Here is a 60,948-nt window from a genome sequence, read left to right as displayed (position 1 = left end):
AAAAACTGAAGACCTTTTTGGCCAACCCAATTACAGGGTGCTTTCTGGAACGAGCTCGGGATGGGGAGTCAGGACCTGGCTGCTTCTGATCCCAGCCTTCCTGTGTCCTTGCCAGGAAGCCCTGTAACTATCTGAGGCTTGTCAACTCCAGTTCAGTCCAAACAGGACTGTCCACGAAGGCCCTTCTGTGGAGGCCCCAGGCCAGCTGGAAAGCCCCCTCTGGGAACGGCTTCAGGGCCTCGCTCCCCTCCCCGGCTCCTCCTCTCAGACCCAAGCCTCAGGCCTGCTCAGTAAAGCGTGAAGGAGCCCCCCAGGGAAGCCTGAGGAGCAGGGGCCTTTAAATTATGGAGTAGCTTTCTTAGCCCCTCTCAGAAAGGCCCAAGCACCCAACTAAATAATTCATCACCTCAGGAAGACCCAGTGGTTCCTGACACAGCTAAAGTAGGTCAGTTACCGCCCTGGCCCCGGGTGGGGGTGTGGGGCTCAGAACAGCTTCCCCACCAGCACCAGGGGGGATGCAGGCTGGCCAGGCCTGGCTTGCTTGGCAAGTGCCCAGCCGACCCAGATACGGCATTGAGGTGGGGAGTACAAGACATGAAAGCACCACACCACCCCCTCCTCCACTTGCTGGCATGAACACAGCCAGCACGTCCCCTCCTCCCAGAGCCTCCCTCAAGTGTCCAGATAACCCACCACTCGAAACCCATTTACGCACAGGGCCAGAGCCCTTGGAGCACCTGGGGGTGCTGTGTCCTCTCTTCACATGCAGGTACCCGCTGGGGCAGCAAATGTCGCCCTAGGCCTTGGACAGCTGACAGTCACCAGCAGAACACCATAGACCCATGTCACTCGGTGCAGGCCTGGGGTTCCGGAGAAGGGGTGAGGCAGGGAGTGGAGAGGGACACAGAAATCACACAAGAGTGTAGGTGAGGCGGTGACCAGGGCCAGCCCCAGTGGCAGGGCAGCTCTGGGGCCTCTGCCGCCCTCCCTGGCTAGGCACACCTTCTGCGTCAAGCAGTGAAAACATGGGGGAGGGGGACGGGACAGAAAAGAGAACAGCAGAGTCATCAGGTCAACCTTCCGACCCTCCAGGAGCTGGAAAGGATTGCAGACCATATCACTGAGGCGGAAACTGAGGCCCCGAATCACCAAGGGGAAGAAGCAGGACCAGCAGCAGGTGTTCCGAGGGGGTCCAGGGCGGCCCGGGGTCTTGGCACCACCCTATTCCCCTGACCTCCATGCCATGCCCGTGTGCTCTGGTCCCAGCAAAACCTCCTCTAAGGACTCAGAGCTGCAGCTGGGGGCTCAAAAGGGCCGATGAGCTTAACTGTCTCTGTGCAGGACTGCTGGGTCCTCTCGCCTCTATCACAGCCCCACAAGACACACACCAAAGAGCACCGCACAGAGGAACCCCACCTCCCAGACCACAGCCCTCCCCTACGAGGGGTCCTCAGAACTACACAGGCCACGCAGGGTCAGGCCAGCAGAAGATGGCGCCTGGAGCGAATGAAGGCTCGCTCTGCGGGCTCCCTGTGGGTGCGCAGAACCTCTGGCTCCATCCTTGGGGCTCGGAAAATGAGGTGAATGACTCAGACACAGGGTGGGCTGACATATCCCTGCCCCATCCCGACGACTTACAGCCCTTGGCAGATCGCTTCCCCTTCAAATTTCCTGACACAAAAGAGGGGAGGAGGGAGAGGCTACAAGAGCGCTCAGGCCCTGAGCCACCTCACTTCCTCCCCCGCTGAACTCTCAACATCTGTCCTCGAGTCATGGCCTCCCAACAGCCGTCTGCATCCCGTGGAAGCAAAGGTCAGAGAGCAGTTACTTTGGATGATTTTTTTTTATTTTGCATTTCATCTATCATCCAGTTTCACATTCTCACAGGATCAGCAATTACAACAGCCACCTCGTCTCCCAAGTCTGAAAATGGCAAGACAGCCACAGCTGCGGCCAAAGGCAAAGCACCGACGTGCTCACGAAACAAAAAAATTGCACAATTTTCCCTTCATTTTTCTTAAACTAACGCCTGACACAAAGGCTCATAGCTGGAGAATGGAAATCGTTTTCTTCTTCATGCCTCAAACTAAACATTAAACTTATCTGACAGGGCGAACAAGGTCTCTTCAATAATTAATTGCACACACACATGAAAAATCCTTTATGATGCATAAATATTTTGTTACACAGGGTACAAAAATACTTTCACTTTTTGGTTGGTTTCGAAGTTTGGAAAGAATGAGGAGCAATGGCAGGGTGGGTGCGCTGTGGAAAGGCAAGCAAAATGGGCAGAGACGGGATGTTCTGAACAGCTGCTGGCCCATCTGAGGAGGAAGCGGAGGACCCTGGTCTGAAAGGAAAACACTCCATCTTGGTTGGGTGGTCATTGCTGTTCAGCCTGGAAGCGTGTGGGGTGGCGGGAAGTGCCGGGTGGAACTGGCCGCAGGGCTTGGGCCTCACTGAGGCGGGGTGGGTGCAGGGGAGGGGCGTGGAGAGAGGGACCAGGAACGATGAACCATTAAAGGCCAGGACCTGTTGCTATGGTGACAATGTGAGAACAAACTGTACACTCACATATACACAAGTCTAAGTGTCTTAATTCATGCCAGAAAACATGCAAAATCAAATGCCTCATTTCTCTGAGGTGAAGCTACAGAAGCAAGTCTGGAGCAGAGGTTGGGCCTTGCTCGGTCCCCGTGAGGCCCCCGAGCCGGGTCTGGGTGTCCCAGGGAGGAGGCCCCTGAATCCTCCCGTGAGGCCTTGGAGAAGGGCTCTGGGGCAGGGCAGGGCTGAGGAAGAGGAGAGAAAGGAAACAGGAAGCAGTCCACTGAGTCAGGCTTAAAATTCACAGTCTTTGGAGGGAAGCAGCAGCTCTCCCCAGGCCGCCTGGGGGCAGTGGAAGCTCAGGGCAGCTTCCTCCCCAGCGGGGTGGGGGCTTCAAGCTGTGGTAACTAGACCTGCGGGAGGGGAGAGAGGTGGCCGTGAGCAGAGGTGTGGGACTGGAGCTGAGCCCCGGCCTTCCCTTGGTGAGCAGCCCGATGGCAGGGGGTGGATGAAGGGGGGGAGGAGAAGGCGGTGACGCCGGCCGGAGTGCCCAGTGCACAACCTCAGGGAGCCGCGCATCGGCTGGCTCTCAGACTCAGTGCGGGGGAACCAGGGCCCTGCAGCAGGCCTGGGTCTAGGACGCTTGTCCTGGGCCAACACTTACTGAAGAACTAACAGAACTGACGATATTTCCATCCTTGCTGGGTGGTATCAGAGGAAGGGTACCAGCGCACCTGCAAGAGAAGCCAACGTCAGGAGCTACCTGTGTAGTCTTCCCTCGATAGGGGAGCCCTGTACACATGGCCTTCTGTGTCCCCTTGGAGTCCTGCTTCTGTCCCTGATGGGCCGATGTTGGACCAGTCACTCACCTCCAGGCATCAGTTTCTTCATCCTGAAAATGGGAGAGGGCCACCTGACTGGCCTCCTCCGCAGGGTGAAGGTTCAAATGAGAGCATGGAGACAGTGTTTTGCCCTCCACTAAACCCGAATGGAATGTGCCAGGTTGGACCCGGTGCCTTGGCAGCCAGGGGCACTTGGTGCCACAATCTGCCCTTCACTATTTCCTTTATGGGGAGAGTGCAGAGTCCCCAACAGTAGGAGAAGGAACCCAATATCCTGCTCAACTTCTTTGAGTCTCGAAGTCCTCATCCAGCTACAGGCTAGAGATGATTACGTCACGGGCAGGCACAAGGATCAGCATGACAGAATGCAAAAACACGTTATAAAGCAAACTCAGTGTGGTCTCCAAAGGGCCGGACTCCAGACGTGGGTCCTGTCCTTGTACAAGTCTGTAAATAGGCCAAAGACGAGACCCTGATGCTGTGTCTTCCCAGTTTCCACTCCGCTATCCCTATTTTCCCTCCATTTTAACCTTCCGAAGTCTAGAGATTTATAAGCTACCAGCTGAGCCCTCGAGTAGGGGGTCTGTCGGCTACAGAATACCAGCTCTTTCCAGAAGGTCCCACAGAACAGGAGCCCCAAAGCAGGATTCCCAGAAACTGGTCCGGAAACGACAAGCACCCACTTACACATGGACCAGCCTTCTGGGAGTTAAGCTGTGCTGGGGGCCAAGCCAAGACTGCAAGGAAGGCCACCTGTCCTGGCTACAGGCAGCACATCTGCCGCAGACCGACCCACAGCTGCCTGGGTGGGGGCGGGGCAGAGCATCACGGGACCCTGGGTGAGGGGAAGGTCGCCCAGAGACGGGAGCCGAGGGACCTTAGGAAAGGAAGGGACGGCACACGAGAGCCAATGCAGAAACAAGTAGCAGCGGGGCACACAGACAAGTCCCTTGAAGGGGACGCCGTCAGACCCCGTTACCCACTTGGCCACCTCAGATCCCTGCCTTCTGGGGAAGCAGAAGTGATTATTGAGTAATGACGCCACTTGGGGGCTGAAGGAAGCTTCCTGAGAACTTGCTCCTGTGCCCCCTCCAAATGCTAGCTGCTGTTTTTGCACAGCGCAGAACTCTGTCCACCACACGCTCAGCGGAAGTCAGGGGATGTTCACCTTAAGAAGCCAGGACACTTAGAATCTAACATACCAGAGCAAAGTCTCAGGTCACCTGACCAATGCCAGGGTCTTCTCTGGGCTCCAAGCACATGGCACTGCTGCCACCAAGATACAGTTGGCCCCTGGCTGCTAGAACTATCTTGATTAAGCCCCACACCACACAGAAAGGGTCAAGAGCCTCTTTTAGCCTTTAAGCTGATCTTCTTTCCTGCCTCCTAAACATCTGGAGGGGGTTCCCATCCTTCCTAGCTGACAGCTGGGTGGGAAGAGGCCTCCCCTCCCCTTTGCTGGGCCATTGGTGCCCTCTTAGCTGGAAGCTCAGCTGGATGCTAGAAGCTGAAGGACAAGGAAACCAGCACCACTGCTACAGATAAGCCTGAGGTCCAGCTCCGGGAATGCCCTGGCGGCGGGGGGGGCGCGGTTCAACCACCGCACTCCACCCAGCCTCCGGCTGGAGTGGCCCCTAGCAAGAAATGCCTGCCGAGCTGGGTGCCCTGCAGGGCTACAGGAGGAGGAGACCACGAGGCTGGATGAGAGTGGGAAGGACAATGGAGGCCTCCCACTCGCTTTCTTCCCCGCTGGGGAAGCCAAGGCCTCCAGCAGCTGCTGAAGGGGTCCCTCAGAGAGCCGCACCCTTTCCACAAGCACTGGACTCCTGCCCCCTAAGCAGCAGCTTCCCCACAGCCTGAGATGAATCGGCTGCCTTCTCGGGGAGGAAGCAGAGGAAAGATCCCATTTCTGAGCTCAAAGCAGCCGCTGCCCTGCATTGGGGCTGCATTTCTGCTTCCCTCAGACACTTAGTTTAGGCCGGTGGTCCGGGTCCTCTCAGAGGTCCATTCCTGTCCAAGCTCAGAATGACAGACCTTCCAGGCCTGCTGGTTATCCACACAAGGCATTTGGGGTTCTGAGAGGTCCTCCCTCAGGGATGAGCCCCAGGGTAACTAGAATGAACCAGGCTCCGAGAGGACCATCATCTAAACAGAAGTGGGCACGACCTCAGTCCTTGCTCACCTCTTGGGACTGAGAAGATATGCCAGGAAGTCAAGTGGGCAAAGGAATGAATTCACATGAGAAGAAATATAAACAGCCTATAAACGCAGGAAACTCGCTCATCAGAAAGTCCATTAAAGTAATACCCATTCTTACTTAACCCAGTAACCAAGTCTGCACTTTGACCTTATGAACAGTTCTAGGAATCCACGATAAGGAAAACAAGCGGGTCAGGTGCCCAGAGAGGTGTGAGCAAGGGCGTCCGCTGCTGTACGGTCCGTCAGTGGCGAAAAATGGTGTAAACAACCTACTTACCCTCTACAGGCAACTGGACACACACAGTGGTGGGCTGGCCAGGCATCTAAAGCGTACATCTACATTTACTGGTGTGGAATAGTGTCCTGACATTTAAGTTTTAAAATGATTAAGTGTGTATTCCTATATATAGATTTTGTAAATTCCTATATATAGATTTATTTACACACCTGTATCAAGTACCTACCAAGTCTAAGGACTACAAGTAGCAACTTTCTGGGGAGCAGCATGATAAACCAAAGGGTAAAAAGAAAAAACACCAACAACCCTGCCTATTCTTTTTTCCCCATAAATGCAGACCTCTGATAGCTAATGCTTATGAAATACTTAACATATACCAAGTGCTATTTTAAGTAGTTTTCATGTATTAAGTTCCTTTAATCCTTATAAACCCCTATGAAGTCGATGCTATTACCATTCCATTATACAGATAAGAAAGCAGAGGTGAGGGAGCTCATGGAACTTTAAGGTCATCAGTAAGTGGCTGAGCCAGTTCAAGGATGGAGGTGCGGCGGGAACAGGGAGCCACAGTGAGAGACCTCAGATGAAATGGAAGACAAAGTCCAGTCTGGGAGGACCCTGGAACACACGGGGGCATGGAGAACCCCTGCTTTTAAGCTACTATCTATATGTGTCAGATGCCAGTGTGCCTCTGCCATCCAGACCTCTTGCATGTCTCACCCTCTTAAAGGAGAAGATTCTATCAAGAGGACCAGAAGGTTGTGCAAGATGGCCTTGTGCCAAGACAGAGTGGGATGAACCATCTCCCCGGCCCTTCCTGCAGGTCCGGGCCCTTGTGGTTCAGGCTGAGCTACTGGCAAAGGGCATGCAGGCAGGGGAAGCCCATGTGGCTAGGGAAAGGAAGGACTGCTTTTCATTCCCTCTTGTCTCTTAGCTGTCTCCTTGTCCCCAGGCACAGAAAAACTCAGTTTTGTTGCTCCTCCAGGTTCAGAACAATCCCCTTAGGACGAACACTGCCCAATTCCTTTATTTAAGGATTTTCAGCCCCTACTTCTGGGGAAGCACTATGAAAGAGGCAGGAAGGGGCTCTCAAAAGGAAAAGAAAAAATGCTACTACTCGGAAAATGCTTTTATGCCTATTACTGCATTCAGTCCTAACAGCATGTTTTACTGTTAAGGACATGGCTTTCCAGACAGCAAGGAGCAAGGACAGAATTAATTACTACCTGGACCGATGTCTTGTCACAAGTCTCCCTCTCCAAAAATGCCACTACCCTTTGAGGTGGCCTCCATCCCCTTCTCTGGGAGACCAGAAGACAGGAATTCAGGCACGATGAGGCCTCCAGCCTCAGAGGGGTCCACGGGAGGACACTAGACAATGAGATTAAGTAATAGCCATGCTATTCCCTCTGAAAAAGCCTGTAAGGTAGGTTTAACTATCACCATTCCACAAGGAAATTGGACACAGGGAGGTTAAGTAACTTGCCCAAGGTCACACGGCTGTTGAAAGAGAGCCAGGATTTGGACTGAGGCCGCTGGGCTTGACTTGGCCAATCGCAAGGTGAGGGGAGCGTGAGAGAAGGCTGGAACGGAAGACAGCAGGAGGGCACGGAGCCCTCAGGGGCAGGCAGCAGCCCCCCACTCCCAACCAGCCAGGGGGCCACCCTGAGAGGGGCAGAGGTGCCTCTCCTTATTAATTTGACACACGAACTGTCTGGCTCCCAACCTCTGCCGCGTCAGTATCACAGTCTAGCATCCCAGAGCAGATGAGGCAGAACCTTTCACCTGATCTGGTCTAACCCTCTCATTTTACAGAGGAGGACACAGAGGCCCAGAGGTGAAGCCACTTACCAAAGATCAGGTAGCTAACTGGTGGCAAAGCTGGGATGAGAGGCGAGGACCCCAGCAGTTAAACTCCCCGCGTGGCTGGGAGCCGTCAGAGATGACAGGGACAGCGCTCCCGGTTACCTGCTCTATGCCCACCACAGAACCCGGTTTGTGGTAAATACCAAACATTTCCCTCTAGGGGAACATCTTTACCACTTTCCTACCTTGATCAGTTTCCCAGCTGTCTGTGCTGTGCAGCTGGGAAACAGAGCCCAGTTTAACATCTTTTGCCCTTGGCTCAATCTAAAGTGGCCATGGCCGGAGGAACTGCCCTGCCAGGGGAAATGGTGTACTAGGAGAGCAGCCCCGAATCCCAACCTTCCACCCTGGAACTGGGCAACCCAGCCGTCACTAAGGCCTCCAGAGGATGGAGATAGAGAGGAACTTAGCCCTTGGCCAGAGCAGCTGACTCCTCCCACCGCAGCTTCCAGTCCTGTGATCTCTTCCTTCCTGGCTTCTCATTTCCTTTTCCTCTTCATCCCCTTCGACTACCCTGGCCGAGCCCAAGCAGCCTCTGTGTTCTCCCGACCCCCCTGCCCCCAGCACCGGACGCCCTGGCCAGGTCACTCCTGCCCACCGATCAGAGGCCGAGGTGGGCTCACCACTGCCCCTCTGCTCCCTATGCTACCTGGCAGTGCCCTGGCCATACAGCTGGCATTCCTGTCCGTGCCTCGCTGGAACGGGCCGGTATCCGCCCACCTGCTTGTCTGCCTCGCCAGCACCTGGCACGGCACCCAATGAGCAGAGAGCCCCCCTGGCCCAGCTCCCCATCCCTGACTCTCCCCTGGAAGTACGTGCACCCTCCTTCTGGCCCGTGCACAGGCAAGAGCGTCCAGGCTCCATGAGAACAGGAACACTCACTGAGCACCCAGGATGCTTGTCCCAAGTACAACAGTCCCAGCACCTCTCACGTATTAGCATTTAAATCTCACAACCCTGAGGCAGATGTTATTATTCTCTTTTCCCACGTGACTAAAAAAAATCAAGGCGCTGAAATCTTTAAGAGTTTCCTCAAGTTCACAAAGACAGAAGGAGGCAGAAATAGGCCACCGGGCTCTGGAAACCACACTCAGCTTGGGAGGTGAGTCGTGGTTCTGTCGCCACAAGGCAGCACACAGCACGGTGCCGCGGGCGTTCAGGGGGTGGTGGAACCACGGCTGGGTCTCTCTCAGGACCTGACTTGAATCCTCGCTGCGGCCTCACGGCTTATACCCTCCTTCCTCTCTGTCAGAGCCCAAGTCCTCAAGGCACTGGCACGGAAGGCAGCAGTTCTGCTGCAGCTCTGGAGGCATGTGCGGTCTTGAGGCCGGGGGGGTACAAAGTCTGGGCCACTTAGAGCCTTCATCCTCCCCCTTCCTGCTTTTCCCCAAGAGGGAAGCTTACCTGAGCATGCAGGGCGGCGGCGGCGGCGGCAGTGGCAGCTGGGTAGGTGAATGCAGCATGTGAGATGGCTGGGGTCAGCTCTGTGGTGTACAGAGGGTAGGGGGCCCAGGCCTCTGGGGACGTGGGGATCAGAGCAGTCCCCATCAGGTCATCTACAAAGGGAGACAACAGTCCCCATGGTCAGAACACTGGTCTTCCCTCCTGCCACTCCACTGCAAACAGAGAAGGGGACCCAGGACTATGGTCGAGGCATAAGGTCCCCACTCAGGCCAGACTCTCCCTGAGACCAGAGAAAGAAGCTGTGTTAGCTTGGCCTGGCATGGTGAGCATCCTGTCTGCTTTGGGAAGCTCAGCTGGGCTGCTGTCCATCTTAACCAAGAGAAATCAGAGAAGGCTTCAGGGAAGTTGGGCAAGGCTGATGGCTCAGGGGCTCAGTCTGTCTTGAGGTCCAGCAAAGGCTGCAGGGCAGGACGAAGTGTGGGACCCATAGAGACAGGTGGCTGTAGATGCAAAGAGCCTCCTCACAAGGCGGGTGTGCATGCAGACTGATTCCCTCAATTGAGAATCTCCATGTCTGCCCCCTGTATTAAACACCACTGGGGCCCCCAGCTCAGGCCTAGTGCAAGGGCAGCAGACTGCGGCTCTCTGAGTGCCACTCACAGGGGTCCCGGGCGATGAAGTGTGCTCCTAGGGCAGGGTGAGCGCTGGTGGGGTTTGGTGTAGCCATTAGCTTGTTCTTGGCCATCTTGGTGTTGGCTTTGGCAAACTCTAGCCTCAGGGTCTGTGGGTTCTCTGGATCAAAGCGAATACCCTATATCAGAAGGAAAAAAGGGGAAAGACTTTACTTTCTAGAACTCAGACCGTCCACCGCAGTGGGCACAGGAGGACCCCAGAAATGAGCTTGCCTGCAAGACTTGTCCACATGGGGCCAAGACAGCACAGTCAAGGACCCTGCCCCAAGGCAGCTGGGAAATAAGGTACATCTCTCAGGCCTCTCCTTGGGTATGGAGTGGGGGAGGGTTTGCAGGAGACAGAACAAGGACACCTGTTGCCTGGGGACGGGATCTATGGGTCAGACGAAGACCTGTTCTTCATCTACTCACATTCAATGCATTCTTGGCTGCTTCTGCTCCTGCCCGGCTGTCAAAGATCACAAAACCGACAGGCTAGAAGGAAAAAGAGAACATCCTTGCATCTCTCCCAATGTTCCATCTTCCCCTCCAAAAACAAACAAAAAACCCCCAAAATAACACAAAGCCACTCTTGCCCATTTCCTTCCTATGCTCGGCCGGATGGAAGATTCCCGGGCACCAGCAGTCTCCCTCCAGGTACCATGCTGCGGGAAATTACGCCAGTGGGGCTTCACCCACTGTGCTGAGCAATGCCCTCTCAGTAAAAGACTTTTTTCTTTTTAATGCATGCAGGTAATTAAGAGTAAGTTCCATGTTTTCTCCAGGAAGTAAGGGGGCTCCAATATATCGAGTGCATGGGGAGGTTCCAGATTCAATTAAGGGCGAACAGGTTGACATTTCTCCAACTTCGTTTTGTCACAGTTCGGTCCAGACCCCAAATGGCCCCCAGTCACCCCTTCTGTGGTCCTCAGTCTTGGAGCCAGGCTGTGGCTTCTCAAGAGTCAAGAGAGGGAGGACCAGGAGCCAACTGGTAAGAAGGAACCTGGGCCACTTTCATCAGCGCAGGACAGAAAAAGAACACAGGGAGCAGGTCTGAGCTGCCAAAAATGCCTCAAGACTGAAGAAAAGGCAACAGACTTAGTTCCAAGCTTGGCAGTTGGGCTGGACTAAGAAGAAGAAAAACCTTGTAGAGAAATTACCTGTCGCGATGTGAGCTTGATCAGGGACCCTTCGTACCCCTGCAGAGAGAGGTAGGCGTTAACCAGGAAGGTTATGCTGTGCTGTCCCAGCCACCCCTGACATCACCCCATCTTTCTTTCCTACTCACATTCTTCTCCCCCCAAAGTCGACCCACTCTGCCCTCCACGCTGCATCCTGAATCACATGGAGTAGCGCATGGCGGGCATTATGCCACAGCAGCCATCATTTCATGTGTAAATTCCTCTTTGCTCCACTAACTTGCAATCCAGACACACAGAGTTTACCTTTTTATATTTTCTCATCTGCAAATTGAAAAGGCTACACCGAATCTCAAAGATTACTTATACAGCAAAATCCACGGAGATTCTCCATGTCTCCACTTTATAGATACGGAAACAGAGGCTGGGAGGAGGTAAGCAATCAACAGAAAGTAACGTACGAATTAACAGCACCAGGACAGAGTCAGTCTGTGATCCCAGTTTTTGATACACTGCCCTACGTCTTCCAGCTGCCCAATCCAGGTCAGAGATTCATTCCTGATGCTTCACCTCCATCCTAGGCTCTGCCTGTGGGTGGCTGGGCCCGGACTCACCTTGAACGGCCTGAAAAGCAGGTAGAGTTCTCTGGGTTTAATGTCCACAGGGAGGCCACTGACGAACAGTGTCCGGACCTGGGGACAGAGACCACAGTGGTCAGGGCCAGACTGACAGAAGGACAGGGATGACAGCCCTCCCGCCAGGAAGAAACTGGATCCTTCCAGAGTTAAGGGAGGAATTCGCTATTTCCTGGGCCTCCTTGAGAGGCTGAGACAAATGAACACTCAGTTTTTTAGCATTTAACTTTTCAAAGTCCTTTCCGTGTGCCTTCCTTCCTCTTGGCTCATCATGCAGGTATCGCTGAGCAAGCACCTGCTCAGCACCACTGCCATTGCCCTGGCTGGTGTGGCTCAGTGGATTGAGTGCCGGCCTGAGAACTGAAAGGTCACTGGTTCGATTCCTCATCAGGGCACATACCTGCGTTGCGGCCAGGTCCCTAGTTGGGGGTGTACGAGAGACAACCGATTGATATATCTCCCATACATTGATATTTCTCTCCCTTCCCCTCTCTAAAAACAAATGAATAAAAAAATAAAATCTTTCAAAAGAAAAAGAAAGACTGTCCACTGTTGAACAGAGCACGCGCGTGCGAGAGAGAGACCTATTTAATAAGTGCACAGGTCAGGGACCCCTCTGATACCCAAGGCAAACTATGGTGTCTTACCACCCTCCCTCCATGAAATGCACAAGGTAAAATGTATATATTTTTCAGCAGATACCCATGGACCCCAGGTTGAGCGGCTCTGTCTGGTCCAAGGAAGAGGCAAAGACATAAGTGGAACACAGATCCTACACCACTCCCTGGAGCGATTCAACAAAGGGCCCACCACCTTCACACCACTGCCTGCTGCTTCTGATTTAAGCTCTTCAATGGCAGGGAATGTGTTCTATTCTTGCCTCCATGCCCAGCTCCTAGTATGGTGCTGGTACTAAGTGTTCCAGAATAAGAGACCTGGCTAAGGAGTCAGAGGTGGAACAATTATGCTGGGTTTTGAAGAATGAGTAGGATCTTGCCAGCTTCAAGTGAGGCAGATGATGCCGTAAGCCATGAGCCTTGCCCTCAACATGGTCACAAGTTGGCGGTGAAGCCAGGTCTAGACACCAGATGTCCATCCTGTGACTCCAGCCAAACCTGACTTCCTGAACTGCACAACAGCCTGTGGGACCCAGACAACAGCCTTTTTTAGAGACAATGGCTTGAATCAGGAACCTGGGGCAGCCAGGCAAAGTTACACCCAAGAAGCACACATACACATGCATCTCGACATCAGAGCCAGGAATGGCTAAGGAAACCAGCCGCTGGTAACCAGTGTCACGGCCCCCACCCCAACAAGAATGACTGCCAGCCTTTGCCTGATAAAAAAATTAAAAAAGGGTAAGAACAAGCTTCTTTACTCACATGCAGTTTTGCCAGGAAGCATACCCTTGCCATTTAGGGCACATCATTCCCCTTTAATCATGCCTTTCCCTTACCAGCCATGTCTCAGCTCCCAGGCCCTGGTGATGGTCCTGTGCACTTCACAGCCCTGCTCCCAGAAGCACCTGGGAGAAACTGGACAGCCAAGGCTCCAGGGTGGGCTCAGTCGGGCCCCTGGACTCCAGAGGGCAACCACCCCCGACACCCTCTGCCGTTTGATGGAAGGTCCTTTAATTTCCATGTGATTCCCTACATGGACGTGGCTTGCTTGGGTCACATAGCTTTTCTTTAAAGGCAGCAGACCTGGCACTCATCTGGACTGGCAGAAACGATACTTGCTTCTGGGTGCCAGGACTCAGGCACCCAGCCCACCCTCAGAGGATGGGCTGAAAGGGTGCAAGCCGGCCAGGGCCGCACTGGGTGGACCTGGACCACTACCCCTCCCTCCTCCCTGCGATGGTGGCACGTGGTAGATGCAGAGCCAGAGCTGCCCCATAGAAGCTTCTGCCCCCAGTTCTTCCCAGGGGCCACCCTTTCACCCTGGCTAATTTTAAACCCTTCCTCAAATGGCTCCCTTTCTAGCCAGACCTCCCTAGAGGCCCCCTTAAATAGCCAGTTCTCAGCACAAAGTTTCCTGTTTGGGTGGGGGAGGGGGGAGTATAGGGGATCTTTCCCTCACTCCCAGCTCAGATCCTTGTTTCCAGCCTTCCCTCTGGACCAGATGTTCCTAGCCTCTTCTTCTGGTTTCTATCTTTCAAGTTCTGAAGTGCTCAAAAGGCTACAACATCGTTCCCGTCCTGTCCCTGTCCACCTCTCAGGAAACAAACTGAGGCCAAAGCAGTTATGGATTAGGTGGTGGTTCCCTGTCCACCAGGTCACAGACCCTTTGCTGGGATCAAAGTCTGGGAGATTAAGTCACAGGAAACTTGGCCTGACTATTCTCTCTGGTTCTTACTTGAACCTAGCAACCCTGGCAGATGACAACCGAGCCTCTGTGCAGGCAGGGAAACTGAGGCCCAAAAAGGGCTCATGCAGCTTAGTTCACCAAGGAGCAGGGCTGGGTAGGACCCAGGCACCCTGACTCAGTCACATGCTCCACCAGCAATCCACCCAGCTGTGGACACAGACTGAATGGCACTTGGGTGGCCTTGTTAGCCTCGTGTGTGGGTAAAGTGCTGCCACCAGCCATTCAGCAGCCAGTCCCTTCCTTAGGCACTTGTTTAGGATGACAGCAAAGCTGGAGGGATGGGGGCAGAACAAGAAGAAACCATCAAACCAGGGTAGAGGGAAGCAGGAGCGCAGCAGGCTGCTCAGCTACACGCTGAAAGGACAGGAGGTTCTAGAGCCTACCCACCTACCTTTGTGCTTCCAGCTCCCTTTGGTCCCATGTGGCCCTGTCTCCTCTGGGTCCCCAAGAAGCTCCAGAGGCACCAAACGCAGCTGAAGTCCTACAGGGCTCTTTGGATCCCTCACATCGTTTCTACCCATCTGAGCTTATCCCTCACCTAAACTCTATAAAATCCCAAGAGAAGGGAGCTGAGTATCAAAAACTTTCATAATCCCTAGAGCAGCTAGCACCAGGCTTCAGCATTTGGACATCCAATGTCTCTGTGCACCTTAGTCCTCCCAAAGAAACTCCCAGCCCAAGGCAGACATGGCTCAGCGCGGCAGACAGTAATGCCATAAATGGGAAAGACAACCGGCTTTAGTTAGGCCACAGTGTGCACCCCAGCTTTAGGCGTGGCATGGTGGAAGATGCCTCATGTCTTGGAATCTGTTTTTATCTGCACAACATGGATACCACCTACCTCCAGGATGGCCCCTTACTCCATCCATACCTGGCACATAGGAGGTTCAACAAAATGTGCATACACTTAGGGCTCCTATAATCACAGCAGTTACCTGCATGAAAACCTCACCTATCAGGTACCATGAGCCATTCACTATACATGCCTAGCGAGGCCAGGCCGGTTCTGGGTCAGTCTGGGGCTGGTAATTTGGGTGAGATGATCTTAGCTGGTCATTGGATTCTTTTTTCCTCTCCCAGGGAAGTAATATCTGAGGGAAAGGCACCTCATTTTACAGATGAGAAAACTGAGGCTCAGAACAGGAAGGTGACAAAGCAAACTGATAGCACAGTTAGGACCTCTGCAGGGACAGGGACATGCAGTTACTCCTCCAAGGCCTGGCCAGCTAGTTCTGTGTCTCAGGCCAGCATTGGAGACCACCTCCTCATGCCACTTGCTGGTGCCAGTCTCCTGGCAATAGGGCCCAACGCTCATTAAAGAGGTGGGTGCAGACTCCGACAGCTGGTTGACGCCAAGATGGAAATATCGACCAAAGAACCCACGTCCTGCCTATTCCACAAATTTATTCTAAGAACTCACCACAAAAATGTTTTCAGTATCTGAAGGGAGCACAAGGGGTAGTTAGTTCCCACAATCCCAGGCTGCTAGCAGTCACCAAGCTCGTTTACCTGGCCTTTCTCCTTCCATACACTCATCCTTTCTCCAGAAGTAGCCACACAACCCAAGGGATTATTTTCTTTCCCGTCCTGAAACGTGGAAAACCACAAGGACCACCTTCAACAGCAAGTATGAGCAGATGGTGCTAGACCACAGCCATGCCCTTTGTACAATTGGAAGATAGTCTGGAATGGGGTGGAGTGGATATTGGGGGAGAAATGGAGAGTGGATGGAGGGAGAATTCAGAGAAGTCAACAGAAGAAACATGGTGAGAAATAGCTCTTTCTGATGGAATCTACTGGAGCACCAAATTCAGTACAACAAAGAACTTGGCCCAGAGAGGTGCCCCACCACACAAGACATCACAGTCGTGGCTGTGTGGCCTTCATGGCGCGAGAACAGACTCAGCCCTGCCTGCGGGAACCAGCTGGCCTTTTGGCACAACTGAGTCCCCCGAACATCAAGGCTCTGGGGGCTCCTGAGGCAGCTCTTTCCTTAGGCGCGAGTCCTGCTGCCAGTCTTCCTCTGGGAGCAAGGGGGTGGCAGGAGGCCCGGCCCCTTCTGCAAAGCCCACAGGCCGTCACTGGCTGGCAGACTTCCTGGGGTTCTCTAGGTCTTTGCTGCGTGCTCCCGGGCTCCTTCCCTTGCAGCCAGTGCTGGACCTAAAGTGCCTAAGCGTTCCCAGCCACCTCTTGGCCACTTCTCACCTCGTCCACTGGGGCCCCTGAATCTCACTCCCAGGGCTCCAGGGGAGGGGCCAAGAAGGGCAGTACCTGAAAGGCACAGGAAGGGGCAGTCCGCACCCTCCTCCCGTAAGAAAGGTTTAAGAGGAGCCTCTCAACCATACTTTCTAATCCCAACGAGAGAAAAGGAAAAGACGAGAGGACGCCGGCTCCCGAGGCTGTCCAGTCCTTTCCTTTGTGATAGCAAGGGGAGCTGCAGGCCATCGTGCGGGTCTTCCTCTCCTCTCTGCAGCCCTCCCGGCCCAGAGGTAAGAGCTCACCTTTTACAGGGTAAAGGGAAGTAGGAAGAAGGGGCTCTGGCAAGCTTACTCATCTCTCTGTTCGTGATGTTCTACCAGACAAACTGCAATCTGTGTAAAGACCTTCAGAAAAAAACAAACTCAAACAAAAGTCTTCAGGAACAAGGTGACAGGGACACCCAAGGCACCATCAGCCTCATTGCATAAATTCAGGCTTCTGTGGAAAAAGCTTTCACATAGGACATTGATCGATTTCTACCGGTCAGTCCAGGGCGCATCTCTCTTAGCTCTGGACACCCCAACAGGCAGAGCTGTCATTCAGGGGTCCCTAAGCCAGGCCAGCTTCCTCAATAGTGGCTGTTCAGGTCTCCCTCCTCCCCAGGGCATACACAGGCCCAGCTCACAGGGGGCCATGCAGGAATTGAGGGGAGGGGAGTGTTCTACACAGAGGTAAGCACCCAAGCAAAGCCCCTGGGTGGGGTTGGTGGGGGCCACAGAGCCCCCTCCTTCCCCAGTGAAGGGGACCCCACACTCAGTCGGAGGCCAGGCTGGGATCTGGCCACTCTGCTCCCACCAGGTGTGTGCCCCCCTCTACAAGAGGAGGGACGGGCCAGATGCTGAGGGCTCTGTGCTCTAACATGTCCCAACCTCTCGCCACAAAAGACCTCCTTCATACTGGGCATTAAACACTCGCTGTCTCGGTTAAGGGCAAAAGCAGGGGCCCAGAGAACAGGCTTCGTAAGAACTAGCTTTTATTAGGGAGAGAAAGCGTAAACACAGCTTTCAAAAGCAGTGGTATGCCTGTGAATATTAGACCCTCTTATCCTTTGACTCTGAAGGACAACCACAGCCTTCTCCCTACCCCCGCCTGGTAATCTCCAAGACAGCAGCCTGGACTTCAGGGTCCACCTGCTCCGAGGATGAACCTTCTCTACAACTTGCTGAGGCAGGAAAACGTCCGGGCCACTCCCCGCTCTTCCCCCACCCCACTCCCAAATAAATCCCACAAGCCCACCAAGAACACTCTGCCCCAGACGTCAGAGTCTTTTGCCTTCAAAATCCCTGCCTTACGAGGCGGAGATTCCAGGAAAGACACACTCGGGAAACGTGACTCAGGGCAACAGAAACATTTTACCAAAGAGGTAAAGATGGTATTTGAAAACTGATTCTTTACAGCAATCCTTGAGCATCTTGAAAGTTAGAATTCAGCCTGGAAAGGAAAAACTCTTTCAACTGTCCACTCCATCAAAATGTTCAAGTAATGCGCTTGCTTCGAATCCCGCCTACTGGCTGGTTAGCGTGAGCTCTCCCGGTGTCATCTGGATGGAAAACACCACTTAGGAAGGGGGGTGGAATCCAAAAAGGGAAAAACAAGCCTCTCATAAGCCCCTCCCACATCCTTCCCCAGCTCCCAGCCCTCAGCAGCAACTGAAATGCAGAATATTTGAGCTGGAAGAAACCTTATTTTTAGATGAGGAAACCAAGGCCCCCGGGGTCCAGCAAGTTGCTTGTGGTCACCGAGCACGTCAGAAGCAGACCCAGTGTCCCCAGGTGCTCACAAGTCAAAGCTCTTTTGCAGACCATGATCTTACAGCACCAACCCACTCAGACTCCAGTGGGGTCAGCCTTGGGCACCCAGGAATAGGTAGGTGGCCTTCAACTCCTGAGCTAGGAGGGCAGAAACCGCCCCTCACACAGGGCTGACTGGGGGTCCCGCGGGATGACTCCACAGTTAATCCCAAACAGAGTTATAAGGAGGTATAGGCAACTGGGTGTAGCCTTGTGCCCCGCGGGCTAGGGGAGGTGGGAGGCTCAAGCAGGGACCCTTGCACACCTTGGGCAGGACAGCTGAGCACACGCAGCCCAAGGAAGCCTAAGCCCAGGCCACCCTGCCCCCCGCCCAGCCATTCCACAGAGGTTCATGAGCTGCAGCTTGTATTACATATAGCTTATGGCTTTCCTGATAGAGAGGTACTGAAGACTCTTTTTAAACCTGTACCAGCCATCATCACACCTAGCTCTGATCTGGTTTCTCCAAGGGAAAGATACCCCATTGAGAACCAAGACAGGGGACTCGGGTTCAGCCTCCTGCTCAGCAAACAACTGCTGACCAGATATGGACACAAAAGAAAAAGAGCCTCAAACCAACTGTCGGGGAGCTTGGGTTGAAGTCCCAGGCTAGCCAGGCAGGTAGCTTCATGGCCGCCCCCCGCACTGCCTCAGTGATAAACAGAGGGTGGACTAGTCTTAGGGTCCTTCGCACCCCACCTTCTAAGATGCCAAGGAAGCAGGAGAAGGTGGCCTCTATCTGCTCTGAGTTAACACTTTCCTCCTGCCCACAAGAAGACAAAGGAAGTGGTGAAGAAGGGGCTAGAGAACAATAGGGCTGGACAGCAGAAGTCAGACGCCAGGCCCTGGGCCAAGCTGGGCCTGGGGGTTTGAGAGGGTCTTTGCTGGGGCCACGCTGGGGCCGCCTGACAGAACGCTCAGAGCGGGCCTGCCCGCCCCATGCAGAGGTCTCAGCAGCCAGCGCTTTTCTTCTGTGTGTGTATGTAGCGGGTGGGGTGGGGGCTGGATTCTGCTTGGGTCCCATGCTTAGGCTTGGCACCAGCAGGTCGCTCTTACCCCTCCCAGGGGGAAAGAAGTCCCTCTGAGTGAGGCCACTTGACGAGAGGTGGATGGAATGTGGCGACATGGCCTGCAGACCCAGGACTTATAAGGGCTGAACAAGGACATAGGAATAAAGAGCAAGCAGACACAGCCAGGCAGTGGATGGGAACGGAGACGCACATCCTCCCAGAACCCCAGCACTTCCCTTGCTTCCTTCGAGGCGCTCTGGGCTGCTCAGCTCCCAGGCCAGGATGCCAGCAGTGCCATGCTAGTCTAATCCAGTGTGAAGTCCCAGGCTTAGGGTCTGCTCCAGGGCTCTGCTTGCCCCCGCTATAATTCCTGCCCCAAATCACACTCATCATCAGGGCATGACTCTCAGGACCCTGCTGGGCTCCACTTCGTGGTTTCTAGTTTCTTCATTCTTATCATTGGCACGTGAGCCCGGCAGTCCTCTGAGGTGGCAGGCAAGAGGGGTACTGGCCCATTTCACAGACGGGGAGCGAGCTCAGGAATGAGGTGCCTGGCCAGCCAGTGGCAGAGCGAGGAATCAAGTCCAAGTTGCCTGCGAAGTTGGGGTTCTTCCCCCATAGCCTGCAATATGCCCAAGACTTTGACTCTGTGTGTATAGAGGTGGGGAACCAAGTTCTCTAAAGAGAGCGACAGGGCTGGCATGTACATTTTTCTTTTTCTTTCTTTTTAAATTTTATTCTTTTGCGGGGGCGGGGGTGCTGGCATGTATAAAGTATTCAGTGAGAAGGCTTCAGACCCCACACCCCAATCTACTTCTAACCCCAGGGTCAGGCTTACCGTTTTGGGAGGACACCTGGTCAAAGCCTGCTGTGAGCACCAGCCCGCACCTCATCTGGGGAACCAGACCAGACAGCGTGAACTGCGCTACAGGCTTCGTGCTATGGCCAAGCGCCTGCTTTCCGTTTGCTTCCAGACATGGCCCGAGGCTTTCAGAAGCAACCCAAAGTGGCAGGCTCCCAGGGCCCCCTCGGGAGCCCCCCTGCAAGGCTCCCTCCCCTCCTCTGCCGTGACACACACCTCTCATCCTTCCTGGCACTGTGTGGCCAGCCAATGCAGATCTACTGCTTGTCCCCGTACCTGGCAAGGGCTGCAGCCGTCACCGCTGCCACACACCACCCCAAATTCAAAGCTTTGGCCTAGGGGCATCTTACGCCCTCTCCCAGCTCCAAAACCAATACCTCCAAGCCTTGAACCTCATGATGCTATTTCAGCGTGAACACACTGCGCTGGCGACACACCGCACTAACACACTGCCCGTTGTCTGACTGAGGCTGATGACGCATGACAAGAGACATTTCCTAATGTAATGCTCTTGTTGGAGGAGGGTCTCTGTTCAGGGATGGGAGCTCCCCTGTCACAAGCACATTAAGGTCCCTCCATCCCCAGCTGTGCCGGGACATGGCCACAACTCTCCATCAAGAACAGGGCCTAGTCTACGCAGAAGTGCCTCACAGCCTTCGCAGCAACGAAGGTTCTCAAGAATGGTCCCAGCTCCTATTCCAGTAACCTCTCCTGACCCTGGGAGACCCCAGTAAAAGCCCAAGGCCCACGTGGGGACGGGGAGGTTGGCTATTTCCAAGAGGAGCTAGGTGCTGCAGACATTTATCTCATGGCCTGGTCCAGGTCAGGCCCTACCCCTTCTCCCTGGGTGTCCAAATCCTGTTCGGAACTACACAGGTGGTCTGGATGACCTGTGACAGCCACGAAGTTCTGCTTAGTCAGTCATAAACGACCAAGGGCCATGGCAGATGGGCCTAGGAAGACTCTCCCACTACACCCATCCCTTGCCATACTCCAGAGCCCCCCAGCAGAGATGGATCCACCGGTGGACTGACTCGTCAGGCAGGGAGGACCCAACAATAATACTGCCACCCGCCTAGCCTTGGCACATCTTTGACGCAACCTTATTCTTTCCATCCAAGGATGGAAGAGAGGGAGGAGCAGAGAAGAAGGAGTCAGTACTGGTCCCTGGGGAGCCAGACAGGGCCCTGGCAGGTGAGGCTTCGTGGGCTGCCTGCAGTTCCCACCTCCCAGCAGCATGGTTTCTGGAGTAGTCACGGGCTCTGCCCCACCACCTCATGGCTTCGCCAGGGACGTGAGGACCCATCTGAGGCAGCCATGGTCCGGGGGTGGCAAAGGAACTTGCTCAGCTCTGAATAACAAGAGGCAGGTGGCCTCTGACCAGGAGCCAGGACAGGCAGGAAGGGCTTCTCCTCTCGGCCACCTCCCAGGCTTGCCTGGAGGTCCAGTGGGAAGCATGAGAGCAGAGGCTCAGCATCCTACACGCTCCTGTCTTGCCTCTGTTTACAGTAGTTACCAGCTGCCCACTGAGGATGGGGATGAGAAGTCAGATGTCCAAGTGCTGAATGAGTTAGAAGCCTGCTCTTACTGGGGCAAACTAGCCTGGCTGTCTGTGTGCAGGGAAGGAGGAGATAAGGAGATCCAAGAGAATGGCCCCCCAAAATGACAGGTGGTCACTTAAGGGCAAGCACGGTTTCTCTAGTTAAGGTGCCCAAAGCACTTCAGTTAAGGTGTGTGAGGGTGGCCAGCCCCAGGGCAGGGCCAAGGGGGGAACTGTGTGTACAGAACAGAAAAAATAAAAATTATCACCACGAGACTGGCAATTCTAAACAATACCTGAGATAAAATGCTTCTCCGGCAGGGACGGACAGCGCCCCTCACGCTATGCTGGGATGCCATCAGAACAAAGGGACTGTCTGAGCTTCCCTTGAGACCCTGGCATCCCCCAAATTGGGACTTCAAAAACTTTAGTTGCAGGATGTTTTTCTCCCCCTGCCGCCAAGACTCACCAAAAACCCTAATACAAAACAGAACCACAGGTACAATGTGGTGGAGAGCAAACTCTGGATTCAAATCCCAACCTACCCACTCACTAGCCGCATGAAGGTTATCTGACCTCTGTGTCTGCTCCTCATTTATGATGATAATGATGTAAGTAACTCATAGGGCAGCGGTAAGAGTTGAAGGAGTTCAAATGGCAAAGTGCTTAGAGCAATGCCTGGCACAAATACTATATATGGACCTACTATTATTAGGACAGCCTCTCCCACAGGTTATCTGAGCAGATGGGACACAACCGCAACACCACCCAGGAAGGAGAGGAGCCTGACTTACCGGAATCTGCCCGAACCCACCTGCCTGGGCCCCGTGTCCAAGTAAAAGCCAGAAGCACAGACGTGCCCCTTCCTTTAAACCAGTAAAAGCCTGAAGACAGTACGAAGAAGTCCCAGATTCTGTCAAACCTTTATGATGACAGAGAAAAAAAAAGGGAAAGGGGTGCCCAGGTCGCACGCTGGGCCCCAGAATTCCTTCATACTCATCTGAGAGTGCTAACCCAGCCTGTCCTACCAGGCACCAGGGACGTGGCTGGTTCCTAGGGGACACATGCTGGGCCCAGGGGAACCAGGCCTCGACCCAGCTGTAGTGAACACAAGGAACAAGCAAAGATGGGGGTGGGAGACCAGCAAGGAACCAAGACTCTCAAGTCAAACTGTCACCCCTTTAGTTGCCATTAATCCCTGTCTATGGTTTACCATCAAGCTGACATAAAACTTTAACTCATGGAAACTCAACCCCCATCCCAAGATTCCAAATGCTTCCCTCCCCTTAGGGGACCCCAATGAGTAATTACTATAACTTAGTATTACCTTCCACTATGCAAGTCAAGTCTCCATTTTCAAAACAGAAATGTCTTCAAACCACACGCACTCCTCCGCAGAAACACTGTACTACCTAGCCATTCCTCAAGAATCACTACAACAGGACGTGCTCGGGTCTGAGGCTGGGCAGCATCGGAGGCCAGCCTGCCCTGAGCAGGGTTCAGGTGCTGCATTACTTCACTTTCTAGAGCCCAGGCACCAGACGTGACCCGCCTGGGGAAGGGTATAGCCTCTATTTTGGCACCAACACTTAGCTCTTCCCCTGCAGACCCTCCCCTTAAGTCCTCATAGCCCCCCTTAGCTTTCAAAGGGCATCAGCACTTCTAACACACCTTCCCAAGTGGCTGAAAAATGCCAATTTCCCCCTAAGATTGCATGGCCCTAATATACTCCCCAATAACGCTACAACATAGCAAACTTCTGGTAGTTTCGCAAACAAGCCATGTGATTCCACAATCAACCCTCACTTTTATACCTGCTATTCTCTCTTCTTGAAATGCCTTTTCCACCCCCACAGGCCTAGCAACCTCCTATTCAGGCACATCTCAGGGAGGGCTGACCTCTAATTTCTCAGCAGCACCCCTGTATCACTTGCTGATACCCCTGTATTTTATCTACCATGTATTTAACATTCCATCGCTTCCTAGCAAATCCTTCTCACCTCCCAGTCTGTGATCTTTACCTATATTCCTGACCCTGGCCTGGAAAAAGAACCTAATGATTCTGACGTGAACGAAGCCCCCTTGAGTAGGCAAGCAGGGAGAGTCCAGGCTATACAAACAAAGCAGTTGTCAAGAGTCAAGGCTATAAAAAGACAAGCAGCCCCACTGAAACCCCATCCTGGAACCATAAAAAAAAATACACCCCTTTCTCCAGTGATCTAACACCTTTTGGAATTGAGATCTTATGGTGGACAAGTAGGATTCCTTGGGTTTTCTAGGGTTGCTTTGGTTAATATCCGAGAGTCAACTGGGAAGAGCCAGCCTAGGTCAGGTGTGAGAATAAACCACCACTGCTAATGCAGATTCTCCAGAGGGTGGCTCTAAGGGTTGCAGAGCTAACAGCTTAAGGGCATCTAAGCTAAAGGGAAGGAAGGACTCCAGTTCCAGCTCAGATCACCAATCCAAGATGGAACCTCAGCAAGAGAGCTCTTGGACCACTGTTCAGACAGCTAAGCAGGGGAGGGAGCCAACACTGTGCTTACCAGACCAGAGCAGACACGCAGCTCCAGGAGAACGCCAGAGCCCTTAGTTTTCGACCCGAGCGCAGGGCCCCGCCAACACCAGCTGCACCGACTCCCTGAACCACTACCATGTGGTGGTCACCTCCACCCCCAAGGAGTAGCAAGGACTCCACTTCTTGAGGATTCTGCCCTCTCTCTCAGAAAAGGCCCTTAGAAAAAGTGACCAATACCTGAAATGTTTTCTCCAAGGCTAGCCTGGCCACATGGTTCACCCTTCCCACTTCAAAGTGGTGGGTCTGAGGGTAAGGCCAGCCTCCTGGGCAGTGTGAGGTCCCTGCTACAGTGAACCCTCTAGCTGAAGTGGTATCTGGGGCATTGTCCGGCTTCACAGGAGACAGCCCGTCTCCCTCGATGTCAGCTCAAAGGAGGCTAAGCAGAGAACCCACACACATCAGCAACCCTGTCACCCTCCCCAACTCTCAGGGGCAGATTCTGAACCACCAGGTAAGAATGAGGAGAGAGTGAAAGTCCCCAAAGCCACGGACCCGTGGGCATCAAGGAGGACAAGACCTTCAGGAGCTAAAACACGGCCACCACACTAGAGCCCACACTACACTAGCGGACAGACATCAGGCCCTCCCTTGTCACCCTTCAGGGTGAAGAGTTGGTGTTCCTTCCTTTCTTCCCCTAACCCCCCAAAAGCAGAATCTAGACCTAGATTCTCAGATGTCATGCTATTGGTGGACAGGGGCTGGCAGCAGGCCTCTGAATTGCTAAGAGTGGGAGCTGGCAGTGTGACCCTCCCACCATCCCTCCCACTGTGAGGAGCCCAGCCCAGCCCAGCAGTGGGGCCGCGGCCGCCATGCTGCACCAAACCCATAGCATGGCCAGCAGCGCCACTGGAGTGGGGCGGGGGGTGGCACCACCGGCCCCCACCAAGGGGCTCTGTGGTTTCTCCCCCAAACCCAGGGGAAAGGAACTCATGGTGGATAACTGGCCCTTGGTTTCCTGGGCAAGAGCACGCCAGGGCGGGGCAGGAAGGGTCTCTCAGCCCTGGCGTGACACAGCAGAGGACGGAGGCCCTTCGAGGGAGCTGCAAACCACATACCCTTTCTACACCAGTTTTTGTCTCTGCCCGCCCAGGTTCTGGTCTCCATTCACTGGTAGCTGCATCCACCACTTCACCCCCCACACGTCCTCCTCGCTTTCGCCATCCCATGAACCACCCAGCTGCTGGAGATTCCACGAAGCCGCCTCACACTCCCACGTCTTAGCACAGGGTCGGTGGACAAGATAATGTCGCCTCTACTTGAGGAATCCCACCCGGGCCAGGTCTGGGGTCCTAGCTTGACTGTCAGGGCAAAACCGAAGGAGGGAGAACCGGGAAGTGTCTTTGGACATCTCCTTCCCAACTCAATTAATTGCCAGCTGACCTCTGCCAAAGCCCAGGTTTTGGGCATGTGAGGGAAGCCCGTCCAACCGCCACAACTACAGCTAGAGTGAATCAAGGTGCCGGGCGGCTGGCCCGGGCCTCCAAGGTCACGGGGAGGGGTCAGGGTGGAGAGGGCACAGGACTGGGCCGCCCGCCCACCCGCCGTGCTAATCCCTCAGTTCCTCGCAGCCGAGGCGGGAGTCCCGGCCACGCGGGAGAAGCGCCTGCGAAGGGGGCAGCGAGCCGGGCCGAGTGGGGAACGAGGGACGCGCGGGCAGCAGGCGTGGGGCGGCCCGCCCCAAGCCCGGGAGGGCGGGGAGACAATGCCCGCCCGGCGGGGCAGTCCAGGCCGTCCGCCCCCGCCCGCCGGACACCGGCTGCTCCTCCCGGGCCGAAGGGCAGCGGCGGAAAAGCTCCGGGAGCGATAGCCAGACCGGCCCCGCGCGCCCTCTCCCCCGCCCACCTCCGCGTGCACTTCACCCGACAAGTCCCGGGGCCGCAGACCCACCTCCTCCTCCAGGGTGCCGCCGGAGCCCGAGCCCGTGCCGGTGCTGGTGCTGTGCTCGTCGTCCGGCTTCAGGTTGCTCATGGTGCGGGGGGTGGGGCGGGGGTGGCGAGAGGAAGGGAATGCGGAGGGCGAGCGCGGCGCCGGGCCCCGGCGAGGAGGTGGGAGGGGGCGCGGTGAGCGGTGCGCTCCGGGGGTGCGGGGCGGGGTGGCGGTGGGGGGCGCGCGGGGCGGTGAGAGGGGTGGCCGCCGCGTCGGTCTGGGGTCACATCAAGTTTGGCGGGTGCGGGAGGAGGGGAGGGGGTGCGGCGGGGGTGGCACTGGGAACCGGAGCCGAGCCGGAGCGGCCGCCGCCTCCGCCTTTTCACTGCGACCGCCGAGTGCGCCCGCGGCGGCGGCGGCGGCGGCGGCGGGGGGCGGGCGCCGGGGGAGGGGGCGGGCGCCGGGCGGTGGCGGGGGGCGGGGGCCGGAACCGGCCTCAGCTGGGGCCGGGCCAGCCCCCCGCCCTCCTCGCGGTCTCCGGGGGAACGCGCAGCCAATCCCCGCCGCCCACTGCGGACTCGCCCCGGCCCGGGCCGCGGCGCGCTCGCCCCCGGCGGGGCTTTTCCCCGCTCTCGCTCGTCTCTCTCCCACTCTCATCTTTCCCCTTTTCCTTTCTCCGCGACAAGTTTTTAAACTTTGATGAACTCGCCCAGCGAACTTTCTTAAAGGGGCCGCGCGCAACGCGCTGTCCCAGCCCGCGGGATGTGGAGCTGGGTGCCGAGTACCCGGCGCCCCTTCGTTCCTCGGCATCCGCGCCCCGGCGGCCCTACGCGGGGAGCTCCCACAGCGGGGCTCCCGGGAGGTCGGCCTCAGGGAGCAGTAGGGTCCGCTTGTACCCTGATCTGGGGTTATAGAGTCCAGCGCTCTCATTCCACTCCCAACTTCAGCCTTGCAGACCTGGTCCACGTTCTCCTCCCTCCCGAGAGCACAGGGCTTTTGGGGGCCGGGTTCTGGAGAAGATGGCGGGGGCGGGGGGTGGGTGCGGACACCTGGGCTTCTGCCCTGGCTGGGCGCTGTTTTGCTGCGTGACCTTGAGGAAATCACTTCCCCTCTCTGGCCTCAGGCTTCCAGCCCAGAGGGCGGGACTTAGATCTCAAGCTCCCCTCCCGCTCCCAGTCCCCGAGTAGGACGCAGGGCGGGGAGACGAGTCTTTGGGACCCAAATGGATATTAGCCCCAGGAGGGGGTACCCCGAATAACCGAGAAGCTTCCATTCCCCGTCCCCTTCCCTTCCTGCCCCCTCCCGGCTTTTGGGTCCTCTCTTCGCTCGGTTTAAATGCCTCCCACACAAACACACCTTCCCCCCCACTCCTCCTCAGAGCCCGGTGGCAGGGGGAGGGGAGCGCAGCCTCGCGGTTTGGGCGGGGACGGTAGGGGCGCGGACCCCGGGTTTTCCTCTGACTTGAAAACTCGCTCGATCCGCGGCCAGCTTCTGCCGCCACCTCGTAAAAACCCGCGCCCACCTCGGGTCGCGCTGGAAGCGCAGCAGCCGCGAGCTCGACGGCGCTGCCCCAGGACGGGACTCCTCCCCGGCGCCTCTGGCTCAGAACTCGACCGGCGACCCGGGGAATACTGGCCAGAGGCTCCGCGGGGACTTGAGAAGACCGGCGGGACCCTGGCCGGGATCAGGCGTTGCCAGGTGTGATTGGCCGCCCTGCACCTAGTTTGTGTTCGCTTTCCCGGCCAATCCAGGTCGTCGCACCTGGGTTTTTAGGCTGGAAGCGACGCGCAGTGGCAGTGGAGTGGGAGAAGTTGGATTCGCAGTCACAAACCAGTTAGGATCCCAGACCTTGAACGAGTGACTCAGCCTTTCGGAGCCTCAATGTGCCGACCTCCTAAATAAGGCTAGCACTACCACGAACACTATCACACAGGAATATCGAGTGCGAAGTATACAGTGTTCCCTAGCCCCCGCAACAAAATTATAATCTTCTTAGCCTGCCATTTCAGATAAAGAGACTGAGGCCTAGAAATAGGCACTATCTTTCCCAATGACATATGCTTTCAGTAGGTAATCTTTGAGCACCTACTGTGTGCTGGTGGCTAGGCCAGAAGCACGCTGGTTTCCCACCACCCCAATCCCCCCTCCCCCAATTGCCAGCCCTTGGTTCAGGCTCTAGTATGAGGAAACGGCTGTTCCATGAAAGGTGCTTCATTGTACCCGAAGTTTTTAGGTACTTGGCACCTCCAGATGGAGCCAGCCGTGTGAACCTGTGGATGTCCTCACCATCCTCCGTAGGCCTCAGTTCATTGGCGTTCTCTCCCCATCCCTTCCCTAGGTCCTCCCACCAGGCAACCTCACCAACTTCGGCCCAGCAATATTATTCCTCCTTCCCCCACTCCCCCATTCCTGCTTCAGTTCAACTCCATTTTTTTTTTCCCAGGAGGAGGAGCCTGGTCAGTTTTCCAAACTCAGGTACCCTCTAGAAGTTAGTTGGAATTTTTCAGAGAAAGGGGGTCTCATCTTGCCCTTCAGGTCTCCATTTTATAGAGGAGGCAGCTGAGATCCAAAGAGGTGACACATGACACAGGGTCTACAACTGACCCCCATCACTGTATTTTTCCATGACATGAAGCTGATGGTTATTTTAAAATAATATTTATTACTTTTCTGATGATAATAGCAGTACATGCATACTGTTGAATAGTTGTAAGCTATAAAATAGTTTAGAAAACAATCGGCCATCTAGAGAGCAATATTATTAATATTTCCTTCTAGTCTTTTTGTCTGCATATTTTAGAAAACAATTACAATCTATGCTGACCATAGTTTCAATACCTCCTTTTTTCTTAAATTTATCATGAACGTTTACTTCTAAATTATTCAGTCATGTTTTTTAATGATTGCTTAACCCCCATGAGGTGTGCCATAATTTATTTTTTGTTGTTAGACACTTGCATTATTTCCAGGCTTCCTATATGTGTGACTAGCCCTTAAGCACATTGGAGACAGCAACTGTCTTATTACTCCTTGTAGCCTCCACAGCCCATGAAATGGAAGACTCTCCAACTTCATAGGGATTTGGAGATTATATGAATGCAAAACTCCCACCCGCCCTGGCTGGTGTGGCTCAGTGGATTGAGCGCTGTCCTGCGAACCAAAGGATGACCGGTTAGATTCCCAGTCAGGGCACATGCCTGGGCTGTGGGCCAGGTCCCAGTAGGGGGCACGTGCGGGGCAACCATACATTGATGTTTCTCTCCCTCTCTTCCTCCCTCCCTTCCACTCTGTCTAAAAATAAATAAATAAAATAAAAACTCTCACCAAACCTGGCGCGACTACCCAGTAACATTACCAACTTGGTGGTTGATGCAAATGGGGCTGGAGACAAGAGTTCAGGGCATACAACTCTGGCAGACTGTCTGGAGGGTGAGAACTTTTAACTCAGTCTCCCCCAGCAGTGACCTAGTAGCCCATCCTCTAGCAACCTCTTCAGTGACTCTTCTTCCCCAGTGCCAGGCTTCCTATCACCTTTGAACTTATCACGCTTCTGTTCCCTTTACAGAAGGAGCCACCCCAGCACCTTCCCTGGCTTCCTGATCTTCCTGCACCCACTCCCCACTGCCCTTCCCAGATGCTCTCAGAGTGCCTTCTCTGTGCCTTCTCGAGTCTGGGAGTAATTTGTCTTGCAGTCTTACCTACCAGATGGGAAAATATCTGACTCAGAAGTATCCACAAACCCTGCTAAGCGAATATAGCCTCACCTCTCAGTCTCGGCAGCCCCCCAGCCTCAAGCAGAGAACTTGATGAATGGTGGGCATTTGCAGTGGTAGGTGTTCAATAAACCTTTGCTGAATGATACTGGGCTATTCCTGGGGCTTCTGGGTTATCTGGGGCATATGACTTTTCTCTTTAATATACTGTACATATATTATGCTTTGGTGTTTCATTCTTAAGGAATGGAAAAGAATCAAGTGGTCTCAGCCCTGAGAAATGCTGGCCTGGGACCCACCCAGCATCCTGAGGGTATGCCTGGCTACTTTCTAACCCCAGCTTTCCCCCCATCAGGAAAGCAGTAAGAAGGCAGGTAGAGAGGGTGACCTTGAAGCCCAAAGGCTGGGCTATAGCTGAGGTGTATTTTCTTGGCATTTACAGATTTAATTAAGCTCCTCTTGGGTGCAATAGGTCTCAGGGAGGGTAGGGAGCAGGATGCTGACATTTATGAAGTACCTACTTCTTCCTGCCCCAGGCAGTTAATCTGTTGTTTCCCATTGTTCCGGCTATTCCTAGTTATAGAATAGAAACCTGAGGCCCAGAAGTGTTAGGGACACTTGCCTAGCTATCAGAGGATTACTTGGATGAGGGGAAAGTGTGAAAGAGCCCTGTGACAGGGTTCTGATTTTGTGACCTTGGGCAACCTGCTAGTTGAGTATCAAGTAGTTCATCTGTAAAATGGGGATACAGGTGCACAACTTCAAGGATGTATTGTGTAGGTTAAGTAAGAGCTCATGGTAAGCTCTTGCTGGTTTTGACTATTACCCTTGATCCTACTGCTAGTTTGAAGGTTAAGGTCAGAGCAGTGCAGGTCAATTTTAGAGAGTGGGTCATTTCGACCCAAAGTTCCTGAGCTCTCTCCTTCTTTCCTCCTTTAGTCTGGGCCACACAGTTACCTAGATCCCAGGTTCAAATTCAAAGCAAACAGCATTTCCAAAAAAAGCTGGGCCAGAAGAACTGGGTTTGAGTTTAGATGACCGGGGCAACCTGTGTGACCACAGGCAGGTAGTTTAATCTCCCTAAGGCTTTGTTTTCTCATGGAAAATCTAGAGATGCCTTTCAGGCTTTCGTGAATGTTATCAGGCTTTCTTGAGTATTAAATGAGATCCTAGCTGTGAAGTTCTATGAAGGCCTAAAAGCTCTAGGGCAACTAGAGGAGTGATTATAAAATCAGCAAAGGAATGGAACCAAGTCTTCCCAAGAGGCAGTGTCTCCCCCCTCCCTCCACATGATGTTGTTTCTTCTGTTCCCAGGTGGCTGAAAGTTAGGGGAGGACCCTGAGGACAGGGATACTTTTTCTTCATCTTTGAATTCTCAATGCCCAGGTCAGGTCCTCCTGGTAGAGGGGGTTTAGTAATAATTAGTGAATGAATGAGAGGCTTGGGTTACCATGGAAAAATCCCTAAGAGAAGTATTTTATACTAACATGTCAATGACTGCTTTTTCTTCCCTCTCCCATTGTGGGAGAGAGTGTGGGATACCAGGAACCTGAAAGGTAAGTAGAAGACTGAAAAACAACAATCAGAAACCCAAAAGGGGTGTCTGGGCAGGTCAAAGGATCCTAACCTGGACTCTGGGTTCCCATCTTACACCTCCCTCTTGGCAGCCGGAGCCTCTGCCCTACCACCAGTTCCTGTCCAAACAGTGAGACAGTAGCCTGTTGCCGATGGGGAAACTGAGGCTCAACAGCTGAAATCAACTCACCTGAGGTCACATAGCCAGGCACTGAGTTCGTTTTATACTTTCTATTTAATTTCAAAGGCAGAAGGCTTGGAAATTTTCTAAGAAAAATAAACTAATCAAAGATCTCCTCATATAGAGCCCTCAAATGATCTTTTATCCCCCTGAAAGTATGTGTTTTTTAAAAAATGTTTTAAGTTCCGGCAACGATTAAATGGCACTTGCTAAACTTTTACTGGTTTTGAGCCCTTCCCAAGGAACCAAAGGTCACTGAGAATGTCACTCTGGCCTGCTGCCCTGCCTGAGTCGCTGGTGTCCCAGAGCCTGGGAGAAGGCCCCCCAAGCAAGACATTGCAGAATTGCCTGGCATGTGGGGAAGCTGGCCCCATGAGAGAGTTTCCGAGAAAGACCTGTGGACTAAAAGTAGAAATAGTAATACTCGATCAGGGTCCAGTGGGGCAAGCGACAGACAGCCTTCTGGGGACTGGGGCTCTTTGTGGAGTGAAGTGGGGAGAGGCAAGGAGGGAGGGACGTTGGCTCCGCCTTCACCACTGGACGTGGTAGTAAGGCTCTTTTTACAGCCTTTTTTGCCTTACAAAAAGTCCCTTACTTATAAGGGAGAGGAAGCAGCTGTACTGATTCTCTCTCAGACTTTAAGGAAACAGTAAGAGGAGAGGGTAATTCCTAACCCAAGAGGATGCTTCCCTGAGGTGGGCATTGCAGGTCATAGAGTAGAAAGGGCCCCGGCAGTCATTCAAGCCAGTGGATCTCACACTTGGCTGCAGACCAGAATGGCCTTTGGAAGAAGACAGACTTTCTGTGGCCCATCTGAGAACAACTCTATCCAAATCTCTAGGGGCAGACCTCAGGATCTCCTTGTACCCTGGCAACTAGAACCCTAGGACCTGAATCTAACCACCTGCATCGAACACTTGAATCTCCACCAGATGCTAACCTAGCCTTTACCTGAACTTGGAGAGAAGCAACTCACATCACCCACCCCAAATGGCTTGTTCTACTGGTACACCTCTAGCTCTACTTACAGCAATATTTTTACAAGATAATAATTAGTGATAGTTAACATTTATCAAGTACTTGGCTGCTGATTTCTTAGCACAAAGTCTAAGCTTCCAAGTTCTAGACTGAGACAGGTCTAGGTTCAAACATTGTACACTTTATATTTGTTTTTGTGACTTTGTCCAAAGTGACTAAGTACTCTCAGACTCAATATCTTCATCTGTGAAATGGGGACAGTTTGTGTGAAATTATAAAACAGTGCTTGGGCCCTGGCTGGTGTGGCTCAGTGGATTGATTGCAGGCCTACAAACCAAAAGGTCACTGGTTCAATTCCTGGTCAGGGCACATACCTGAGTTGTGGGCCAGGTCCCCAGCTGGGTTTTTGTAAGAGGCACCTGATCAATGTTTCTCTCCCTCTCTCCCTCCCTTCCCCTCTCTCTCAAAATATATAAATAAAATATTTTTTAAAAAGAGAAAGAGATACAGGAAAGCAGCCCTTTAAAAAATAAAAAATAAAATGTAAAAAAATAAAAACAAAACAGTGCTTGGCATTACGTCCTGTTGATTAAAAATTTAAGTTGTGCCACCAGTTAAACCCAAATCTGTCTCCCTATTCCCTTACCCACCTCCTCCACACACATGGCCCTCAGCTCTATGGCTCCACAGAGCAAACCCATGCTCCCTGTCATACGGTAGTCCTTGGCAGACAGCAGGCCCCTTTCCCAGCACCTGACCCTGGTTTCTGTCCCCTCATCATGGCTGGCGTTTCTTCTGGACTGTTTGGCACTAGGGGGTGGCAACCTATTGTGGGAAGGGGACTCTGCTCTGCAGGACCAGGCCTCCAGGACTTCCTTGAGCACATGGGAGAACAGAAAACGTGGTATGAAAAAGGCTACAGAGCACAGAGCCCTCAGGAGAGCAGAGAGTAGCTCCCACACCCTGCATGAGGCTGCCAACCTAGGCTGCGAGCTGTGAGCCTGGTGAGGGGCAGGCAGAACATGTCTCAGAACTCACTCAGCTCTCACTGCTGGCTAGTAGGTAATTTTTCTGTATTTTACATTTGAGATGCAGACACGTTAAGTAACCTGTACAATGATGCACAGCTATAACTGACAGGACTGGGATTTAAACCTAGGTCTCCCTATACTCCACTTTGGGAACTAGAATGAAGAAAAACAAAAAACAAAAACGGAATCTGGATTGAGGTGTAAGTCCAAAATGCAGTTTTCTTCCAGGAATCATCTAGATAAATATTTGCTAATTTCTTATATAGCAGTAACCCCTTATACTGAAATAGCAGGCTTTTAAAAAATTAATGTATATCTTAAAATTTTTTGTCCAACTTTATTGAGATATAATTGATATATAACATTGTATAAATTTAAGGTGTACAACTTAACACTTTGTTTTTGTTTTTAGAAGAGCTAATATTTGCTCATGCTGTTCATGTTATAAGATTCATAAGGTACAAAGGAATAGTAAAAACAGTTACCAGTCCTTAAAAAAGTTAAATATAGAATTACCAGATGACCCAACAGTTCCACTCCTAGATATGTACCTAAAAGATTAAATATAGGTATTTAAATAAAAATTGTACATGAGTGTTCATAGTAGTGGTATAGTCATATATACAATGGAATATAAAAATCCATGAAGAGGATCAACATGGATGCACCTCAAAAACATGCTAAGTGGAAAAAGCCAGACACAAAAGGTCATATATTGTATGATGCCATTTATATGAAATATGCAGACTCAGCAAATCTTCAGAGAGAGCAGATTTGCGGTTGGCAGGGGCTGGGGGAGGGGAGGTAGGGAGTGACTGCTAATGGGGACGGTATTATTTTTATTTTTATTATTATTATTATGTGATAATGTTGGGACTACATTGAGATGATGATTGAACAATATTGAATGTACTGAATTGTACACTTTAAAATGTTTAAAATGATTCATGTTATGTGAATTTTAACTCAGTTTTATAAAAAGAATATTGAACATCAAGTCCCCCCCAACCCTATCCTATAGCAACTGGTACAAGTTCCAGGGATATTTTGAGCATTTATAAACATTTGTGTGTATAGTTTTTCATATAAATGGTAGCATTCTGTATACATTGTTCTGTACCTTGTCTTTTACTCAGCAAAGATCTTGGAGATTATTCTACATCAGCACTTTAACAAACTGGCTATGTTCTTTTTAACATCTCTATACTGTTCCATTTTGTGGATATGCCCTTGTTTATGTAGCTTGTCGCCTTCTGATGGACATTTAGATTGTTCCCAGTCTTGCTGTTTCAAACAAGGCTGCTGCTGTGCATAGCCTTGACATGGGTCATTTCACACAAACCTCTGTCTGTGGGGAAATTCCTAGAAGTGGAATTGCTGGGTCAAAGGGCATGTGCATTTTAATTTTTCCAGTTGCAAAACTAACGCATACTTATTATACAAACTTCAAACTCTGAAGCTCAAAGGCTAAAAAACAACAGAAGCCCTCCCCACAACCCGTCCTGTGCCTCTGAGGTGGGGTTGCTCCCTCTGCCTGTCTGCCTCCCCTTTTCTGGACACTTCCTCCCTGGCCCTGGGCCTGCAACTCTCAGAGCCTCCCCTGCCCGCCTGATGCTGGGTCTCCCTTCCTACTCCCCACCTCTTCCTTCCCTCCTCCTTCGTTAGAGACCTGACATTTGTCCCCAGGCCCTGGGCTGGGACTGAGGCTCACAATCAAATATAATCTATTATCACCAAACCAACCAATGTCAGACCCCTGGCAGAGCTTTCAAAAGCGTAGAATGTTCAAATCAAAAGACTAGGAGTTTCTCATCCAGCCCTCACACTCCACCTTACACGGGGGCACCGGAGGCACAGAGAAGGGAAATGTGGCTCTGAGTGGGTTTGCAGAGCCAGAAGAGAGGACACTCTCTGTCCAAGAATCATTTCATTCCTTTTGTAAATAATTTGAGTAACATAGGAAAGCCCACTGTGTTAGACACTGAGCTCTAGCAGTGAATGAGGCAGAAACCTCACATTATGCTCAGGGAGACCAACAACAAAAAAAAGTAAACAAAGTATTTCACTTACAAGTGCCTTGTAAGCCCCAGAAGTCTTAACCAGGTGGTTATATCTGAGCTGGGACCTGAATGACAAGAAGAGCCAGCTAAATCAGCATATGCAAAGGTCCTGAGGCAGGAGGAAAATTTGTGTCTTTGACACAGCAGAAGAAGGCCAATGTTACTGGAGCAAATGAGGTGGCAAAGGTACGTGGGTCTAATCACTTAGGGTCTTGGAGGCAGAGTGAGGTCATTCTGCAAAGCCATAGAGTCAGCTTCTTCCTACTCACTCCTCTGTCCCCAACAGCTCAGCCTGGAGGACACAGCAGGAAGCCCTTGCTGAATGGATATGTGAGCACTGTGTTAGAGGTGGGTGAGTGAAGAGGGGCAGAGGGGTTTGTGATGGAATCCTTGTACAGAGGTACAGATTCAAGCCCCAGGTTACTAGCTGTGTAGCTTGAGGCCTACTGTTGTTTATCATAATGGCAACCAACACTTAGAGGACTCTGAGCCATACGGTTGTCTGTGTTGCAGCTACTCTACTCTGTCCTTGTTGCTATAGTGGGAAAGCAGACACAGACATCACAAAAATATGAGCATGGCTGTGTTCAAATAAAAGTTTATTTACAAAACCAGGCTATGGGCCAACCCATGCCTTGCCACTTAAAACGTGTCAGGTACAGTCTATGAACCTTACATATGTTAACACCGTTATAATAGCAGGCCGGACAGGTAATTGTCCTGATTACATTTGGGTCTTGGGCCCCCCCACTGAGACTCAGGTGGCATCTCTGGATGCTGGCTCCAGAAATCTACAGACATACAGAGTTGTGCACACAGCTTGCGAGGTTAGGACCTTCTGAGTCCCTTGTGAGCCCCCAGGATGGATAATCACTAAGGCCCCTTCTGCCTCAGGCAGTGACCAGGTGGGGCTGCTAGGAATTATGGAACGCAGGCAGGAAGACAGAGAGGGTGGGAATCATGGGCTTCCGGAATGGGTGGCACAGTCTGGGACAGTAGTCCAAAGGCCAGTTGACAAGGGGCCTCCACTCAACCTCTCTACGGGAGTCTGTATCATCTGTAACGTGAGCTCTGGACGGTTGTCTTCCCAGCGAAACGTGGCCCGTTTGGGCCCTGAAGGACTTCCTTTCCAAAGTGAATGGCAGAAAAAAACCTAGCTGGCGGAGAAGCCCTACAGGGGACACCCCCTCAGTCAAGTCTGTGTCTACACCATAAAATGTAGCAAGATTAGACTCATTCTTCCCAACTACAGGTATTTATGAGCACCTACTGTATACCAAAGACTACCTTGGACCCTGCCGGGGATGAAGCAGCCTTCAGCCAGGCCAGCGGGGCAGGACCAGGGAGGCAGCGGCACTGGAGCCAGAGCCTGAAGATGGGTAGCTGGGGGGCACTCCGGGCAGAGGGAAGGGCAGCAGTGTGGGAAAACTCAGGCTGTGCGGGGCCTGATTAGGCTGGAGTGTCAGGTGAAAAGATAAGGAGAATCAGGTCCGTGCCCCGGGGGCGGCGGGGGGGGGGCGTCCTAGTGTGAGCTAGGTCAGGAGGTGGAGCAAAGGACAAGCACTGGGCCTCACAGAGCTTTGTAGGAAGGGGTTAGGGAGGGACAGTGAATCCGCGGCCTAGGCAGAGGGCAGCAGGACAGGACAGAGAAGAGAGCTGGATTTAGTAGGTGCCGCAGAAAGTAAGTTTGGGAGGCTCCATTGCCCCCTGCGCCCCGCCCCCAACCGCCCTGGGAGGGCCACAGTGCGCATTAGCGTGTGAAAGGCCTAGGAAGAAGTGGGTGTGGGAGAAGAGATTGGTTTAGCTGCTGGGTGGGGGTTGTCTCCCTGAGGCTCACAAGACTTCCTGGAAGAACATTCCAGACAGGCAAACGCAAGCAGGCATAAAAAGGTGTAATCATCTGATAAGGTTGAGCGTATTTTTCACATGTTTTGGAGTGAACTAGCCCCAGAGGGATGGACTGAGTGTGGCCGGGCAGGTGTGACCGCCTGAGGCAGCCTGAGCCTTGTCCATCACTAGCGGAAGCCCTCTCCCCTCACAAGATTTTTAACCCAAAAGGTTGGGGTTGCTAACTCTTTTCCAGAAGCTGTCCCAAGATCACAGAGCAGGAATATAGGGAAACCAGGACAGGACTGGAAGCCAAGTATTTCTGACCTCAAACTTCTTAATTTTAACCTTCAGGGCATGCAAGTTGGCAATTAAATTTAACTCCTAAAAAGTTGGGATGAAAAGTTATAGCAACCTTAAGCCCTGGCAGGTGTGGCTCAGTTGATTGGAGCATCATCCAGTAACCCAAGGGTTGCACGTTCGATTCCAAGTCAGGGCACATATTTGGTTCCTGGTTTGATCCCTGGTTTAGCGCGTACTGACACATAGGACCCAGAGTCCGGGCACATATGGGAGGCAACCAATCAATGTTTCTCCCTCACATGTTTCTCTCTTTCTCTCTCCCTTCTCACTCTCTAAAAGCATTGAAAAAAATGTCCTTGGGTGAGGGTTAAAAAAAGTTAGTAGCAATATTAAATCCATGGCTGGTAGACAGAACAGTCAGGTTCCCCTTTCCTTTCCACCACCTTAGAGTGGGTCGCCCACCTGCCACCTTTCCCAAGCCTCCTGCTCTATTGCTGCTTGTCCTGAGACACTGAAGCTGTAGGAAAGGGCAGGGTCTCAGGCCCGGAAGCTTGGTGGTGCTGCTGGTAGAAATCAGCAGGTTGAGAGGAGGAAACAATTTTGTAGGATGATCATAGTTCATTTGCCATCAGACAGACTTGGATCTACCACTTATTAGCTACACAAGCTAGGACAGTAAATATACTGTCTAAGCCTCAGTTTCCCCAAATTGTAAAACAGGGATAGTAATAATGCCTGCATCACAGTGTGTGTGATGGGACACAGTACTGTGTGTGACACACTCAGTTCAAGGCCTGTATGTATATATGGTAGAGACATATGCATGGCTTTCTTTTTCTTTTTCTTTTTTCTTTTTTACTAGATTACCAGTATATTTACATTGCTTTGATTATCAGTATCATTATCCTCAGGTGGTTGGGATGGGTCCTGAGGTTTCTTTGACATTCTGCAGGACTCTCTGAGTTCACATCTTGGGTCTGAGATCCCACCAGCTGTTGGGACTGCAGGACTGGAGGTCAGGAGTGAGGTCTGGAGAGGCAACTGGCCTAAGAGACTGCAGCACAGCTCAAAGGTGGTCTCTGGGTACCGGAGCCAGAGAAGGGGGTGGGGCACCTTCCGGAGACACAATGTGCAGAGGAAATTGGGAGATGATACCTGAGCTTCTCTCCCTTTTCAGTCCCTTCTGCCCACTGACTGCTCCCCCTCCCCGATCCCTGGTCCCATTTAGAGTCAGCCTTGGCCAGAGAACAGCTCAGGGCTCTGGAGTCGGAACGCTGAAGGTTGCATCTTGCCCTGCCAAGCTGTGTGAACTTGGCCAAGTCACTCATTGTCTTTAGTAGGCAGCTTCCCCATCTGAGCAAAGGGGTATATAATAATACTAGCCCCAAAATGAAGTTGAGAGGATGAGTCTGGACTCTGAGAGAGGATATGAAAACAGTAAACTTTAAAAGCCACACAAATGCAGAACCTAACTTTTCTCACAGACCTGATACCAATGGCACCTCTTCCATGAAGCCTCCCCAGGCTGCCTAAGTGGAATTGATTTCTTCCCCCATTGACCTGCTGCTGCTCATCTGAATCTTACATGTCCATCTGCTGCTCCATCCAGAGGCATGATTCTCAGGACAAGACAGGTCTCTGGAATTCTGACCAGTGTCTCCTGACACCCCTCTTGTGGTCTGTACACCCAGCACTTTCCTAGCACTTGTCTATAGCATGCAAAACCAGCCCTGGGTTCATGCTATTGGCTCTTCCCTCTGACCACAGTACACTGGCGCCCAGTGGAGTCCTTAACCCGGTGGGCCAGTAAGTCTTTCTCTGAGAATTTACAGTTGGGCCTGGGATTAACAGGGAGTCAACTCAGCACCTCTCTGAGTAATTAAACCTGTAACATGCAAAACTGGTAGCTTTCCTTTTCTACCATATAAACGGGGAAACAGAGAACGCTGTGATCAGAGAAGCAAAGACAAGTGTTAGAGATTTCCTGGGCTCCATCACTTTTGGAGCTTTTCTTCCAGTAGATTCCCTTTCAGGCCCTAAACTAGTACTTGTGGATTCTAATACTTTCTGGCCTTTACAGAAAAAGAAACTAAGTCTCAGAAAGGTTTTCCAGCGTGCCTGAAGTCACAGTGAGTTAGCGGTGGAGACGCCACATCATATATAGCTCCTAAGCATGTTTTAAACAGATTAATTCAGGTGAAATTGGCATACACGTATTGTAAGGTGTGCAATTTGATACACTCTGACATAGGTGTGCATTCGTGAAACCATCACATTCAAGATAATGAACACATCCGTCACCCACCAGTTTCCTCCTACCTGTTCTTAATCCCTCCAGTTCTCACCTCAGGCAACCACTGAACTGCTTTCAGTCTCTATAGATTAGTTCGCATTTTCTAGAATTTTATATAAATGGAATCGTACACTATGTATTTTTTTTCTTTTTTTGTCTTCTTTCAGTCAGTGTAATTATTTTGAGATTCATCCATCTCGCTATACAGGGTCCGGCAGAAGTAAGGCCTGCTTGAGTGTGGTTGGTAGGGTAATAACATGGTGTAATAATTCATAGTTTTAATTTGAACATTTCACCTAAAATGTCATATGGTGTGCTTGAGTGTGGTATTGTTATGTTACAGATTACATGTTTATGATTTTGGGTTTTGTTTGTTTGTTTGTTTGAGACCCATGTCCAGCGTTTAAAGATAGAACCAGCGGACTGGAAACTGTCCGCACCAAAGACATGATGTTGAGGGGGCCGGAGCCCTCTCCCTCAGCCTCCATACATTACAGGGACTAGGACCACTTGCCCAACCCCTGCTAAGAAGAAGAGGGTGATTTTGTAATAAAAGATTTTGTAATAAAACTGGGATATTAGCCATGGCTGGTATGACTCAGTGGATTGAGTGCTGGCCTGCGAACCAAAGGGTCACTGGTTTGATCCCCGTTCAGAGCACATGTCTAGGTTGGGGACCAGGTCCCCAGCGGAGGGCGCGTGAGAGGCAACCACACATTGATGTTTCTTTCCCTCTCTTTCTCCTTCCCTTCCCCTCTCTAAAAAATAAATAAATAAAAGCTGTATACCTTACAAGGAAAAAAAACACAAAAAAGGGTGTTACTTGTGCCAGGGCCTATATTTTAATAGATCATTCTATTTTTCAACCAACTGAGCTGTATGGGTCAGGGCAGGTTATTTATTTCTTCTTGAGTTAGCTTGCACACTTTGTGATTTTTATTAAGGAATTTGTTTATTTCATTTAAGTTGTCAAATTTATTGGCATAAAATTTTTATGCATGACATCAAGCATCTTTTCATGTGCTTATTGGCTATTTGTATGTCTTCTTTGGAAAAATGTCTATTCAGAATCTTTGCCAAATTTTTAATTGGTTTGTCTTTTTATTATCACATTATGAGTTATTTATATATTCTATGTACAAGTTCCTTATCAGATATATACTTTGTAAACATTTCCTCCCATTCTGTGAGCTGTCTTTTCCTTTTCTTGAGAGTATTCCTTGAAGCACAAAAGTTTTACATTTTTATAAAGTACCTAATTTTCCTTTTGTTTTTAGTGTCATAGCTAAGAATCCTGACTAATTTGAGACTTACTCCTATGTTTTCTTCTAATAGTTTTATAATTTTAGCTCTTACATTTAGGTATTTGATCTATTGGGAGGTAAGGGTTCCAATATCATTTTTTAACATGAGAATATCCAGTTGTCCCAGCTGTATTGAAAGATTGTTTTTTTGGCCCTGGCTGTGTAGTTTCAGTTGACTAGAGCACTGTTCTGATACACCATGCTTATCGGTTCAATCCCCGGTCAGGGCATATGCAAGAATCAACCAACGAATGCATCATTAAGTGGAACAACAAATTGATGTTTCTCTCTCTCTCTCTCAAATCAATAAATAATTTAGGGGTCAGCTTTAGCTCAAGTGGTTATTTCATCACGGCAGACACTAAAACCAATAAATAATTTTTAAAAAGAAAAGATTATTTTTTCACAACGGAGTGGTTTTCCCACTTCAATTTATTTCTGACTCTTAATTCTATGCCATTGATCTATATGTCTATGTATCATACTGTCTTAATTACTCTTGGTTCCTTTGCAGTAAGTTTTGAAGTCAGGAAGTGTGCATCCCCCAACTTTGTTCTTGTTTTTCAAGATTGTTTTGGCTATTATGGGTCCCTTGAAATTCCACACGAATTTTAACACCAGCTTGTCAATTTCTACAAAGATGATAGCTGAGAGTCTGATGGGACTGCATTGAATCAAATGGGGAATATTGCTATCCTACCAACATTAAGTCTTCTGGTCCACAAACATGGGATGTTTTGCCATTTATTTAGATCTTCTCTAATTTCATTTAACAGTGTTTTCTGATTATGTTTTTAACTTTTCTTGTTATAGCTATTCCTAAGTATTTTGTTCTTGTTGATGTTTTATAAATGGAATTGCTTTATTAACTTTATTTTTAGATTGTTGATTTGTATATAGTTATACAATTGACTTGTGTGTGTATATATATATTTTTAAAGATTTTATTTATTTATTTTTAGAGAGAGGGGAAAGGAGGGAGAAAAAGAAGAAGAGAAACATTGATGTGCAAGAGAAACATTGATTAGTTGCCTCTTGCACACCCCCAACCGGGGTCCTGGCCCGCAATCTAGGCATGTGTCCTCACTGGCAAACTTTTGGTTTGCAGGATGATACCCAATCCACTGAGCCACACCAGTCTGGGCTGATTTGTGTATCTTTTAATGCAACCTTGCTGAACTTGTTTATTAGTTCTAATAGTATTTTTTGTGGGTTCCTTCGGACTTTTATATAAAAGATCATGTCTTCTACAAATAGAGATAGCTTTACTTTTTTCATTTCCAACCTTGATGCCTATTTTTTTTCCTAGTTGCCCTGACTAGAACCTTTAGTACAATGTTGAATAGAAATAGAGAAAACATCCTTGTCTTGTTCCCAATCTTAGGGGGAAAGTATCAAATCTATTATTATTAAGTGTGATGTTAGCTGTGGGTTTTATGTATAAATGCCCTTTATCAGGTTAAGGAAATCCCCTTCTATTCCTAGTTTGTTTTGTTTTGTTTCATTATAAATGAGTTTTGGATTTGTCAAATGCTTTTTTTTTTTTTTTCACCAATTGAGATAGCATGTGCTTTCTGTTGCTTTTTTATCCTATTATATAATATATATTACATTAATTAATTTTTGGATGTTAAACCAACCTTGCATTCCTGGTATAAATTCCACTTATTTGTGGTGCAATTCTTTTTATATGTTGCTGAATTCTGTTTGCTAGTATTTTGTTGAGGATTTTTGTGTCTGTATTCATAAGAGATATGAGTCTAAATTTTTTATGATGTCTTTGTTTGGTTTGGTATCAGGGTATCTCTCACCTGAAAGAATGAGTTGAGAAGTATTCCCTCCTTTTCTATCTTCTAGTAGAATTTGTAAAGAATCGGTATTAATTCTTCTTTAAACATTTGGTAGAATTCATCAGTGCAGCCATCATAGCTGGTGGTAATTTTTTAAGTTAATCAATCTCTTTACTTATTTTGTTCTATACAATTGTCTATTTCTTCATGAGTCAGTTTTGATAGTTTATCTTTTTCCAGGAATTTGTACATTTCATCTAAGTTATCTAATTTATTGACATACAGTTGTTCATAGTATTCCTTTATAATCATTTTTATTTCTGTAAGTTTAATAGTAATGTTTTGATTCCAGTAATTTGAGTAATTTAGGTATCATTTTTGACTCTAGTCATCTGAGTTTTCTTGGTCAATATAATTAAAGATTTGTCAATTTTGTTGATATTTTCAAAAAACTAACTTTCCATTTATTATTTTTTCTCTATTTTTCTGTTCTCTATTTCATTAATTTACATTCTAATCTTTATTATTTTCTTATCTCTGCTTGCTTTAGAGTTAGTTTGCTCTTCCTTTTCCTGTGTGTTAAGGTGACAGTTTAGGTTATTGATTTGAAATATTTCTTCTTTTTTAGTATAGGTATTTACAGCTTTGAATTTCCTTTTAAGCACTGTTCTAGCTGAATCTCATACATTTTGGCATGTTGTGTTTCTATTTTCATTTATTTCAGAGTATTTTCTAGCTTCCAATGTGATTTCTTCTTTGGACCATTGATATTTCAGAGTTGTCATTTAATTTCCATGTATCTATGAATTTTCCCAGTTTTCTTTTGTCATTGATTTCTAATTCCTTTGCATGTTTTTATTCTGAAAGATTTTTTTCCCAAGTAAAACATTTTAGGTTGGTGTTTATTTTTTCTTCCTTTGTTTTAAAAGCATGGCTCCACTTCTCTCACAGTTTTTGAAGAAAAAATGTGCTATCCTTATTTTTATTCATATGTAATATGTCCTTTTTCCCTGGCTGCTTTTAAGTTGTTCTTTTTATCACTTTTTAAAAGCAATTTATGATATATCTTAGTATAGTCTCTTCCCCCCACTCTTTTTTTGGCTGGGTACAGTATACTTTATTAATGGTACATGCTAAGCCCCTCCCCTTCTTCAGGAGGTCTGGGATGGAAATTGTGCCCAGGATGAGAGATTCTCAGTATATTTGAACACTGAGTTGGAACAAGGGCTCCCCAGCAGCTAAGGGCCTCTCTTTTCCTCTTATGTTTTTGGCGTGGCTCGTGGTCCAGGGGACTCTTACTCTTTGGAGGCCGTATAGAGGTCATAAGATCACCCTGTTGCTATAGTCAAATTCACTGTCATACCAGGAAATGAATTTGACAAAGTGGTTGTTGAGGTTAATACAAACCCCAGTATTGAAGATGGTGAGTGGGTGTCTCCGTTAAAGTCACAAGAGACAACTAGTCTTTACTGTAGCCTAGGATGACTTTAAGGGGTCCTCTGATGCCTCTTCCACCAGGTTTTTGTTGGCATCATATTTGAAATCTTTCCCCAAATAGTAGGTCAGGTCCGCAACCAATACATTATGAGGAAAGGACATGGAAGGCCATGCCAGTGAGCTTCCCATTCAGCTCGGGAATGACCTTGCCCACAGCCTTGGCAGCACCAGTAGAAGCAGGGATGATGTTCTGGGCAGCCCCTCGACCATCACGCCACAGCTTTCCAGAGGGGCCACCCATGGTCTTCTGGGTGGCAATGATGGCATGGATGTAGTCATGAGTCCCTCCACCATGCCAGAGTTGTCATGGATGGCCTTGGCCAGGGGGGCCGAGCAGTTGGTGGTACAGGAGGCACTGCTGACAATCTTCATGGAGTTGTCATATTTGCCATGGTTCACACCCATCACAAACATGGGGGTATCCGCAGAAGGGGCAGAGATGATGACCCTCTTGGCTCCCCGCTTTAAATGAGCCCCAGCCTCCCCCAAGGCAGTGAAGACACCAGTGGACTCCACAGCATATTCAGCACCAGCATCACCCCATCTGATGTTAGAAGATCTCATCCTGGAAAGTGAGATGGGCTTTCCATTGATGACAAGCTACCTGTTCTCAGCCTTGGCTGGACGACTGAATTTGCCATGGATGGAATAATACTGGAACGTGGAGACCATGTAGTTGCGTTCGATGAAGAGGTCATCAATGTCAACATACCCACTTTGCTAGAGTTAAAAGGAGCCCTGGTGACCAGGTACCCAATGTGGCCAATTCCGTTTACTCCATCTTTAACCGTCGTGCCTCAGGTGTGGCTGGCACTGTGCAGGAAGCCGTGGCTGTCTGCTGAATGGGGAGGATCATAGAGCTTGCTATAGTTTTCTTTATGTTTATTTTGCCCGGGGTTTATTAAGTATCTTACATCTGTGGATTCAGAGTTTTCATCAAATTTGGAAATTTTTGTTATTTTTATTCTTCAAATAATTTTTCCTGTCCTTTTGTCTCCTTTGGAGATTCCAATTACACATATATATTAGGTCACTTGAAGTTGTCTTACAGCTCACTGATGCCATGTTATTATTGTTTTTAAGCTTCTTTTTCCCTCTGTGTTTAATTTTGGATAGTTTTTATTACTCTGTATTCAAGTTCACTGATTTTCTGCCATGTCTAATGTTCCATTAATCCATGTAGTATATTTTTTCTCTCAGACATTGTAGTTTTCATCTCTAGAATTTCAATTTAAGCCTTTTAAAAATATCTCCTATATTTCTACTTAACACAGCAGTCTTTCCTTTATCGTCTTGCACCTATGGAATAGAGTTATAATAACTGTTTTAATGTATGTCTCTTAACTCTGTCATCTGTGTAATTTCTGGGTAGATTTCAACTGATTGGTTTTTCTTTCCATCATGGGTTATATTTTCCTGTTTCTTTGCATACACGCTGATTTTTACTAGTTTGCCAGACACTGTGAATTTTATTTTGCTGGGTGCTAGATATTTTTTGTATTTGTGTAAATATTCTTGAACTTTGTTCAAGGGTACAAAAGTTATTTGAAAATAGTTTGGCCTGTTCAGATCTTGTTTTTGTTCGATGGAGCCAGAGCAGCATTTAATATTTACCTACTTTTAAGCCCAAAACACTTCTGAGTGCCCTACTCAATGCCCCATTAATTGTGAGGCTCCCACTCTGGTTTGTGGGAGCCAGCACCATTCCTAGCCCTGTGTCAGCTCCTAGGATTGTTTTCTCATTCTTTTGGGTGGTTCTTGCCATACTTTCTGGTAGTTTCCTCGCATACAAGCACTGAGCTGAATTACTGAAGAAGCACCCTCTGTAGAGCCCCAGAGTTCCCTGGGCAGCTCTTGCCTTCTTGGTTCTTTGCTTCATTGTCTGGCATTCAATGTCTTGAGAACCACCGTTTCATGTATTTTTTGGGGTATTTTGGTTGTCTTAGGTGGGAATGTAAATCCAGCCCCTGTTACTCCATCATGGCTGGAAGCAGGAATCCTCAAGATCGAATGATCATTAATTGGACCAGCTGGCATTTACTAAGGGAGGGCTTGCCGAGGGTCCACCTTACACTGCTCCTGTGGCTCTCAAAATACTCCGCACTTTCCTATCTCAGGGCCTTGCGTGGGCCCTTTCCTCTGTCTGAAACACTTGTTCTAGCTGCACTTCCCTCTCTCAGCTCCAAGGCCTTGTCTGATTCCCTGTGAAAAGTGAATTGCTCTCTTTTATTTCCCACCACACTTAACTTTCTTTTACAGCTTGTTTTGCTAGAGTGTAGGCAGGAATTTTTGTCTGATTCCCTGGAGCCGGCTCAGGGCCAGGCACACTGTAGGTGTTCAATAAATATTTATGAATAGTGAGGTCTTTGCATATTTCACGGTGCCTGTCATACAACAGCTCAGTCAAATTGAGGATGCTTGGCTGATGGGAACACAGCCCCCTGCCCTAAGGTTGCTAGCAGGGAAGGGATTCTGGGCCCCTGGACTGAAGCCACACTCTCCTTAGTGATAACCAAAGGCCAAGCGGGCCGCCCATGGAGGGCTGACAGGTGGGGTTGATGAGATCCAGGCCCAAACCTCTGGGCCTTGGCAGAGCCCGACAGAACCGGATGCAAGGCAGGAGCCAGAGCCAAGCTTCCATGACGTCATCTTCAAGCGCCATACCCCTCCCTGGGCCCTTAGTGGAGCTTCAGGTCTCACCCATCCCTTTCAGAGGTGTCTGCCAGCCAGGTTCTGGGGCAAGATGGAGCCATCCTCCTGCTTCTGGTCACAGATTTAGTTGTGTGAGCACTACGACTATTACTACACTCAAAGAACTACAGGTTGAGCCCTGGCAAGTGTGGCTCAGTGGATTGAGTGCCGGCCTGTGAACCCAGGGGTTGCAGGTTCGATTCCCAGTCTGGGCATGTGCCTGGGTTGCAGGCCAGGTCCCAGGTGAGGAGTGCGTGGGAGACAACATTTCATTGATGTTTCTCTCCCTCTCTTCCCCTCTCTAAAAATAAATAAATAAAATCTTAAAAAAAAAAGAATTAAAGGTTGACTCTATAAAGTGAAAATACCTTGTAAGCTGAAAACCTTCTACAAGTACTCATTGAACTGGAAAGGCCTTAGGAAGCTTCTGTTCCAAACCCCTATTTTTGACTGAGGAAGAGACAGAGGTTTAAATGAGATAATGTATATAGACTACTTAGCACCAGGCTTGGGACTTTATGCTTTATTCTAGCTACTAACCTGCTGCCTTCCTCTGGCTAAGCAACCTTTGCCGTGGTACCTCCCTGCTTCTCGACAGTCCTCCTCTCCACCTTCAGCCGGGAGCCTTGATCCATCTGTCTTCAATAAGGTTATAGGTAAGCACATTCTGAGCATTTATGAGGTACCAGCCCATGAGCTAAGCACTTTGCATGCATCACCGAATCCTCTTGTTATAGGATGAGATAGGTATTATTGTCTCCACTTTACTGATGAGGAACCTGAGGCTCAGAGGAGACAGTAGGTACCTTGCCTAAGGCTCTCTAAGTAGTAAGTGGTTGAAGCAGTGTTCACACCCCAGGGTGAGCAGTCTCTACGCTTCTGGGCCTGGCTTTTCTTCCCTTAGCAGTCTCTTCTAATAAAGTGCATCTTCTGGCCCTGGCGGGTGTGGCTCAGTGGATCGAGTGGTGGCCTGTAAACCAAAGCGATGCTGGTTTGATTCCCAGTCAGGGCCCATGCCTGGGTTGCAGGCCAGGTCCCCAGTGAGGGGTGTGCGAGAGGCAACCATGCATTGATGTTTCTTTCCCCCTCTTTCTCCCTCCCTTCCCCTCTGTCTAAATATAAATAAATAAAAACTTTAACAAAGTTAAAAAAAAAATAAAGTGTATTTTCTACCAGCTACCACTTTCTGGGCCTATGGGGAAAGTTTCCTGAGTGTTGATTTGGTTAGCCATCTGAACAGGGCAACACAGCATCTAAAGCCTCCAGCTGAGAGTCTGCCCTGAGGCCCAACTATGAGCTTTTTTGAAGTTAGTGCTGAGGATGTCTCTGAGGGTCAAAGATAATCTGTGTCAAAACCACAGCCCTGGGGGAAGGGAGCGGGAGTGGGCTGGAGCCCAGAGACCCAGGTTTCCCCTCAGCAAGTCCCTTGCTGGCTGCTTCTCTAGGAGACCCGTGCTGTATGTTCCCCACAGGGCAAGGCCACCTCTGATGGGGCCCCAGAGGGTGACCTCTCTAGGAAGCAGTGGGACTTGAGCCAGCCTTGGAGGACCTCACCAACTTGAATGAAGGAGAGTGAGCGTGGAATGGGAAGCCTTTCCAGCACAGAGAAGCCGGGAGTGCTGGGTAGGCCATCCAGCCTCTCCCATGCTGCTTTAGTGTGCCCTGCTGTGTGTCCACACCACAGTCCCCCAAGGGAGGGGTTGTTAGTGTGCCTGGCAGATGAGGAAACTGAGCCCAGGGTCCAAGATGTGCTGGATGCAGGACGTGCTGAATGCCAGGCGATGAGGTGGATGATTCCGAGGGAGGTTCCCAAGCCGCAGGTTACCCTAGCAATGTGTGGGGCGGTTTATCAGAGAGGAAGAGAATGGAGGAGGCTAGCAATGGTGCAGAGGCTGTCAGCAACCCCGGTGAGCTGCGAGGCAGGCCTGGCCAGCGCCCGAGCCTGGAAACAGAGGTGCGGGGGAACAGGCTGGGCTGGTGGGCGGTGCAGGAGGTCTGATCTGAAAGAGAGCTCAAAGGTCATCTACTGAACCCACCTGTTTTACACAGAAAGACTGAGTCCCAAAGAGCAGAAAGGGCTTGCCCAAGGGCACACAATGGGTTAATGGTAGACCCAAGCTAGAAAGACCCTGGGAAGCTCAAGGATACCCCCATTAAACAAGGAGCTAAATCTCCTATGATAGACCCTCCTCCCGGGATCAAGCTCACACCTGAGGTTATCAGGGGTCCCAGTGAGACCCAGCTTGGCTTTTGTCTTATAGTAGGACCCCCCGCCCGGCCTCCCTTTCCCTTCCCTGGATCACAGTTTTTTCATCTGTGAAATGAGGCCTTTGGACCAGCTGACTGATATGGCCCCTTTCTGCTCTAAGTGCTCAGAGGAAGATGAAGCTAGGCCTTCTTCCTCACTGTGTCTCCCACCCCTCAGTCCAGCCCGACACTGCGGGGGTGGACACTGTGGGGGTGGGGTGGGGGTGGGAGGAGGGGTTACGGCTCACATGCCTGAGGAGTGAGTGGTGCCTGGTCCCGAGGACGCAACATGATCTGTAAAGGATCTCTGACCCTCTCCTTTTGAACCCTGGAGAGGGCGTCTCAGTCATGTGAGGACCACAGGGGGATTAGTGAGGCTGAGATGGGACGAGGCAGCCACTTGGGGAGAGGCTGGGAAGAGGGGAGAGAAGCAGGCAGGAGAAGGAGGGCCTTGGGCCTCACAGGGAATGAACTGAGCAGCTGGAAAGGACCCTGCTGGGGTCCTGCAGTGGGAAGGTGCCCGGCGTGTGTCCTTTGGAGGCCTGTGGGACAGGCCGCCTTCCAGCTGTAAGCCTCTCAGTGCACGAACCAAGGGCTGTTGAGGTGTGCTTGGGACCAAGGAGAAGAGGAAGAAAAGGTGCAGGGACCTGAAGAAGAGGGAGGCCGAAGGGAAGGAGTCAGGGCCCCCGCCTGAGAGGGGAAACCGGCAGAGGAAGAGGATGTGCTGGAGGCTTTGAGTGATGCCTGGTTCCTGATAAGAGTCACTGTCAGGTGTCCCATATAACCTCAGGCAAAGGAGACCTGTCAGGGAATGGGAGAAAGCGTTAAATTTGGAGCCAGCAGGCCTGGATTTCAGACCCTTCCACTAACTGTGTGGCCTTGGGCAGGTCTCTTGGCCTCTCTGAGCCTTGGATTCTAGAAACAAAGAGCAGTTGCATTTCATCCTTCACACTGGGCAGGCCAAGAGATCAAATTTCGATCCTACCCCAGACCCTCCTCCCTCTCCCCTCACTGGCCACTCTGGATGTACCACTTCTTCACCCAAGCACATACCCTCACAGGTGCAAGGGGCTGCCCCAGCCCCTCTAAAGAGGTTTGAACCCATCCAGGGCCTGCGCAGTGAGGGGACCAAAATGGGAGGCTGGGGGGTGGGGAGGACAAGCACTTTCCCAAGCCTGGCTGTGGGGGGAGGGGAGCCATGCCTCTTTACCCCCATATCTCCCCTTCCCCCTCTGATGGGATCCTTGGGGCTCTCCTCCCCTTTTCCTAAGCCCTGCTTGTCTTCTCCACAACAAGGAGAGAATGTTATTTAAAAAGAGATCAGGAGATTTTCCTTAAATAGGCATGGAGTGCTGTGCCAGGGCCCAGGGTGGGGGAGGGGGGCAGAGGCCGCTCTGAGTGGTGGAGGGAAAGGAGCGAAGGAGAGAACAACCTCCCCAGGGTGTGCGCACTCCCTCGCAGTTTACCAAGCACGGTCCCAGCATCCACCCTGACGGCAGAGGGTCAAGCAGAGCTTACTCCCACCCCACCCTCATTCTGAGGGTGAGGAAACTGAGGCCCAGGTCAGGGAACCGAAGCGTGCTAGCTCCCAGGTGGCATCTGATGCTGGATGCCGTGGTCTTTCCACTACAGTCTTCAGGAGCTGGGAGGTGTTCAGAGAGGCGAGGAGCCCAGAAGATAGGGCCTCCTATAGCAGGGATGGGGGCTTCCTCAGGTTGGGGGTGTCTTGGAGCCTCCGTGACACCTGCTGCCTGCCCCCACCATCAGTTCCCAGGCCTTTGGCTCCTGCCCCCCCCACCCCGTTTGCCCCTGCCGGCCCTCCCAGGCCTAGCTTGTAACTGGACGCCCTCCTTCCCAGGTGAGCTGGGGCTCTGCTTACCGAACCCAACACCGGCTGGGGGAGGGAACTGAGGGGCAGCCCTGGGGGGACATCCGCCAGGAGGCTGTGAGGCCGAGGAGGGAGCTGGAGCCAAGCGGGTAAGAGGCTGAGGAGTGGGCGGTGGCCGCCTGCACAGTCGCCGCCCTCCCCGCAGGGCTTGTCTGACACCTGGGGGTCACTCCTCGATTCCGGATCTCCTTCCCAGCCAGTTACATCTCAGCAGGCGATGCTTTCGGAATCCTGAAGAAGTGGAGTCTTGAGAGTGGCGTTTCTGGGTCAAAGCTAGGGACAGGAGGCACCCCGCCCTTGCTCCTTCTTGCGAGGGTCCTGAATGCCGAGGGAGGCCTCCGACACTTGGTTGCCCACCCTGGCCACACCATTTAGAGCCTTGAGACCTTGAGCTGCCCACCTGTGAACTTCCTGCTCTGTGAACTAGGTCTAACCATCCTCATACACCCTCTGATGAGAAGACGGACCGAGGGAAAAAGAGGGGCAGTTATGACAAATGGACTCACAGACGAGGGCTGAGACCTCATGTTTGTTGGAAGACGGAGAGGGGCAAAACTTCCGTCTCCTCTTCCCCTCAGTAGGCGGGCTCAGCCTGTGTCTTTGAGAAGACTGAAAGAAAGCATTCACTTACTCTGGGCTCTGGTTAATTCTCTTATTCTCCAGGCCACTCAGGAGGCAGGGAAAGGGTAGGGGTGAGGAGGAGGGGTGCAGGGCAGCCACTTTAGGCTGGAGTAGTAAAGGCCAATAGGAGTTAACCGGGAGGGTTTACCTCGTGCCTGGCCCCACCCAAGCTTTTTACTAGTCCTACCTCCATCGATAGGCTGTTAGCCCCGTTTCACTATTGAAACCAGGGCTGAGGATTTAGGCAGCATGTCCAAGGTCATGTGGGACATGGTGAAGCCGGTATCTGACTGAAGGGTCCTCTGTTGACTTTGCAAAAATCCCAGGATCCTGGTACTTGGGTTCCAGACCCAGCTTGCATTGTGGCCTTGGCCAAGTCACCTAACCTCTCAAGAGAGTTTTCTCTCCCTGAAGGTGGGGATAATGTCCCACTGTCTTCTCAGGGTTATTGTGAAAAACAACAGGGTTAATGAAAACAAACCAGGAGGTACGCTGCAGATACCAAGTGCAAGCTTTTCAGCAGAGGAACCTCCCCCTCCTTACTCTTACTGGGCTCCCAGCTCCTGAGGTGTCCCAGTGCCTCAACCAGACACACACTGAGAGACAAAGGACCTGCCAGATCTCTGGGAAGAGGCTGACTGACCACTTGGCACCACCTAGTGGCCTGTGGTGTGTGGTGCTTGGGGAGACAGAGGGCTCGGTTGCTCTGAGACTGGAGGTTTGAGCATGACCATTGGCCCCATAGGCGTGAGCAAAATATGCCAGGACCTCAGGAAGAATGAGGTTCTACTTAGCTAAGCCCTCCCCTGGCCACCTTCCTGAGGGAAGGGTGAAGGTGGGCACTCCACCAGCCTACCTCCCTTTGGACAGCTCTAGGAAGACCAGGGGGTGGCCACGGGGTCCTAGCTCCAGGCTTGCCACCATCTAGTTCCCCAGGACCTAGCCACTTCCCCTGAAGAATTGGAGTAAACATCCCTGCCTCTCAGGAGACCCGGCTCTGTGGATGTTCTTTCATGTATCAAACATTTTATGAAATGTCTTCTTTCTAAAGTCATCATGCTGAGTGCGGTAGGGACACAAAGACAGCTAGGCCAAGTTTGTTGCTACCAAGGGACCCACCTTATTCTCAGGGGAGACAGACTGCAAATTGATCCATTACCTTCAAGGCAGATCACAACTGGCACTGAAGAGGGAGCGCTGAGGCCTACGGGGCCTGCAGGGAGCGGGGCTCAGGGCTGGGACCCTCAGAAGCGGCCTCCCTCCCCCAGCCCCCACCCCTCCTGCTTTAAAGTCTGTAATAAAATGGAGCATTGAACTCCATCTTCCATACCTTGTGCCTTTGTACTATGCAGTTTCCTTTTCCTAAATGACTTTCTCTGACTTGTACTCCTGACAAACTCACCTCCAGTCTTCCTTCTGGAGACGCGGGGGAGAGAGGAGGAAATCCCTATGGTGAGGCAACTAGGGAGAAAACAGAATCAAGGGGTCCCCCAAGCAGTGGGACGCCCCCATCATCCGGGCAGCGTGTGCAGGCAGGTGGCAAGCCCTCACGGCCCGCTTCAGGCTCTCTGCGCTCTTTCATTCTGCTGTGTATTCGTTCTCTGCTCTTGGCCTTCCCCATTCCATGTGCTGGGCTGGGCACTGTGGCTGCCAGAGGCGGGCGACTGGCTCCCTCCTGATCTCAAGAGCTTTGTGGTACAGAAGACGAACCCACAGCCAAGGGCAGCACAGTGGATGTGCTCTGAGGCTGGACCTGACCATTCTGCCTGGATAGAAAGGGGCAGGGCTGGGTTCTGGGACGCAAAGCAGTTGATGTCTCAAGCGAGTCAGGAAGGATTAATCTGGCCATTTCAGGTTTGCTAGAAACATGTAGCCAAGTCAAGGAGGTGTGAGCAGGGAATGCATCTGCCTTAGGGTCCCTTTCTCTGACTGTCCCTCTGCCACCCGGCAGGTACTCTCCATTGCTTGATTCTTTAGCGCTAGTCACAAGTTGAGGTTATCTTGTTTGCTTGTTTAGAATTGGTCTCCCTCCCTCCCTTTGCTACAGTGTCTTGAGGCAGGGCCACATCACTCTGGTTTACTGGGGGGTCTCCAGTCTAGTCCAGCACCTGGCTTATAAGAGGCATGGGAGGAAGGTTTGTGGAAGGAAGGAAGGAATGAGATAAAGTCTTCTTTATCTCAGTATCACAAGATTACTAGGGACATTTCCTCCTTTGTTCTCCCCATACTTATCCATTCACGACGGCCCCCACACTCTAAGGGGGTCTCTAGTCCTTCCTGTTTCTTTGCCACAAAGGAAATGCTATCTGAGGACACAGTCTTTGACTTTTGCTTCCTAGGTCCAGTTCCTTGAGGGGACTATGTTGGGGGGAAGCAGAGTCAAAGAGAGGAGGCTTTCCAAGACTGAAGAGGGGCAAACGATTACAGGGTCCCCTCAGAGAACCACAGGGAGGTGGCAGGGTTCCAGAAGGCATGGTGCAGGGTCCCTGGGGAGACTGGCTCTCAGAAAGCACCCTCCCCCCACCCTCAGCCCCGGGCAGGGTTATAGCCTGTGGACGCTGGTCACTGCGGGTGATAGCAGCCACCATGAGGCCCTGGAAATGAAAGGCCTGCTCCTACAAGGCCCCTCCCTGCCTGTATGACCCTAGGGGTGGGGAGCCCCCAATATTGACTGAGATAGAGTTTCCCTACACCCCCAGAGATACAGGTTAGAAGTAAGATTAACTTAGATGTCAAGAAAATAAAGAACCGTGAGGTTGCTTGCATACCTTCCTCACAAGACAATCCACTATCATGATCTGCCCTGAGAGGCAGGTATGTCTGGAGCTCCCCACACAGAGAACGTGTTTGCCTTTCTCCGGGGGCCTTCTGGAAAGTATCTTCATAAGGAGAAGAACTTTCTGATGACCAGGCAGTCTTGTGAGGAAGACACCTTGAGCAGAGCAAGTCCATATGAGACCGGGGAAGCGGAAATTGGTGCCTGGGTGAGAGGAAAGGGCTGGGAGGGGGAGAGGGCCTTGGGAGTGTGTGTTGAGGGTGGAGCCAGAGAGGAGAATCCCAGGAGAGGACGCTCAGACATCCTCAACAGTGCAGCTCTGGGGGATGATGTAAGATAGAAGCTCTGGTACCTGCTGCACCTTCATTGCACATTCAGCCTCTTGCCAGTGGCCGCAGGACCTGCCTGGGAGACCAAGCCCAACCAGTCGCACACATGCCGTTAGGTCTGGACTGAGTGATGTGGAGGCAGAATATGGCAGGACTCCTTCCCCTGGTGGCTGTGCTTGGTGCGCAGGGTGGCTACAAAGGTCCTCCTGGCCAGCTGCTCTCAGTCCCACTCTTGCCAGCGCTTCTAGCCTCCCTGGTTCCCACTTGTTTCCAAGCCTGGGTTTTCTGGGCTTTGTATCACTTCTTTGAGTGAGCCTTCTGTTCCATTACCTTCCTTTCCTGCTGAAGTTATCCTGAGTCAGTTTCTCCTGTTTCCATCCAAGAACCCCAAAGGGTGCAGAGCGGCTAGAAAACACGAAACAGTGCCATCTGTGCTGACCTGGATGTCCCCAAATGGTAAGGGGAAGGAGTGAAAAATGCAAGGTGCAACCGAGATTGTAAGCTTCCTGAGGACTGGGTGACAGTGTGACCTATTAACAGCTGGACCTGGGAGGACAGCTGTCATGCGGGCAGACAAGAAACACCCTGGCCCTCGAGGTACCGTGTTTAAAGGCCCTCACGGTTGCCCACTTGTTGAGGGGTCACCCTGTGGGCATGGCCTCTCCTAAGTGAGCCTTCTATTTGGGGTAGAGAAAAGGATTCAGGCTACAGAAAAACAACTGACTCCTCCAGGTCAGGAAGGGTAGTGTCAAGAGCCAGAGAGTCAGAGGCTGTCCAGGGGCCAGGCTGGCATCCCTCTGAGGCTCCAGATCTCGTCCGCTGAAGGAGCCAGTGTAGGAACCAGACACCACGGTGATAATCATTAGCAATCATAACTGTTAATAACAGCTACTTATTGAGCTCCTGCCATGTGGCTGGGCTTTCTTCCAACAACCCTCTGCGAAAGCAAGTTACCACCTGTACTTTGCAGGTGAGGAAACCCTCTCCGAGAGGTTGTGTAATGCGCCTGAAGTCACATACCTGGCAAGCGGCAAAGCCAGGATGGAAAGCCAGGCCTGTCCTCTGAGCTTCAACCATCAGTCACATTCTCCACAGGCTGTAGCCCTGCCTCCCCCACGAAGCCCACAGCGGAGGTGTGGGGCCCTGGAGCCCCTCTGACCCACCACCGCACTGAGCCCCCGACGTCAGTGGCCTCCGCCATTTAGCCAGACGCTCCCCGAGCACCTACTCCGTGCACCGGGGCCTCAGCTGGCCTTTGGAGGACAAGGATAAGTGCCTTCAAACACCCATATTTCATGTTCCCCAGCCACCAGCATGGTTTCGTTATTCTCGACCCCTCCCATCATTGGAGATTTTATTATATTTATTAGTCATCGCTTTCCGTAACTGTCAATACATGCTTCTACCATAACTGGGTTGATGCCTTTCACTCACAAGCAGGGAACCGTGAACAGTTTTAACCGGTCTATGAGGGCCCCTGAGCAGTTTCCATTAGGCTTTTTGATCAACAGAGGCTTGTTTGTGATCCCTCCGCCACCAGAATGTCCAAGTTAGATTTTCAGAGTGAGAAAGTTTCAGCTGAGGCTCCCGGCATGCTTCAGATGTTGCAACAGGCCCATTTCTCACCATGTGAATTCTCTAGTTTGTCTCTATCTGACTATTGGGTGATAGTGATTCACCTTGTCATTTCGTCGTGAGTCATCAACCTCAGCTAACTCAGCTTTCCAAATACCGGTAACCAGCGATACTAAGAAAACTCACGGAAGGGTCCGGGAGCTCAGTCATCAGGGTGTTACCGCCTGTGTGCACAGGCAGGGCCGGGGGCTGGCGTCAGGATTAGCCTTCAGGGACCAGGAACATCCAGTGTCCCAGGGAGGGGCACCTTCTTAAAGGGAGCAGAAGACTCAACTCACAGTCTTACACAGTTCACAAGTTTATTTGCCCTAAATACATACAATCTGAGAACTTCCGTTTCAATCCCTACACACTATTTCTTCCCCCTAAAAGCAGCTTAAGATGCGGGTGCACAGTTTGCTGTGCGTGTTCTCATATTGTCAGGCTCAGAAGGTGTTTGTCCTGGCTGTGCTAGGCTGGGCCTGGCTGTGAAATTACCAGGTTCCCTTCTTGATTTGTGCCTGTACTCGGCCCGAGTCCCACAGGACCCCCGCGGCCTGTTCCTGCTCCTGGAGCACCTCTCCCCTCTGCAGCCCAAAAGGGGCCGCATCCGCGACTGTGGCCCTGTGGCCGGCCCTCACAGACAGCTGTCCTCTAACACCAGGTACCACCGGGGACCCATTCCCAGCTGGCACAGAAAGGGTTACTCCTGACCCTGGAAGCAGCTCACCCAGGGCAAGGGGAGAAACTGAGGCACAGAGGGCAAATGGGTGGGAAGCACTATCCCTGTGCCCCTGCAGGAGCCTGAGAGGCCCCAGTGAAGGGAGAACGGGGCACTGACCATCCTTCCCCGGCTGCCTCCTGGGGCTCTGACCCTCTAGGGGGCAGGAGGAGGGGCAGATGACCCTTCTCTTCTCTCTGCAGCTCCAAGATTTGGGTCCACATTCTCCTGGTCTGAGGATGCCTCATCATCACTTGGGGACCCCTAGATTGAAGCCAGAGAGTCTGAGTCACGGACTTCTGCTGTCCCCCAGAGTCACAACTTTCCTCTTGCCCTTGTCCCCAACAAAGCCAGAGAAGGCTCTGCCACCCCTACCCAGGGTCCCTTGGCCTTCCGTCTGTTCTAGCTCCTAGGCTGCCCACAGCCATGTGGCTCACCACCGGGTAACTCCCTCTTACCAGGCCAAGGCCACTGCTCCGCTGCAGGGTGGCATAGAAGCGCAGCACACGGGGGTCACAGCGAACCACTGTGGGGTCAAAGTCCAGCACACGCAGGCCCTGCAGGCTGCGGGCCCGAGAAAGGGCCACGTAGGCCTGGCCGCTGGCAAACACACGGCTCAGAGAGATCTCCACACAATCCAGGGACATGCCCTGGGGGAAGGAACAGCAGAGATGGAGCCGGCTCTGCCTGAAGCCTTTTGTGTCCAAGAGCCTGCTTCTCTCACCAGGCCAGCTATTGCCCCTGGATCCCCTCGCCCAGTCCAGAGACTCTCAAGGCAGAGGCCTAGGTGACCCTGGATGGGTATCTGAGTCGGAGGGGCTCCAGGAGACACAGGCAGGATGAGAGAGAGGGACAGGACTGAGAGGAGGAACACAGGCCTGGGTCAGACAGCCATGGCAAGGAATCCTGGCTGTGCCTCTCGCTAGTCGTGTGGCCTTGGACAAGTTACTTAACCTCTCTGAGCCTCGGTTTCTACCTCTGTAAAAACAGGAGCGATCATTACATCTATACCTCATATTGTTGCAACGAGGGAAGTATACCTCAAATAGTTGTAATGAGGGGAGTATTAAATTTAACATGTCTGGTAGTGGCTCAGAAAATGGCAGGGCAGGAGATGACAGAGGGGAAAGGGAGAGCGGTGGGATGGGAAATGCACTAAAGAAAGGTTTAGCCCTGGCTGGCTTGGCTCAGTGGGTTGAGCACTGTCCTGTGAACCGAAAAGTTCAGTTCCCAATTAGAGCGCGTGCCTGGGTTGCAGGCCAGGTCCCTGGCTGGGGGCGTGCTAGAGGCAGCCAATCGATGTTTCTCTTGTACGTCGATGTTTCTCTCCCTCTCTTTGTCTCTCCCTTCCCCTCTCTCTAAAAATAAATTAAGTCTAAAAAAAATTAAAAGATTTATTCTACAACCAGTCTGGAACTTTCCATCTAGGGCAAGATCAGCCCCCATAAAGCCTTTAAGGGCCCCTCAACTTGCCTATTTTGTACGCCCTCTGCCCTGCCCGGCCCCCTCCCCCACACTGGCTGCTCACCTGGCTCTTGTGGATGGACATTGCCCAGGCCAGCTGGAGGGGCAGCTGCTGCCGGCTGAGGAGCTGGCCCCCCGTGGCCTGCACTGTCCAGCGGTCAGCACGGATGACCTCGGTGACTCCGCACAGAAACCGTACCTGGGGCAGCCCTGAGGGAGGCATGGAGAAGTCCAGCTTTTCAGCCCTGTTTCAGGGCTCAGAGGTGAGACACAGTCCTCACCTTTCCACCCTCACTTACCTCGGGACCCTGATGTCCCAAGAAGGGGGACTGTGCCGCCATCACTCACCTCTCCCCTCAGTCTCGAACCCGACTACCACCCCTCGGGCGCCATTCACCAGGCCCCGGGACACCGCTAAGTTCTTCACCAGCATCACCTGTGGGGGAAAGAGAACAGGAGGCATGGAGAGCTGCCCCAGTCCGATGCCTGGTCTCAGGGGCAGCAGTCGCTGTTGCGGTTCTGGGAGGCTGGGGCCTGCATGGAGGGACACTGAGTCGTAAGCCTTAGCTTAGCCACTGGCTGACTGTAACCCCTGCAGCAAGATTCCCCTTGTGTCAAGGGAAAGACATTTGCTCAGGACAGGGGTAAAGAGCAGTAAGGTGACAGACGTCACAGGGCTTTGAAAACTTCCACGCCTCTTGTGGGGTATGTGTGTGGGCCACCATCTTGAGGGAGAGCCCCCAGATCCTGCCATTTCTCTTCCAACTACAGTGCCTACATTTTCCCCTTAGGTGCCCTTGGGAACCATAGGAAAGATTCCCATTTGGCCCAGTCCCAATATGGCGAAGGAAGGTGGACCCGTACAATATAGCATATAGTATAGAAGGCAACTGTGTGGAGTAGATATTTCACTCTCCAATTTAGAGGTGAGAAAACCAAGCTCCAGCAAGGGCAAGGGACTTACGACAAGCAATACTGCCTGGAGCTCCAGGCACAGAAAGAGTAGGGCAGTGGAAAGCTGAAGACAGGAAGGTGGTGGGATAGGGGGAAGGGAGTTTGCTGTGGTCGCAGCTGGGCCCTCTGGCTGTGGAGTGGCCTGGGTACAGGGGCAAAGGCTGGGGAGGGCCAGCTCCCAGGGTCTAGGCCCGGCTTTCCACTCACCTGGGCCCCCAGCTTTAGCTGAAGAAGCTTGTTAACGGGACACTGGACATCCAGGGTCCGGGCTTGCTCAGGGTCACTGTCCATGGCCTCGAAGCTGTGCACCTCACCTGGGAAAAAAGATTACTAGTCACTTATGGCTTAGTTTCCAAAAACACATATCAGACCAGGGCAGGGGGGGTGGGTAGTGGGGGTAGCTCAGACCTAGCTGGGGCTTTAGAACCAGAGACCTGGATTTAAGACTCATTTCCAGCATTTACTAGCTGAGTGATCTTGACCCTTTCAAGGTCACACCGCTCAAAATCAGTTACCTCTGCAAATGTAAGGGCCGTATGGCCACAGAGGTTGGGGCCTAGATATCTACATGACCCCAAGGGCCCTGGCTGCCTCAGGGGGCAATACTGGCCTGAGAGCCCCTCCCAGTTGGCCTTGCCCAGCCTTCACTCACTGCTCACCTGGTAGTTCCTGCAGCCGCCTCTCATTGGTAAGGGCCACATCATCCTGGTGGGTACACAGCCTTGTGGCCACAATCCCATCTCGCCCCACCTTGTGGGTGGCCGTAGCCTGAAGCTGGCGGGTCACCTCATCTGAGCACCTGTGGGGGCTGGGCTGTTAGGGCAGAGCCCACCTGAACACCAGGGAGGGTGGGGCATGTGAATGGTATGGCCCAAGCAGCAGTCCATGGATCAGGCCTGGGGACTGGAAAGGGGCACCCGAGTAAGATTTGCTGGCTCCAGACTGGCCAATTTGTCCTTTTTCCACTTGGGCCCCGTACACGGGGACTGAGCATGGTATGTGTGGGGTGCCTGGCTATGATCGTGGGTGGGTACCCTTTCCTGTGCCTGACCCCAGGAAGGAGCTAGACACCCTCCCATCCTCACTGCTTCTCAGGACATTTGATATGCTGCGTGAGCACAGTCCGGAGGTTTAAAGGACCCAGACAAGGCACTGATGTTGGTACTTGTAATACTGGTAGCTTATAATCAGATCGGCCTCTACAGGACAATCTTCTAGCCCTTGGCCTGCTGCCATAGGGGAAAAAAATTGAACCGGTGTTTCCATCCCCCCAACTCCTGTCTC

At 51.5% G+C, this 60,948-nt stretch overlaps 2 protein-coding genes and 1 non-coding gene across 3 annotated transcripts in view; all 3 read right to left on the bottom strand.

The window, feature by feature from the left end:
- Positions 1 to 1,854: 1,854 nt before the first annotated feature.
- On the bottom strand, positions 1,855 to 26,177 carry RBPMS2 (RNA binding protein, mRNA processing factor 2). The gene is made up of 8 exons (XM_054565290.1): positions 25,829 to 26,177; positions 11,518 to 11,595; positions 10,925 to 10,963; positions 10,197 to 10,259; positions 9,754 to 9,904; positions 9,094 to 9,245; positions 3,209 to 3,278; positions 1,855 to 2,957 (listed from the first exon to the last, which is right to left on the bottom strand). Exons 1-7 carry the CDS (start codon positions 25,907 to 25,909, stop codon positions 3,216 to 3,218), a joined length of 627 nt encoding a protein of 208 aa, XP_054421265.1. The 5' UTR covers positions 25,910 to 26,177; the 3' UTR covers positions 1,855 to 2,957; positions 3,209 to 3,215.
- Positions 26,178 to 40,158: 13,981 nt separating this feature from the next.
- LOC129064519 (small nucleolar RNA SNORA57) lies at positions 40,159 to 40,306 on the bottom strand. The gene has a single exon (XR_008528496.1). It is a non-coding gene; the product is annotated as a small nucleolar RNA SNORA57 (small nucleolar RNA).
- A 17,096-nt stretch (positions 40,307 to 57,402) lies between these two features.
- Positions 57,403 to 60,948, bottom strand: part of PIF1 (PIF1 5'-to-3' DNA helicase) — a 6,759-nt gene continuing 3,213 nt past the window's right edge. The window contains exons 7-12 of the mRNA XM_054565678.1: positions 60,324 to 60,463; positions 59,872 to 59,978; positions 59,059 to 59,146; positions 58,775 to 58,920; positions 57,705 to 57,896; positions 57,403 to 57,510 (exon numbers count right to left, since the gene is read on the bottom strand). Of these exons, the coding sequence (XP_054421653.1) occupies positions 57,403 to 57,510; positions 57,705 to 57,896; positions 58,775 to 58,920; positions 59,059 to 59,146; positions 59,872 to 59,978; positions 60,324 to 60,463 (781 nt within the window). The remainder of the gene's footprint in view (positions 57,511 to 57,704; positions 57,897 to 58,774; positions 58,921 to 59,058; positions 59,147 to 59,871; positions 59,979 to 60,323; positions 60,464 to 60,948) is intronic.

This window comes from Pteronotus mesoamericanus, unplaced genomic scaffold (assembly GCF_021234165.1).
Source record: "Pteronotus mesoamericanus isolate MK-2021 breed Mesoamerican mustached bat unplaced genomic scaffold, CSHL_Meso_final contig_164, whole genome shotgun sequence".
NCBI lineage: Eukaryota > Metazoa > Chordata > Mammalia > Chiroptera > Mormoopidae > Pteronotus > Pteronotus mesoamericanus.
Note: the sequence above shows the minus strand (reverse complement) of the source record. Positions and strands in the feature narration are given on the sequence as shown.

Coding starts and splice junctions, on each gene's coding strand:
- RBPMS2 (XM_054565290.1), bottom strand. CDS start 25,909: ATGAGCAACCTGAAGCCGGACGACGAGCACAGCACCAGCACCGGCACG. Junction 10,964..11,517: donor TGCTTTTCAGGCCGTTCAAG/GTGAGTCCGGGC, acceptor CTCTCTCTGCAG/GGGTACGAAGGGTCCCTGAT. Junction 10,260..10,924: donor TCAAGCTCACATCGCGACAG/GTAATTTCTCTA, acceptor TTTTCCTTCTAG/CCTGTCGGTTTTGTGATCTT.